Here is a 63,323-nt window from a genome sequence, read left to right on the forward strand (position 1 = left end):
AATATATTTAAAATCATAAGATTCTAAAATCTCAGTCATGTAACAATTTGAAAATATTTAAGATATCCCTGTCACTTTTCTCTCAATCTTTTGCAAGTTCAACATCTCCAGTTTCTCATGTGATATAACTTCTGGACCTTTCATTCTCCTAGTTGCCCTTCTGGAAGAAGGCTCCAATGTATCCATTTCGTCTGCAATCTGTGCATAGGACCTGGCCATTCCTCCGTGGCTGCCAGCGTGCCCGGTTTCTCTGGCTCTGCTACCACCCTCTCTTGCTTGAGCCCTTATCATGATCCTTTAGGATTCTTTGGACTTGAGTCAGTTCCCTTTTATCTTATTCTATCCAACCTTGCCTCTTAAAAGAGAGCTCTATAGTCAATAAATAAATGTCTTAATTTAATGTTTGCTTGTAACAAGAAGGACCATGGCTTTCTGGTGCTAGTCTAAATTAGCTCATGTACCAACATTTGAATGGTCATTCTCACAGGCACTTGAGAGACAGTGGTTTGCAACTTTCAAAGATCATAGATTTTTTTTTGAGAATCAAATGAAGTTTATGGATCCTCAACCAGAAAAAAAAAGTGCACATATATCTAAAATTTTGTGTGTTATTTCAGGGCATTCTGATCACCCTGAAATGGTCCACTAACACTTATGATGTGTGGCAAATTAGTTTTACACCCACAAGTTTGTTGGTGAAAGAAGCTTTTGCAAAAGGCAATCCAATGTCTTTGTCTAGATCCCCTTATAATTCATGGAGGCCTAGAGATGACTCCCTGAACCTGGATTGAGCAAATACCCAGTGAGGATCAGGGCAGGAGAGTATTCAGGCCAAAAAGCAGAGAAGTTCTCAGGTTAAACAAAGAACAGCTTTCAGTGGCCTCTTTTCCCAACAAGAGCTCTGCTTCTTAGAGCTTTTCTCCATAAAATGAATAGGGTTCTATTCATTAGACATCGGGACCCTTAGATTAAAGCCATCTGCTTGCCTAAGGCTTCTTTGGATTGCATGATACTGCTGGACAGAGGCTAACACTACTGCCTCCCCAGCCCCATGCTATCCCCAAACACTACACAGCTGTGCAAACACTCTGGTCTGACCAGCATGTCTGTTTTATTGGCACTCGTCCAGGCCATCCTGGGTGAGGCTGAGGCACATGGACTTCGGCCACTGTCCCTCTCTGAGAAGGAAAGGTTTCATGTCTTAAAATAATATCACTCCTCTGGTCACAGTGAGCAGATATGCGGGAGGTGTAAACAAAGAGACATACCACTGAGTAAGAAGAATTCCTTTGCGGCGGGGGGGAGCAACAACAACAAAAAATCCAGAATATTCAGGCATCTTCCCCTCAGGGATTCACAGAAAAGGAATCACTTTCCAAGTGGAAGAAACAGGGTTTGCTCTCTGTATTCCATGGGAACCTCGAAAACAGTCTATGAGATTGAGCGACTCAACAGCTTTTCCCTCCCCTGTTAAAACCCAGCATAGGACGCTATGGAGAGAGGATGATTTGAGTGTGGACTTCCACAGGAAACATGAAGAATGTTCTTATGAAGAAATAGGTGACATTCTATCCCAAATAGCAGTTCATGTATTTAGTTAAAGAGCACAGCCAAATCCAATTCTTGGCAAAAGTGTGCAGTAGAATCAACTACATTTTTTTTTTTTTTTCCAGCTTGGAAAGGATCCTACACTTAGGTCACTTCCATAGCTTCTGTAGAATAGACTCTTTGAAAAACTCAAGTTTACTTAGAAAGGAAATTTTATAGCTCTATTGACAAACCCAGGGCCACTTCTACAAAGAGACGGTAACCACAAAATAAACAAAATACAAATAATATAATAAATGTAGTTGGATACTATTGTCTTCTTTGTATTTGCTACATAAACAAGGGCTAGAAAGGTTTCATCACTAAGCTAAGGCATGCTGTTAGGTAACCAGAATGAGTGAGTGACCCATGATATTAATGCTATGCAAGGACAGGGCCATCTTCCACCCCACATCATCTTGCCATGGATCCCACTCTCTGAGCAATGCAACAGTGATTGTGCAACTTTCTCTTTCACCCTCTGAATTTATCTACTTTGTTTCACACGACTATGCTTAATTTTTGCTAAATCATTCACCAATTAAATGCAATCAACCATGTGGAAGGTATTGTGTTGGGTGATATTTGGCAGGGGTGGGTGTGAAGTTCCCCACCCCTACTACTAAGACTCGTAGTTACTTTTAAGTATTTATATGGCCGATAATCCAATGTGCATACATCAAAGGAGAAGTGCCTGCTCCAGTTTTATATTTATTATTAGGTTCAAGCTTATTTAGGTAGTTCAAGTTAAATACAAAGGAAAGACATCATATCAGCATATTGATTGAACTTTTTCACAGTTAAAATGAGGTAATCTGGCTTTACAATATTTTAGTTTGAATTAAGCAGTTATAATTCAGTTTACAAGACAGGAGAAGGAGATATTTAAACAATTATTTCTTAGGGAAGAAAAGCCATGTGAAATGTGTATGAATAAGATAATTATGCCACAAAATACATTTCCTAGTATCAAGCAGCATATATGTAAAATTTTAATTCTAACCTTAAAATTGGTATAATTTACAATTATTATTTTGCATAATTTAGCTAATGGCATGCACTGTAATATAAAACAAGCACAGAGGACAAAATATAATATCTAATAAAACATTTTCAGATTCATGTATTATCTGAATTGACCAAACTTATTTTCAATTTGACAATATCTGTACAGTAGTCCAACCTTATCTGAGGTTTTGCTTTCCATGGTTTTAGTTACTCATGATCAGCAGCAGTCCAAATAAATTAAATGTAAAATCCCAGATATAAACACTTCCTAAGTCTTAAATTGCACAGTTCTAAGTAGCGTGATGAAAACTCAGGCCAACCTGCTCCATCCTGCCCAGGATATGATTCATCCCTTTGTCCAGTGTCTCCATACTGTCCACGCTACCACCTATCAGCCCCTTAGTAGCCTAAGTTATCAGATTGACTGTCGCAGTATTTGTGTTCAAGTAACCCTTATTTTACTTAATAATGGCCCCCAAAGTGTAAGAGTAGACATGCTGGCAATTCTGATACGCCAAAGAGAAGCTATAAAATGCTTCCTTTAAGTCAAAATGTATGTATGTGTAGGAAAAAACTCAGCATATATAGTTCATTACTATCTATGGTTTCAGGTATCCACTGGGGATCTTAGAACATATCCTCTGTGGGTAAGGGGGGAGGGGCTACTGTATTTTTAAAATGCTGATCAGTTAGGTTAAGTATTACAGTAGGCATATATACTATATATATGCATACACAATACAATAATGCACACACAATCTATATAATAATGAATTGGTGTAAAAATTAGTAAGTATAATAGCAGCAAGGTACCACTGCCTCTAGACAATCTACTAAGATTTATCATATTGGTATTAGAGGTTTATGACTAAAGTGTCATTAGTGTTATAAACTAAACCAATGTAAAACTGCAAATGTTCAAAGCTACCAAAGGCCTATTTGACTTTTCAAAGTACTGTGCTTCTCGTTGGGCTCATAGCTTGGGGGCTAGCCCCTGATATCTGAATGAAGTACTGGCCCCAAGTTCTGGGGTCCAATCAGGGACAGTTCTAGTAATCAGTTGGGAGCAGGGAGGGGAGCTGGATAATGCATCTGAGAAGAAGAAGGAGCTAAAACCACTGTGATAAGAGTGAGTTTGGACGTCACTGAGTGTATGTGCCTTTTACTGTAAGTTTTGCCAGCATCCTGTGATTCACAGTAATCAGCGGATGACAGAGGATGGCCAGGAAACAAGAGGAGAAAGTGGTATTCTTTGAAGGAGATAGAAAATGGCTCTAGACCATTGATGGAGCTGTCTTAATAGACCATGGGATTGAATTCCCAATAAAAAGAAAAGCATTTCATCCAAATGATGTGGCTTAAAATGAATTTGAAAAACTCTAAGAATAAGTTTTGTTGGAGAAAAGGCTGGACACTCACTATATCCACTGCAGGACAGAAAGGGTTATCTCAGAGTGCTTCCAGTGTCTAAGAATGTGCTAGTTCAACACCATGGCATCGTGTGCTGCGTTCTCTGGGTTAGGGCCAAGCCAGTGACAGAATGACCTTAGCATCATTATTTCTAGCAAGAAATTGGGGGATCTTGGGGCAGTAAAGAGCTTTTTAGTATCGATTGGAATTAAGGGTAAAGTTTCCAGTTAAATCACTTATCACCCAACCAATTCACTCCTGTGTGTCCCAAGACAAGGTGTGTGAGTGACAAAGCCATGGAGGCAGACAGCAGGAAAGAGTCTGAGGCAGAGGGCCAAGACGTACTGGAAAGTCAGTGGAATTTGGAGGGACAGCCATGTTCTAAGCCATACAAACCAAACTTCTTTCTTGTCACTGTGGAGTTTGTGTTACTATTTCTATTAATCTCCTCCTGGCATGCCGTGACTACTTGGTGTGCACTGGGGAAAGCCCAACCCTCAGGTGTTCACATTCACATCCGCCCAGCTCATCTCACTGCTCACAACCTTACAGGCACTGCTGTCAGACAATTTCCATCTAACAGTGGCGCCTTTGAGGAATGAACCCCAGTAGCATTTCTCCATATATGCACACAAAGAATCACAACTGTACACCTGCTCAATATATAGCATTTAACCCCATCATTAGACCTGATGTTTTGGGGAGTTGCTTGACCAAGATTTGCAAAAACAGCACTAAAGTAAGCAGATGGCATTGTTATTCCAGAGGAAAGAACAGGGCAGATTTAGCACAGGATCACTTCCTTGCTCAGGCTGTGGAGGGGGCCGCATGCCTGTGCCCCATTCATTAGCCCGTTCTGTTTCCCAGAACCTAACAGTGAACATCTGCCGTCAGCCAATGAAGAACGCGACAAAACTTCAACTGTGACATAAACGAACTCTATCAGATGGTCTGGATTTGTGCAGCCCTTTTGCTTCCCAGGAAAACAGGTGGCTTCATTGCAGTCTTCATCCCTTCTTCTCCACCTTTAGCTTGGTATTAAGCCTTCGAGTTGGGTTGCCACAATGTCTCGATGGGGAGCACTCTCTTATGTTAAGATTCAGAAAAACAGAAATAGGAAATGCTGTTTCACCACAAAACTGCATTTAACTCTGGAGTGTTCCACCATGTGGTCTTCTTGAACAGAAACACAAACTGTGAAGATGAGGAGATGAAAAAAAAACTAGGATTCTGAAGATCGATCATTACTGGGACCTTGTGCTTTTCTTTTGAGTTTATAGAAAATTCTGCTTCAAACTGTAACTTGTTGATTCTCAAGAATACAGGGGTCTGGGCTCAGCACTAAGGAAAGTAACTAAATTTAATTATTAGAGAGTCTGATAAAGCAGGTAGATAATATTTTTTGGCATGACCCTTTACAATCTGCCATTAATTTACAATTTTAATTCTCTACCATTTATCATTTTACCCGCTCTATCTTGACTTCTCTCTACAAACCTGAGAATATTTTCTGTACCCATGAAACCACCGTGGCACCTCTAATAGGCTCCAAGTTCAAGCCTCTGAACTCTATTCTAACCTAACTGAAACCTGTAACGGTCCCCTTGGCCACGTGGCAAATGGTCCAGGAAGCTCATAAAAAATTCAGTCTACCTTTCAGGATAACCATGGCCCTGTATCCTAACACCCTCTTTTGGATCAATCAAGTAGTTTTTTTAGCTGACCTTGAAGTTAATTCTGGGTACTAGTAAATAAGATAAACTTATCTGATCAGAAAGGTCTCCAGAGCTTAAGAGAATAAGTGATATGGTCGGGTCACCATTTTTATTGGTGGCAGTTTTCTGTCTGTCCATCACGGGAATCTCCTGCTTGGCCTTCTGTCAAGGAGCAGAATGCACACATCCCTTCTTGGGGCAGATATCATGCTAATTCAAGGGTGCTTATCAAGGGTGAACTGTAAATAATCCTCCTCCTATCTCCCAGAACTCCTGCACAGGATTGCAAAATGCAAGTCAGGCTGCTACCCACAGCAGCATGAAGGAGCGAGCCCCCACACTCGCCATGCATAGCGGGACTCCGTGCACACGCCCTTGGTACCGCTGGCTGTGCTCTTTGTCATGCTCGATGGCTTTTCTCTTAGCATGCAAACACTGTGGTGCAGTTAAACGGTACAGCCCAAGTGCAACTACATATTTTAAAACTAAAGGAAAAAAATCAAGTAAACATTTCACTGAACAGTCAGCAGCCCTTGGGTGTCACTGGTGTCCTGTGTGGACACCTGTCACACACCTGGCCTCATAGCACCAAGCACCTGGACAAAGCTGAGGCTCAAATAAAACAGAGAAGAATAATTCTCCTCTTGCCTCCTTATCTCTTTGCCAAGTAACAAAGGGTTGAAGAGGGAAACTGATCTAGTCCCTAGCAATTGATCATGAATTAAAAACAAGACGCAAATGAAACAATAACAACAAATAAAACCCTGAGGGTGGGCCAGGGATTTCAGAGCTCATCACTGGAGTTTAATATCAGAACTGAAGGGAAATTGAGAAAGTGAGGGCACCCACTTCCTTACTCCTTTCCATAGGAGGCCCTAAAGAATTTGACAATAAAATCTCAGAAACCTCCTTGGAGAGGAGCTCAAATGTAAGGAAAGTTAATGCCCAGAGGCATTTGTGTTATGACCTCCTCGAGCTGTGGAAGCTAAAGGTCAGGGCTTAAATTCCTTTACAGGGAGTAAAGGTTGGAAGACCAAGAATTGGGGGTGTGCATGTGCTTTTAGTAGCAACTCTAGGATACCCCCCACTGCAGGCAGCATGCAAATCCAGCCATGAGCATCGAAAAGTAGGAATGGGAAACTACTGGGAGGTGGGCCAAGGATCTGTACACATGCACACAGCCACCCAGGATTGCATGCTTATCTTTTCTCCTGTAGAACCCGGAAGCTAACAATTCCTCAGAGATTCTCCGCCAGTTCTTAGGAGCATCGACGTACACACATTCCCATGCTCAGTTTTCTTCCTAGCTGCTTTCTTTTCAACCCTCTTCTGGAAGGTCTTCATCAAGAACTGAGAGTTCTTCACTACCCTTTTCATCATCTGCCCCAGTGCGTGGCTTGGGAGTGGCTTCTCAGATCTGGACCACACCCAAACATGAGCCCCGCCTGCCTTCATGTACTGAGGAGCCAGGACATGGACAGCAGAGTCGCAGGCCACTCACAGTCCTGAGATGCGTGGTCCTGCTAAGGAGGAAGACCATGGCAGCATTGGGCCAGGGTGAGAAAGTTCAGGAAGCTCCTTGGTGAGTGCTCATGAGGTAAGAAGCACTGAAGATACTTAATCTACAAATAAATAAGTAAATAAATAAATACAATAAAACACAAGAGGGCTTTTCGTGGATAAGCACCTCTCATCAATTTAAAAAAAAAAAAATCCCCTTGTGAGTTTCAAAGCCCTCATGCAGTGGTGATTACTAGGCTCAGAACAAGGAAGACACGAACTGGAAACGTTCCAACACTGGGTATTTCTCACTCGACGACACCCAAGTCATCCTAAATGTCTCCCGAGGTAGTCTTGTTTTCAAGGAGTTACGGAATGGCTCCAAACCCACTGGCGTGTCCTCCTTAAATCCATTGCACTTTCCATGCATCCTTGTGTTTGCCAGCACGGTGCCACAGAGAAGCTACCTTCCATTAGCGTTGTGTCCCATGGCATAGACCTGAGTCCAAGGCAGAAAACAAAGAAATGCAATTCCAAGATCTGGCTTGAAGATCCTACTCCAAAGAGGATTTTGACCAAATGATGCAGGTGCTTACCTGGCAGCCATTTTGGAAAAAGCTACAGAATTAAATTTAAAAAAATCTGGCGTGCAACAAACATGCATGTCTGTCTATTGTTGGGCCCCACAATGAAAAGATCTCTGGTCTTTGTACTTTTCACTTTTAAGAAGAGGCCAAAAGAAAGAGAAGGAATCAATGCTTTCAAACTGGGAAACACATTTCTAACACCAAGGGCAGTCTGCACTGTTTATCTGAAGAATAAAGTTGACCGATTATCAAGTATAAGCTATGCAAGAACAGCTTGCAGCTGAAATACTTTGGTGATAAATGTCTTACTCTCTCAGGGATGAAGTGGTGACATTCAACATGTCTAGAGAGAACTGGTGCTTGGCCCTTTCTCCCCTCAAAGCCCAAGCTTAATATTAAGCCACCGCACAGGGCAGTGTACACCTACCTGCAATGACTCATTCTTTTGACCAGGAATGTTTTTTCTGGTTCAGTTTTCTCACTAACTCAAACACCACATCCTGGAAGACAATAGGGAACTAGGCCTAGTAGGAGGACACACAATACCCTAATGTATCTTGGAGACTCCATTTCCATATTCCATTCAACCTCATAAACCATTGAGGAGATCTTAGCCTCGATCTTATAAAACATGCTTTTTTCCCTTGGACTTAAGTTTTTCAAAAGTCTCATGGGGAAAAATGCAATGAAAAGATCTTGGATTTCATCCGAATGGCCCTGTGAGGAGGGGAAAAAGAAAAAACACCCTCCTTCTCCTTCTATTCACTTCACCAACACTGCCCAGGAGCCATCCTAACAGAAAACCCTTCAGAACTCCAGCCTGGATCAAAAGATTCAATATTAAAATAAATAAAAATTGAATCAGCATTTGGCCAAAGCTCTATCCTCCTGTAGGAGGTCATTCAATTCAATGACTGTTGTGGCAAAGTCCACCAGGTCCACGAAGTCAGACGTGATGATGTTGACACCCATGGTTCCAGGCTTCTTAGTTTTTACCCAGTCCAGGATGACAGGAAGGTTCCTACACAGAGGAGAGTGTTTCGGGGAGAGGAGAGAGAGTAGTTTAGAAGGACTCCTCCAAAAATAGAAATAAAACTTTTCCCCTAATGTAACAAGAGTATGCCAATAAAAGCTTGAACACCCAGAATTTGTCCATTTAAGCTTCATATCTCTTTCAGGGACAAAGTGATGTCTACTCCATTAGAGAACTGTACTTTCAGGGTTTCTGTGCTAGAAGGGGATATTAACCCTAAAAAGATCCATGTGAAAAGGACCTTAAAAAACTATTTTTTTATCATAAAACTTTTTATTATAAATCACTGAAAGAAATTTACAATAAGTATATCCAACATCTAGGTTTTACTAGAATATTTTACTATACTTGCTTATCACATATCTACCCATTAATCTGTCACTTATCTTTCCATCAATCTATCTTATATTTTTGACAAATTCCAACTGCTAACAGCTATACCCATCCCCCAAACACCTCAGTTTGCATATCATTAACTAGGGTTCCATATTTGTGTATAAGTTTTCTTTTGACATAAAATGTATATCCAGCAAAAAGTGCACAAGTCTTAAGTGTATACCAGTTGAGTTTTGACAAATGTATATACAGAACCTATACCCATATCAAGGTAACTTTAGAGCCTTATCAGCACCCCAGGAAGTTCCTGCATGTACTTTTCCCTTCAATCCCTGCTCCCCAGTCTTCCTAGAGGCAACAATTACATTAATATTTTTTCTACCACAGATTAATTTGACTGTTCTAGAATTTCTTAAAAGGCATGCAACATGTATTCTTGTGTATGAGGCTCTTTCATTCAACAAATGGTTTTGAAATTCATCCATGATGAGGAATGTATAAGTTTTTAAAACTTAACTGCATAGTATACCATTGTATGATTATATTGTAATTTTTGTATCCTTTTTTCCTATCAGCAGATAAACAGGCTGTTTCTAGTTTTTGGATTTTATGAATAAAATTTTATCTATGGGCATTCTTATACAAGTCTTTTAGTGGACATTTATTTTCACATCTCTTGGGTAAATAACAAAGAGTGAAACTGCTCTATTATATAGTAGATTTACATTTAGGTTTATAAGACACTTCTATTATAGATCTGTTCCCAAAGAGGTGGTTCCATTGTACATTCCATCAACAAAGTATGAGAGTCTGTTGCTTCTCATTCTCTCCAAAATTTGATGCTATCACTCTTTTTAACTTTTTTCCAGTTAGTAGGTGTGTAAATAAGTAGTTTATTGTCTTCATAGGGTTTTAATTGGCATTTTTCTACTAATCATTACTGATGTTGAGCTGCTTGTCATGTACTTATTGGCCATTTGTGTATCCTTTGTCCAATTTTTTTTTTACTCTTTCTCTTTTCTTTGGTTATTAAGTTGTAAGTTATTTATATATTCTGGATATAAGTCTTTTGTCAGATATATTTTTTTGATATTATCCCTACCTGAACTTGCCTATTGATTATTTTACTGGAATATTTTAGTGAGCTGAATTCTTTAATGTGGATGAAGTCTAACATCAACTTTTTTAATGGTTTCTGTGACCAATCTAAGAAACTTTTGCCTATTCCCAAGTCACAAAGGTATTTTCGTTTTCTCCTAAAAACTTATGGTTTTAGCCTTTATGTTTACATCTCTGAGATCTGTCTCAGGTTAATTTTCATATATGGTATGAATAGGGGTCAAAGTTTGCCTTTTCCAGTCATTCCAGCTATATGTGTGCCTTCTTAATAGACAATTGCTTACTCAGTGTTTCACAAAAAAAACATTGTCAGACTCATTTTATAATTTGAGGGCTTTCTATGCAATAGAATATTTTGCCAAAGAAGCACATAATCTAGTGACATAAACAATGATGACAATTTATTTTTTTAATATATTTTATTGATTTTATAATAGAGAGGAAGAGAGAGAGAGAGAGATAGAAACATCGATGAGAGAGAAACATCGATCAGCCCCCTCCTGCATACCCCCCACTGGGGATGTGCCCGCAACCAAGGTACACGCCCTTGACTGGAATTGAACCTGGGAACCTTCAGTCCACAGGCTGATGCTCTATCCACTGAGCCAAACCGGTTTCGGCAATGATGAGAATTTAATGTGATATTTTCTATAGTAGTAGTAAGTGTAAAATACCATGGGGGATAGAGAGGAGGGAGCTATGAAGTGTCACTATAGTTTTGCATCCTGGTAAAAATAGCTCGCTGCATACTCCATATGTTGAAAATGGTTTAAGGAAGGCACATACTAAGGCTTATACACTGAGTGGCCAAATTATTATGATCTCTGAACGCATAAAAATCTAGCCACTTAGTGTATATCCTATATAATAAAAGGCTAATATGCAAATTGTCCCCTGGACCAGGAATTCGACCAGCATGCAGGCTAGCCAATCGCCCATGTCCCCTCCCCCTGGCCAGGCTGGCCAGACCCCACCCATGCACAAATTTATGCACTAGGCCTCTAAAATATATATTATACACACACACACACACACACACACACACACACACATGTATATATATATAATATAATTATATACAATATATGATATATATGTTATATAGTAACATATACTATATTATATATCATATATTATTCTATATAATCCTATATTAGTATATATTATATATACATGTTACATATAGTATATGTTACTATATAACATATATTATATATCATATATAATAATATATAATTATATAATATATAATTCTGATGCATTCAAAGATCATAATAATCTGGCCACTCGGTGTATTTTGGTTAAGGAACAAGAGACTATTAGGAAGAATTTGCTCTAGACCAAAATTGAAAATAAGTGAAGTTTATTGTCTTAATAGGCCCCTTTCTCTTCTGTAGGGACAGAAGTTGTCATTTCCTGTCCTTTGTTCCCTCAAAGCTGCCCTCCCTTCTTTAGGTACACACCATGACTTCTCAATCTTCTCCTAGGAGACCCTATCAAGGCTGTGGCAGCATTTTGTCCCTCTTCTCTTTATTTCCCGCTCGTCATGACAACTAGAAACAGTCCATGTTTCTTCCTTCACTCAGTGGATGCTATAGTTGTCCATGGACAAAAACACATCTCATAAACTGATTTATATTTTTATATCATCACTGATTATGATTTAATAGACCACCATAATAGACCACCATTATGTTTAATAGACAACATAATAATATATGATATATAATACAGTATATGTTACTATATAACATATATATTATATATCATATATTATGGAAGTACCGGGTACTTTTTATCTGGGACTCCTGACAACATAATAACCTCAATTTGACATTAACTTATTCAATTTTCCTTTGCCTCAGTTTCTCTCCCTATTCTTCATATCATTTTGAGAATTAAATGCATGTAAAGTGGTTAGAAATATGTTGGGGACTGCAGGAAACTGAATATTGTCACTAGTAGTTAAATGTGAAAAGGGAATCTGGAAGGCTGGCCAACCTTAATCGCTCTGAATGGTCGGCGCTATTAACTCATTGTTTGGTTAAGACTTCGGTAGTTTAAGCAACCTCCACCTGTGAATCATATGTAAATTCTTGCTGACTGTCTATTATTGGAATTTCCTGCCAAAAGGATATGGGTGTTTCCCATAGCCTCAATAAAAAGGGATAGCAAAGGCCAGAGCAGTGGTAGTTCTCCCCCTAGAGGCGGACTCCCGCCTGGCCCTCCATTTTTTTCAAATTAACTCTTTTCCAGTCTCATTTCATTTGTGTGTGGCCTTCTCCAGAACACGGAACCCTGAAGAGGAACCCTGAACCATGCAGGACGTGATAAGGGATCCCACAGGGGACGTAGTTAAGCACTAAATAAGTGTTTGATAAAATAGAAGGTTGTAGTGTGTGAAGCAGAAGCATCTGGGTGGTGGGGTAAGAAACGTTCCTAATGTGATTGCTACATCCTGTCACCTACGTGACAAGATGTTGTGGCCTGAGATTGAAGGGCCCCAAATCCAGTCTGCTCTCAGAGACAAAGACCTGGAACACACAACGGTTCATGTGAGGGCCACAAAAGTACTGACCCGTTCAAGACTTTTTAAGTTAGTCTATGTTTAAGTATGAAATGCAGGCGCCATCTTCTGGTTATCGTGGGGAAATGAGAGTTAAAGGCTTGGTGGCAACTCCAGCTGACTCTAGCCAGAGCCAAACCTCAGGGGATCCCTGGAGCCTGGGCAGGGGAATGGGAGAAAGGAATGCACCTGCAGTCTCAGGTGATAGAGAACTCTGTGTCAGCTTCGGGTTGCAGGTGTCAACCAAGGCCAGGGTCAAATAACCAGGGTTATGTACAACAAGAAGGAATTGTAGAATCCACTGGGAGAAAAAGCCACTTTATTTCTTAACTCCTGACATTTACCAAGATGAGAGATCAGTGGAGAAGGCTGAGTCAGGTACTGTTGACTATGGGCACCAAAGGGAGGTTAGAAACTTCCTTTTGACTTTGAGGCCCACTGCACTGTGTTTCTGGGTCTCCTTAGACAGGGAGGCATCTGCCTGCCAATAGGATGACGCCCCTATTTTGTGCTAGGCACTCTAGTAGGCATTTCCATATTAAGACTCTACAATATTATAAGGTATTATTAACCCCATTTAACTGGTGAGGAAACCTCAGCAAACCTGTCAAAACCCTCTTTGTTGTTAAGGGTCTACATTAGTTTGCTAGGGCTGCCATAAGAAAATGACTCAGACTGGGTGGCATTAAACAACAGAAATTCATGTTCTCATAGTCTGGGGGCTGGAAGTCCAAGGTCAAAGTGTTGGCAGGTTTGGTTTCTTCTGAGGCCTCTCTCCCTGGCTTGCAGATGGCTCCCTTCTCCCTGTGTCCTCACATGGCCTTTTCCCTCCTGCCCACATCCCTGATGTTTCTCTGTGTGTCCAAATTTCCCCTTCTTATAAAAGCAGCAGTCAGACTGAATTAGATCCCTCTCTAACTGACCTAATTTTAACTTAATCACCTCTTTAAAGGCCCGTCTCCAAATATAGTCACATCATAGCTATTGGGGCTTCAGCACTGATTTTTCAGGGAACATGATTCAGGGCATCATGTCAGGCTTGAACCTGAGGCCTCTGCTTTCAGCCCTTGTTCCTGTCCACAGTCCCATGGCTGTTCTGTCCTCAGGCATAGGCAAGATTTCCTTTCAGTTCATTTAGGTGGAAGTGTAAGGTGTCTAATAATCTAGGGAAAACTATCATAGAAATTCAGTTGAAATTCTATTCTTAGCTTCCTTTTAGAGTAATGAACCAAGGAAATGGGATCTTAGGACTGAAATTCACTTAACAATTCGGGGTGGGGGTGGGGGTGGGCAGTTAATTCTCTGCTGAGACTACCTCCTCTACATTTGTAAGACAATATGCCTCGTCATCTTCCTCTTGGCTAAGCTGATGGCCTGTGCCCAGGACCAGTCTGACATACTCCTGTGTGCCTTAGTTAGGACTGACTTTCCAGTGTCGCACTCAGGGGCAGGCTCTGGGCCAACTGCTTCTTTCCTAGGCTTGTCCCACAGCCCAGAGGAAATGCCAGCCACGGGTCGTGAAAGTGTTAGGGGACAAACGCGTGACCACAGCTGAACTTCTTCCTTCAGATGATGTGGGGCCTGGGAATGCAGGGTGTATCCCTGCAATATTCTTGTGACCAGATGGAGTGGAGATGCCCACGCATGTTTCTGCCTTGGAGACATCTGCTCGCCACCAGCAGGCAAGGGCTCTGGCATGCTAGGGTGCCTCGGCTTTGGGCACAGGCCGCCATCGTTAGCACTAAGTCACAGAGCCGTGTGCTTCATTTGCAGCCAGATTATAATCCTAGGAATTTATGAGTATGAAAGCATTGTGACTCTGTGGGTTGGTAGTTGTAACCAGTAAGATCTGACCAGATTTGGGTGCTAGTTAACACAATCACAGGCCAGGGGAGCAGAAAAGAACAACGGGACTCTGAAACATCTACATCAAGTCAGTGCTGAACACTGAAAAGGGCTACAGTCCAACAATACAAAGTCCCCAGTTGAGATGTGTTATTGCCTCTTACCAGTTACATAGGTCCTGGCCACGGAACCTTACTGAGCCCCATCTGAAATGGGGATGATCTTGTGCCCGACATTGTGCCCTCCTAGAGGCTGGTTGGATTTAATAATGAAACGAAGTCATCTGCAAGAGGGTATTGTATATTCAGACCACAGTATACAGATGTAACTTGTCCTTATTTTTAAATATGCCCTCTCCTCATTAATAGTGATATTCATGTTGTTTGATAGAAATTTGTATGTTTATTTGTTCTGATGGACTGTAAGTTCCACAAGGGCAGAGACTGCATTATTCATCTGGTATCTGTGGACCTAGCTACTCCTAGGTTCTCCGTCATTGTTAAACAAACAAACAAATAAATAAATAAGTAAGTAATGTTTGTCTACAAATTTACCAAAGGCATGGTGAAAATGGTATGAATACGTGAAAATTAATTATAGAAAAAGAAAGTTCATAGTTCTGGATCTTTCAGAGATATTCGCTGGTTTATAAAATGCTTTTCCAAATTCAGCTTAAGTAATTCAGTCCAGACTCAGTAGAGCCCCACAAAAAGAGGTTTCTGGTATTGACATGGCCATGTCACCAGGAGCTGCCACTGAGAAAGAGAAGTCCAGGTGTTCCTCGCTATCCACACTCGTGTCAGGTGAACTGCTGCCTGAAGGCATGCTACCCAGACTCAGAGCCAAATAGACAAATAGGAACATTCACTGTCTGAATTCTGATGCTCACCACCTGGAACTCAAGAACCAAAGTGATTTTTGCAAATATCCCTTGTAACCCAAGCAAGTTAGCTCCCTCAACTTGGATTGAAAAGGATAGCCTATATCCAAATATATTTATAACAGTCCCTTCATACATACACATATACATGTACATAGACATACACACATTCTATATAATAAAAGGCTAATATGCAAATTGTCCCCTTGACCAGGAGTTCAACCAGGACTTCAACCAGGGGGCAGAACTGGCCCCTCATTCCAGCCAGCCCCACCCCTGATCACCCTCCATTACCCCAATCAGGGGCAGGGCCAGCCAGCCAACCTTCCCCCCACCCCTCACAGCCCCCCATCCAGCCCCCTCCCCGCTGGTCTTTTATTGATTTCAGGGAGGAAGAGAAGAGGGAGAGACAGAAACATCAATGATGAGAAAGAATCATTGTTCAGCTTCTTCCTGCTTGCCCCCACTGGGAATTGTGTCTGTAACCCAGGGATGTGCCCTGATGAGGAATTGAACCATGACCTCCTGGTTGATAGGTGGATGCTCAACCACTGAACCACACCAGACAGACAGCATCTTTTTTCTTGACAATACTTACCATTTATTGGTGTCCAGCATAAAGAACATAATCTAATACAAAATTTCTGGAGATTCTCTTGCCTAATTGCAGTCAGGATTGAGTCTGCTCTATGGAAGTATTTAAAGCTATAGCATGGTGGGTGGCAGCATAAGCTGCTTTTTAGGACTCACTGTCACTGTGGAAGGGGAAGGACATCCCAAATCTTTGAAGGGTTATCTTTGGATCCCTAGCACCTAGCACAGAAGTCACATTTAATGCTTCATAAGCAAGTACTTAGGACAGCTAAGAGGACAGGGGCAAGCACAAGACACACCCCGAGCCAGAAGTGAACAGGCTGGTGTTGGCTTCAAAGGCTACACTTTAGCATCAAAATTTAGAGCGTATTTATGGTGAAATATGTACATTTTAATAAAGTATTTAGAGATCCTTTGGACTTAGTTAATGCAAGCTACCTCGAATGAACAGTTTTTTAAAATAATATATTTTCTCTTGCAGTATTTTAAATCTTCAAACTATATGGTTTTACTGCTATTTATTCAGAAGAGAATAAAAATACATTTAAAAAATAACTTTACTCTGGGGATGGAAGCAAATTCTTTTTTTTAAAATTTGTTTATTTTATTTATTTTTCTCTCTCATTTTTTTATTAAGGTATTATATGTGTACATACCTTACCAATCCCCCGCCCCCTCCACTCCCATACATGCCCGCCTTCCCCAGAGTTTTGCATCCATTGGTTATGCTTATATGCATGGAAGCAAATTCTTACCTGTGAACCAGTGTGTTCTTGAGGCCACCGACCAGGCCCCGGGCGATGGTCTTTGCTCTGGGGGTGAGAATCGCCTGAGAGACGTGGAAGGCGCCACGTGGGGCACGCTCACTCAGAGTGGTCTCCAAGAAGAGGATCAGCTTGCGCACACTGGTGGTATTTGCCCAGGGCGCCGGGATCTTCTTTCCAGGCCACAAGAAGGGGTATTGCTTGTAGAAGGGGCAGTGATAGAAAATTAGAACCTGAGATGTCCAAAACAGAAAAAGCAAAGCAAGCCATGAACAAACTGAATATCAACTCCTTGGCTTAACTCGAATTGCTAGGAGGAAAGGCAAACAAATATAAACACATGGAAATTCAAGGTTTATATAATATATATATATATATATATATATATATATATATATAAGCAAGGATTTAAGTATTTGCATAAGTCTCAGTTAAAGATTCATAACTTTATTTTTGTCAGCATTTTGAAAGTATGGTAAAACCCTGAACCCCTTCTCAGGCTATGATTTAAATAAACTCATAAAATAGGCAGGATTACAAAAGAAATCAATAAGATGGAAATAAAGCTATGAATATATTAGTTGAATTTGTAATAAACTGAAGTATGAGTTTCATAATAAATACATTAAAAATTATTTTATGGTAAGTATAAGGTCCATAATTTTGAATTAATGATGAGTATAATGATATTTGAAGATATTTGTAATAACTGATGTGTGATATGGTGATATGTGTGATTTCTATAGGAAGAAAGTCATAGTTACAGGGCCAATACTTCTGAGGGTGACTGCATCCCTAATCTATGGGCATACGCTTTTCAGTTAAATTCACAGACTTCTTATATTCCTCAGACCCAGGTGGAGAACCCCTGAAACTACAAGTTACGACTCAGAAGCTCATGAAATGGGCACAGAGCTTTTGGAGTTGAAATCAACACAATGAACTTGTGTGCTGACTTTCAACGGTGCGCGCTGATTCTGAATGAAATAACCCTTCCCAGGGGGAGCAGGAGGTACTCAAGGCAGGGAAGGAGTCTTCAGGGAGGCCTGGGTCTCCAGTGGGACCTCTCAGGATGGTGGTGATTTTGAAACAATTAGCAAGCCACATCGACAGCATTAATTAGTTTCTGAGACGCAGCTGAGGGACAGGGAGTTGCTATTTTGGTTGTCCCAATTCAGAGCTCTGCTGCTTAGGTTTCTAGAAGTAACATATTTTCCACCTGGAGGGAAGACAGCGTGCTGTTTATACTCCTTGGACTGCAATCCTCCAGTCGCTGGCCGGAGAGCATAATCCTCTAGGCACCCACACAGGACTCTGAATGTGTATTTTGTTTCCTGTGAGCCTTTATCTCTCACCCATGGTGCCTGGCTAACTGCTCCTGGGGGCTTCCAGTAGGAGTGCCAGGTCCAGAGCACTGAACGGACTGATGGTTGTTCTTGTTTGTAATGGTTTATGAGTAATGTCTGACTGACTGCTAATGCTGTCTGTGGTAAACAGGAGTGCTAATAAGGTTAATCACAGGCTCACTGTAAGCAGATTGTCTGGGAGATCGGGGAGGATTTCCTGCTGGCGGGGTCATTAGCTGGTTTGGAAGGCTGGGGTCTCCAGTGTCCCTGAGGGAGAAAAGCTGGCCCCTGGGATGGGCTTCGGGAGAGGCAGGCTGTGTAACCCTTGGACAGGGCCCTTCCGATCACTGACCAGGCTGCCTGCCCCTGGAAGAAATGCCAGGGAGTGAGAGGACAGTGCTGCTCTTTTCCTAACCTTGGAAAAGATGCAAAAAGTACAAATTACACGAAAGAGATTTTATGCCTTTCTTCAAGAATCTTCTTGAGTGATTTGATCCTAAAGGTTCAAGGAGAATTTCTTTCTTTTAATTTTAATTTCTTTATTGATTAAGGCATTACATAAGTGTTCTTAGCTCCCCATTAACCTCCCAACCCCCTTCTCCCACTCATGCTCTCACCCCCCTGTTGTCTGTGTCCATTGGTTAGGCCTATATGCATGCCGACAAGTCCTTTGATCTCTCCATCTTACCCCCACCCTCCCCTATCTTTCCTCTGAGGTTTAATGGTCTGATTGATGTTTCTCTGTCTATGGATCTGTTTTTGTTCATCAGTTTATATTGTTCATCATAATCCATAAATGAGTGGATCATGTGATATTTATCTTTCTCCAACTGGCTTATTTCACTTAGTATAATGCTCTCCAGTTCCTATTTACAGTAGGAGGAGGGACTAGCAAATCAACTTTTATTCTACAGATTTTCAGGGGCAGTAACTCTTGTCTAGGGCCTGTGTTTGCATCAGCCTCCCCACCTCACTCTGATGTATTTTTCTCTGAGATACTCTCTCCATCCAGCTCAGCAATTATATTCAGCTTTTCTCTTGAGATTCAGATTTAAAAATCCCATTTTCTTTGAGAATTATTCCTTCATTGACCTCCTCTTATTCTGATTGGTCCTTTCTGAGGCTCCTGGGATATGGATTTATACTATGTACTATTTTTTAATTGGTTGATTACAAAAAACCCCATTCTTCACATAGTACATTTGAAGCCATTTTATCTTGTAATTGTATATCGGTTATTTTGTATTTTGCTAGTGTTATGTATTCTTACTTTCTCAGTAAAATTCTAAATACTGCCAATCTGTAGATTAAATTTTCTAATTCATTATACCCTGAAAACCCATAGCCACTCATGTACAAATATATATCTGTGAGTGGTGATGTAACTGCTTTTGAGTAAATGAAATGTGACTGAATGGTGATACACTTCATGCTATTAAATTGTAGTAATGAAATACTGAGGGGCTTACATGCAAGGCAGCTCATTACATAATGAATATTTAAAGTTTAACCACCAGTAGGGTACTGCCCAGCAGGGAGGGATGGCTGATGGCTCTGCTTTTAAGGAGAGACCTGTCAGGGAAAACTTTGGAAAGGAAGGAGGACAGGGATAGCCTAGAATTCAAATTGACGACACTTTCCCTTTTCCTGAGATGTCACCCCAGGGTCTTTATGATTTTAGGGATATCTGTAGTGGAGGATACAGATTAGCCCATACTTAACAGCTCAGATAGATCATCGCTGTGTTGCTAGACAGTCACTGTCCGCCCCATTCATTACTTCTGAAGGCACCTGTTATTCCCACAGATTCTATAACAATTTAGTGTGTGTGGTGTGGCAACCCATCCAGAACACTATCTGTATTCACAATTTTAAAGCTATATTTATAACATGGTTCTTCCCACTCTCTGGCATTATATGGAATGTATTTATTATGCTTACTATCGATGCACTGTCTCCCTCCACCTGAATGAAAGTTCCATTAAGGGACAAAGATCTTTGTTTCATTTACTAATGTATCCCAAGTGCTTAGAATGGTGCTCACTTAGCATATACATGGCGCTCAAAAAGTGTTTGCAAGTGAATAATCTTTAATTGACTTTTAATTAGAAGCTCTTCTATAAGTTAAAAAATATCTGCCTCTTTAAGATATTTTGGTTAATGTATCTCTGAGCAAGTGAGCAATTATGAATCAAAAGTACTTTTTCCTTTTCTTTTTTCTTTTTAAAGAGAGTCTAAATTGGAAGCTGACCATTCCTGGAGCTCTTTTTCCCATGATCTACTATTTTTGGGGATAAGAGCAGAATATATCTGAGGCCCACATTCCTTTTCATGGGTATATCCCTCCTGGGTCTAGGTTTGGGGACTCTCCTCAGCATAAGTAACCTGGGGATTAGTCTCCAAGCCTGGATTCCTCTGATGGGCTCTTCCTTCCTTAGTTCTTTCCCACTGTGACCTAAATTCTGCGAAGATGGCCTTTTAAAATATTAACACACCCGAAATGATCACTTTGCATGCCTTTGTCAGCTGATGCTTTCACTTATCAATCAGTACTTGGCAGGGATGATCTGACATTGGGTTGAAGGCAGGATGGAATGGACTGCCCCTGAAGGGAAGCAGGGGGGTTAAAAGTGGGCTTTATGGGAGAAAGTAAAATGGTATGACCAACTGGTCCATTTCACAACTTTGCTTGGGCTGGTTATGGACAGGCCATTCAAAGTCAATTTAGATGCCACCAAGAGGTTGCCAAAAAGTTTTAAATATTTGGCAGGTGTTCATCCAGGTTAAGGGCATCCAGAGAAACCCTTGAAGCTGTCCTAGAGCCCAGAAGCTTGTGTGAATATCTTTAATATTCCAAACCATCTATGCATTCTAACTAAGACCCTGCAATGAGCCATTTTATAGCTGGCGATACAGAAGAGGCACAAACAGCCTTGTTCTCTCATCTCAGTTCTCCTACCTGGAACCTCTTCTCCCACAGGATCTGCAGGGTCAGACTCTCCACATTGCAGGCCAAGCACAGCTTGCTTCCAAAGACTTCCTGTATCCGGTGAACCAGATGTTTGTGATGGGCCTCATCCATGGCATAGAAGTGGTTGAAATCCAGGAAGACAATCTCTCGGGGGTGCTGTGTAAGAAACGAGTCAATCTCCATCAGCCCATCCCAGACCTTGATACCAAAAAGTCCGTGGATGAAGTAGATCTCCTGGTCGGTATCCCCTGGCTTGGAGGACACACGCAGGTCAAAGTAGCGGATCCCAGCTTCGAGCTGCTCTCGGAAGGTCAGGTTCTGAGTCACAGACCATTTCTTCATTAGCTTCTTCACCAAGGATATCCTGGCAAGGCGCATGATAGCTGGGGTTTGGTCAGGCCCCACTGGGGATTTCTCGTCGACCCAGTAGCTGAATGAATCATGGGAGCCTAGGCACACAAAGGAATAAAGGTGAGGAAAACAGTTGAGACTGGACCTGGCAAAAAATATGCCAATTGGTAGAAAAACAAACAAAAATTAGGAGACAAATGCACAGCAAAAAATTGTAAACAAATATCTGCAAAAAATGTTCGTGCTTGCTAGGAATGAAATAAGCACAAATGAAAGTCATGTTGCTTTAGCAGCTTATTAAGCCTTAGGTAAAACTATAATCCTCATATATTGCTAGTGTAAGATAAATTAATAAACAACCTTTTGGAAAGCTATTTAGAAATATGCTTGGAAAGAGGAGCTTGAAAATAATCATAGTATTTGATCTAGTAATTTCATTTCAGGGGAACTACTTTGAGGAAATAAACTAATTTTGGAAAAAAACAAATGTGTGCTGGAGAATGTTCATAACAGAGACAAACTGGAGGTGGCTTGAGTGTCCCTCATAGAGGAGTGCTTAATGGTGGCATACCGACTTTATTCACGCAGCCGTTGAAACAGTGCGTGTGAAAACTCCATGTCCATTTCAGTAATGCTGGGCTAGGCTCTAAATTCTAGGAAAGGCAGAATTATTTTTTTTAATTCTGACTATTTTTTTTAATATATTTTATTGATTTTGTACAGAGAGGAAGGGAGAGAGATAGAGAGTTAGAAACATCGATGAGAGAGTCATCCATCAGCTGCCTCTTGCACATCCCCTACTGGGGATATGCCCGCAACCAAGGTACATGCCCTTGACCGGAATCGAACCCGGGTCCCTTCAGTCCCCAAGCCGACGCTCTATCCATTGAGCCAAACCGGTCCCGGCTAATTCTGACTATTTTTTTTATGCTTTTGTAAATACTATTTTGTAAATACTGTAAAATGAGTCTATAGGAGACATCTTATCGAGGCTGCAGTGGTAGCAGCTGCTCTTCAAGTTCACTATGCCACTCAAGGACAACAACACGAAGAAAGATATTGAAAAGTTATCAAAGAAGGACAAAGACCCAGTGAACAAATCTGGGGGCAAGAACAAAAGAAGACGTGGTCGAAAGGCAAAGTTCGGGACAAGCTCAATAACCTAGTCTTGTTTGACCAAGCAACCGATGACAAACTCTGTAAGGAAGTTCCAACTATAAGCTTATAACCAGCTGCTGTCTCTGAGAGACTGCTTATCTGTGGTGCCTTGGCCAGGGCAGCCCTCCAGGAGCTCCATAGTAAAGGACTTATAAACTAAGTCCTTTGCAAAGCACAGAACTCAAGTAATTTACACCAGAAACGACAAGGGTGCGTATGTCCTAGATGTTGGTGAAGATGCATGAACAACAGGTTCTACTAGCTATACATTTTGAGGAATAAAACTTTATTAAATCAAAAAGAACATACGAATGATTTCTTGACAGATGAGATAAACATTCTGCAAAGTTCAACATGGGTTAGTTATATGGCTTCATTTCAACTCATCTATTGATGAGCTGGATCTGCTACTAAATGATCAGAGGCATGTTCCCATTCTCTGCCTGGGATGATCTTTTTGTTATAAAGTATAAATGATCATGATAGACACATTTCTAACTTTAGTGAGGAAATATTTCTAAGGTGAAAATTATCTTTAACAAATTAAAATGCTTACTTCACACTTACGTTATTGGTTTTACTAAACTTCAAAGTATGCATTTCATATATAATATGTAGAACTTGCCCTGACCACTTTTGCTCAGTGGTTAGAGTGCCAGCCTGTGGACCGAAGGGTAGTAGGTTCATTTCCTGGTCCCAGAGGCACATATGGGAGGCAACCAATTGATGTGTCTCTCTTACATAGATGTTGCTCTCTTTTTCTCTTTCCTCCTTCTCTTCCCCCCCCCTGCCCCCCCCCCCAAAAAAAAATATAGAGAGAGAGAGAACTTTACAAAACTTTACTGTTTTCTGCTTTATTATTGCCATTTTCTTAAAAATAAATCATTTTGGGATGGCTTTATCTTCTATTATTTTATCTTCTCAGAAATAAAGTGAAAAAGGAAAAAGAAAGGTGGTAAGCAATGCTTTATTTTTATGTAGTCTCTGGAACATGGAGAATACCCAGTAACTATTAAGAAAAAATATATTTACCAATCATTAGGCAAAACCAATTTTGCAAGCAACAAAATTACTAGCATATTTCAGGTAAAAAAAATGCTGTTACTACTAGAAATGTGGAGCAAGCCCCCCCCCCGGATTTCCCATATTGGTCATTTCTGTTAATGACACTCGCTGGATACCTGCCTAATGCTCTGCTTCCTTTGACTGTTCTTTGGCTATATAAAAACAGGAAATCTTTATACCTCCTCATTGAGAGATTTATTATGAATACATTACATATGCTTAGTGAACAGCCCACTTTCTCTTCTCTTTAAAATCATCTTAGCAGGCCAACTGTTCAGGACTGTGTGCAATGTAGTGCGAGGGAGGGTAACAGGGAACAGCCATTATCCAAGTGAGGGAGGAGAGACAGATCCCCCCTGGAATTGCCTTGTTGCTGCTGAGCCCAGTTTTGTTTCCAGAGGGAGATGTGCTAACAACCTCCAACACTGTTCTCCTAAGCTGAGGATTATGCAGCAATGTGACAGCGATGTGGCCTCGGGGACCACTTCTGTATACACAGGGATACACACGGTGCCCAGACTGTCCCACAGAGGACCGGGCGGGGGGCTGCATATGTACTGGGAACACAGAGTCTCTCTTTATGTCTCTGCTCCTTTTCCCATTTCCTCTCTTCCTTTCTGTCATCCTGTGTCCAGAGCCACCCGCTCCCTCCCCTTGACAGGAAAGGACAGGACAATGGAGCAGATTGTTTGCTGCATGTTTTATGGTAGTTGTCCGTCCCAGGCCCACAGCCGACAAAACCAGCCATCAACTTTAACTAATGCCAACGCTTTTGCCTCTCTACTTATTTTCCCCCACAGGTAGATTTTTGCCTCACATAGAGTGAGTGAAATAAATTGGTACTTAACTCTATTCAACTATTTCTTTTTTTGAAAAACAGGATAAAAATGTCTTCCCCCCTCCTGTACATGGAATATTTACAAGGTACGCAATCTGCAGATCGACTTGATGAAAAAGCTAAGAACCATATGATTTCACTCATATGTAGGATATAAAACTGAAACTGTGAACACAAACAGCAGTGTGGTAGTTGCCAGAGGAAATGGGGTGGGGAGTGAAGGAGGTTCTAACATATGGTAATGATAAAAGATCTGACTTTGGGTGGTGGGCACACAGTGCAATATACAGATCTTGTAACATACAAATCCATATCTGAAACATATCTATATATATAAAAGCCAAGCTACCAGAACAACGGAAACAACAAGAGCGACTGGTCGCTTTGACATGCACTGCAGGGGCCAACTGGCCAGATTGGGGCCCCGATTGCCCCCCCAACTCCTCTCGGTCCCTCCGCTAGCTGGCCTGGCCCCCAATTGGCCCCCTCACCCTGATTGCAGGTGGGGACGATGGTCAATGGCCTGCAGCCCTTCCCCCCTACCAGCCCAGCCTGATAGAATTTGTGCACAGGGCCTCTAGTATGATCATATAACCAATGTCACCCCAATAAATTTAACAAAAAGAGAATGTCTATAGCAAGGGTTCCTTTTCTGTCTATAATCTGTGGATTCAATTCATGCATTCCCCCGAAGAGGAAAAGAAAAAAGCCCGCTCCACAGGTCTTCCTTTATTCTCTAAGAGATGGCTGCCTAGGTTGTTAGAGGGGCAGCTTCATGATTTCTCATTTGTTTTCTGAAAAGGTTAGAAAACAGCTAAGGACCTCTTTCTGCTGTGATTTCTGCCACAGGGATGCCTATCCATCTTCACTCCTCCCTCTCTATGGCTCCTTTATCTCTGTCTGTAGTAGATTTATGTGGTGCCCTTCATCTTAAGAACAGAACAAAGCACTTTCCCATACATGGCTTACTCCTTCAGGAGTGTCTTCTCTTCCTCACTGTCAGATTCTTGAAGGCCAATCCTGCTGCTTGGTCTCCTATGATCCCGTCCTCCCATACCGTGTTTCCCCGAAAATAAGACATCCTTCGAAAATAAGACCTACTTACAGGTTTCCTTCTGAGTGAAATATAAGGGATCCCCCGAAAATAAGGCCACCCCTAGGCTCTGTCTCAGAATGCTATTGCTAAACATGAGAGATTTGGTCCACTGATTCTGAAAGAAATGGAGTCACAAGAAATTCACCAGGAAATTCAGGAATTGGATTTTTATGATGATGTTCCAGAAGATGATGACATGATTGTCATTGAATAAATGAGTAAATTCTTGATACTGTAGGATTCACAGTTTGTCTGGTTTGTGTTGACAACTACCGTACTGTATACAGGTAATAAATTTCCTTTATTTTCATTTAACAATAAATATGTACCGTATTCTTCTTCATGGAAAAATAAGACATCCCCTGAAAATAAGACCTAGCGCATCTTTGGGAGCAAAAATTAATATAAGACACTGTCTTATTTTTGGGGAAACAGGGTAGAAGGATAGGCCACCTCTTATCCTTCTATTGCTACCTTTGATCTTTATAACCTTCAAATCAACAACTCCAAATAAGCTTTATTCTTGCTGGCTTCTCTGAGAGTTTGCTAAGTCAGCTTTTTTTTCTGCAAGATTCTGTTCCCTTGTCTTCCATGATGCATAATTTAAGGCATTCCCATCCTCCTGTCATTACTCTCTTTCTGTCTCCTTTGCTGCTTCCTTATCTTCCTTCTTGTCTCCAAAATTAAATGCATTCCAAGGATCCCTGTTATCTGCCTTTCCCCACCTTTTCATTCACTCCCCAAGTTTACACAGTTCCGTTGTACAGATGACACCAAAAGCCTCATCTCTAGCCTCGTTTCCTCTAAGTTCCACATTTGCTTCCAATTTCCTGCTATGGTCTTCCACCTGATGGCCTCCTCACACAATAAATTACACATTTTGAAAGCCCTGCCACTCAGGCTGTCCCTCCCCTCACTGTCAAGTGCCTCACCTGAATTTCTGCTAATACTTAACTGAGTCACTCAGATTGAAATGTTGGATTCAATTTAAATTCTTCCTTCTCTCTCATCCTGTGCATCCAATCAGTTACCAAAACTTTGCATTGTACTCTTACAAAATACATCAAACCTGTCTCTTCCTTTAAACTTCAATTGCCACCCTCTTGTTCACACATTCATTACCAGGACATAATCAGGACCGAAAGAACCCTGATTTTATCTTTTCACTCCAGCCTCAATTCATTCATATCCAAAAGTTACATCATCTCAAGATACTTCTGATTATGTCATTTTCATCCTCTCCCTCCCAAACTAGTTTAGGTCTCTTCGATGTGGTTCCAGTGCATTGTTTCAGACTCCTTTCTCTCAAGGCCCATTCACGGAGACAGGCATATGCTGGTGTGCAATATACAGTATACTGATAGGCAGGCTACTTCTTGGACTCTGTCCCCTTTTCTTTCACTGACTTCCATAAATATTCTCCTATCCCAACTCTGTCCACATCTCTCCCGAGGATTTATAATCCGTATCAAGACAGTTGCTTACTGCGCCTGTTTTCTCATATGTAAAATGAGCTCAATAGTGCCTACTCAAAAATTGTGAGAATTAGAATGTATGCAAAGTGCTTGGGACAATACTGACACACAGTAAGCACTGAACTATTGCTACTGTTATTTTTGGTCATCTGTTAGTTAGAAACTAGAGGGAGGATGGATGATTGACTGAAATCCTTATCTTAAATACTTAGGGTCTGAAGGATTTTCTCTCTTGAAGTACTGGTTGATAAGACATGGGAATGACCACTTAGCCTCTACTGTGTTGACTGTAGCTGCCATTCACTCTTCATCATCATAGCCTGACCTTTATCATCACCCACTTCTAAAACCTGAACATTCAATTTTCTACTTTCTGATCACAACTTACTTTTCTTCTGCCTCATTATGACTTGATGCCTATTTTCCCCTGATCTGAGAGCCCAGGTTGTTGTCATTTGTCACTTGTACCTACAGAATTGCCAATATTAAAACTGTTAGGATCACTGTCGAGGTCTGTTGTCTGTCTATACATTCAGGCATGCACACAGCCCCCAAATGTACATGGGAATATTAACATGATACTTTCAACAGACTTTTTAACTAAAAGCAAATGTTTTCTCTTCTCCATTATTTCTCATTTGTAGAGTAGACTCAATAGGCACATACCTTGGTTGCAGGCTCCCAGCCCTGGTCAGAGGCAACCAATTTATGTGTCTTTCTCACTGTTTCTCTCTCTCTCCCTCTCTTCCTTCCACTCTCTCTAAAAACCAATGGAAAAATATGCTTGGGTGAGGATTAAAAATAGACAAGAAATAAATAAAACAAAAATAATTCAAACCACATGTCCTGAAATAATGGATTATATTACCATACAATAGTATGTCAGATTATGTGGTGATCATACTTATAGCTTTGGAGGGAAGAATGAAACAAGAGTTAAGTGAAGAATAAATATGAGAAAGTCAGAGAAACTTCATCACACCTCTGGGTGGCATCAGGAAGGCTGGGATGATGACTCTGGGTCAAAGAACCCCTGATCCCACATATTTAAGAAGATCTCTCTTTCACCTCCCTTAGGTACTACTCTGTTTTGGGGGAGCCCTTCTAACTCTGAAGCTCATTAGCCCCCTGGAAGTCCATTCACTTACGTCCACCACCAACCCTGTGTTTATTCAACCATTTGAAGGCTCAGTGCCTCTAGGTTGTGTATTCTCAATGAGGTGACAAAAATTGGTTCTTAGGGGATGAAAAAAATCTTATTCTTTTTATGTATAAAATGCACACACATAGACATATATAGATATATATACACACACAGGATGGGACAAAAGTAAGTTTATAGTTGTTCCTATGGAAAATAATACAATAATTAATAAGTAATACAAGAATAAACTGAGTTTCCCTTACAACTGTAAACCTACTTTTGTTCCACCCCCATAGTAAATTGGCTAAAAAATATTCCCTAATGAGGTGATAAAGAACTCCCGGTGGCAGAGCGCGACATGGTGGCGGCGGGCAGGGGGAGTGCAGGCAGCCATGACAGCCTCTGTAAAGAAACAGGAAAAAATACTGAGAATATTACTCTATACTGAGTTCCCTGGTAGCCAAATGGATGTCTGATTTGTCAACTCAGATAAGCACCTGGAACAGTTCCTGGCCAACAGAATGAGCTCAAGCATATTGTTATTAATATGATTTCATATTGTTATTAATATGATTTCATTATTAAAAATGTACCATCTACTTGGATGCTACTATCTGAGAAACAAATAATTATGGTTTTTTAATAATGTTGTGAAACCTCAAATATTTATATTCAGGTATAAGCTGTAGCAGTTAATAGGAAAAAATGAAGTCTGCAATTTAAGTGAGTTATTTTAGATTATCACCAGAATTAATATCAAAAGGAGAAAATTCAGAACATAGTATTATACAACTTGTATAAATTATCATTAAAAGCAAAATTATAAATTACTTCTAGTCTGCACCTATGTCAATAATTTAGGAGTAAATAAATATAGTAATTATATGATTTGAAAGGTTAGGAAAGAAAGTTCCAAGAATGTCCTTACGTTTTTATTTTTTAAATCAAAGAATTAGACATCTTCATGTGACTTATAAGAAAATCAAATGCACAAAAATAAATCCAATCTACTGCTAAAAGCATGTTGCATATTTTTGGAAATTGAAAAGCTATTATCCATTATTTAAAATAGAAAAAAAACCCATAGTAATGCCTTCCCAACCCATAAAAAAGCTATTAGTTTTCATAAATATCACTAAAGCACTCAAATCCACTAAGAAACTTTCCAAAATATAAAGTATTTTAAACTCCAAAACCCAGACTGACTCAACAATATGTTTGGACATTTCTTATGTATTTTCCCTACATGTTAAAAATATTAATGCATAGTTCTTAGGGATATAAACATGGCCAGATTTGTGTTAGTTTACCTTTCTCAATTTGTGGAGGCAGGCAAAGACAGATCTCAGGGTGCTTTGGTATTTGTGATTACCTGCCCGTGAACCTGGTGCTTGTGAAAGCCAGCCTCAGTGTGCAGTTTAGTCCTTCCTGCACACACCCATGCCCAGCAGAGCCAGCCACAAACTGTAGCTCACTTTGTAACTCCAAAGAGGTTCCCTAGGGCTAGGAACAGGCAGCATCCGATATTGGCTTGCATCAGAGTACCTCTCAAGGGGACCCAGAACCAACATATTTAGTGGCCAGCTTCAGACAACATCAGAGCAAGATCTAGATAGTTTCACAAGCAACATATCCAAAGGGAGATCTTGGAAAGCATGAGAAACCACTGAGGCAAACTCAGCTTTGTGTGGTCAGTACCTGCATAGCAACTTGTACACTGTGGTCAGTGTTGATGCTCATAGGCAGCCAGCCTGAGAGTTGACCCCACACACGAATGGGCCAATAGCAATAAAGACTCAATTACAACAGGAAGGCCCACATAACACACACAGGGTATATTCCTGGAGCACCCAGATGAGGTGTTCAAAGAGACAACATCACTGGGTCCACACGGGACACCTACCACATAAAGCCACTGTACTAAGACTGGTCTACTAGTCACAGTAGACCTACCTAATACATAAACACAACACAAAGAGGCAGCCAAAATAAAGAGACAAAGAAATATGCCCTAAATAATGAACAACAACAACAACAAAAACAAACAGGAGAAATCTTTAGAAAAAAAGCTAAATGAAATGCAATTAGCCAGATATAGAGTTTAAAAATGGTTATAATCATGCTCAAGAAACTTAGTGAGAACTTCAACAAAGACATAACAAGCACAAAAAAGAACAAAGAAATGTAAAAAGAACCAGTCAGATATGAAGACTACAATATCTGAAATGAAAAATACACTAGAAAGAATAAACAGTAGTTTGAAGCAGGATCAAATCAGCCATTTGAAGGCAAGATAACAAAAGATACATAATCAGAATAGTAAAAAAAAAAAAAAAAGATTTAAAAAAATTACAAGAGTTTAAGGGACCTTTGGGACAACATGAAACATAACTACATCTGCAACATAGAGGTACCAGAAAGAGAAGAGAGAAAGCAGAGGATCAAAAACCTATTTGAAGAAATAATGACTAAAAACTTCCTTAATCTGTTCAAAGCAAAAGGTACACAAATTCAGGAAACACAGAGTCCCAAATAGGATGAACCCACCCTGGCCAGTTTTGCTCAGTGGTTAGAGTGTTGGCTCACAGACTAAAAGGTTGTGGGTTAGATTCCAAGGTGCATGCGGGAGGCAACCAGTTGATATGTCTTTCTTATATTGATGTTTCTCTCTACCTCCTCCCCTTTTTCCTTCCTTCCGCTCTCTCTAAAGATTAATGGAAAAAATATCCTTGAGTGAGAATTAAAAACAAACAAACAAAAAGAATATGAACCCAAAGAGGCCCATACCAGGACACATGATAACTAAAACGACAAAGGTTAAGGACAAAAAGAGAATCTTAAAATCAGCAAGAGAAAGACAGTTAGTTACTTAAAAGAAAGCTCCCAAGGACTGTCAGCAGATTTCTCAACTGAAACATTTCAAGCCAGAAAGGATTAGCATGAAATAGACAAAGTGATGAAAACCAAGTACCTACAACCAAGATTAATCTACCCAGCAAGACTATCATTTAAAAAGCTTCCCAGATAAAAAAGAGCTAAGTAGTTCATTACCATACAATCACTATTACAAGAAATATTAAAGAGCCTTCTTAAAAAAGAAGAAAACTTAAGGAACACAATTATAAAGAATAAAATGTCAATAAATACATACCCATCAATAATCACTTTAAAAGGAAATCACTTAAATGCTCCAGTCAAAAGATATAGGGGTAGCAGAATGGGTAAGAAGACAAAACCCACATATATGCTGCTTACACCTCAGATGGAAAGATACACATAGACAAAAAGTAAAGGGATGGAAAATGATATTTCATTCAAATAAAAATGAATAAAAAGCTGGGGTAGCAATACTTATATCTCACAAAAGAGACTTAAAACAATTATAATAATGAGACAAAGGATACTATATAATGCAAAAGAGCATATAACCTTTATAAACATTTATTCACCCAAGATAGAAGCACCTAAATATATAAAGCAAAATTTGGTAAACACAAAGGGAGAGATCAACAGTAATATAGTTATTGTAGGGGATTTTAGCACCCCATTGATATCAATGGATAGGCCTTCCAGGCAGAAAAGTCTACAAGATAACAACTGTTTTAAATGATACACTAAATCAGATGTATTTAATTAATATCTTAAAAGCATTTCACTGAAAAGCAACAGAATATACATTCTTTTCAAATGTACATGGAACATTTTATAGGATAGTCCACATGTTAGAACACAAAACAAGTCTCAGTAAATTTTCTTAAGATGTTTTTGATTTTTAGAGAAAGAGGAAGAGAGAGGGAAACATCGATGAACCATTACCTAGAGAGATAGAAATATCTGATGAGAATCATCATCTATCAGCTGCCTCTTCATGTCCTCTACTGAGGATTGAGCCCACAACCTGGGCATATGCCCTGACCAGGAATCAAACTGGTGATCTCTTGGTTCCTATGCTGATGCTCAACCATTGAGCCATTTCAGCCAGGCAAGTCTCAGTAAATTTAAAAGGATTGGAATCATATCAAGTACCTTCTCCAACCACAATGGTATGAACTAGAAATCAATTACAAGAAAAAACAAAACTAAACTAAAAAATGCACAAGGGTAAATAACATACTACTAAACAATGAATGGGTTAACAAAAAGATCAAGAAAGAAATAAAAAGATACCATGAGACAAATGAAAATGAGAACACCACAACCCCAAATCTATGGGACACAGCAAATGCAGCCCTAAGAGGAAAATTCATAGCACTACAGGCCTACCTCAATCAATAAGAAAAATATCAAATAAACAATCTAACTTTATACTTAAAGTACCTAGTAAAAGAACAGCTATCACTGCCCAAAATGAGTAGAAGGAAGAAAATTCCACATTTTCCCATGTATAAGATGCTATTTTTTTTTTTCTAAAATTGTTAGACTGAAAATTGTTAAACTAAATGGGCAGTAGGTTATCCCTTGAGGGGTCCCAGATTGGAGAGGGTGCAGGCTGGGCTGAGGGACAACCTCTCCCCTTCCCCTGTGCAGGAATTTTGTGCATCAGGACTTTAGTATATTATAAAACCTATATGCTAAAAAATAGGACAATCTGAAAAAATAGATAATATTTTAAAAACATACATTCTTCTTTTTACTAATTTACTGATTTGAGAGATAGATAGATATATAGATAGATAATAGATGATAGATAGATAGAGACATCTATTGTTGTTCCACTTGTTTTATGCATTCATTGGTTATTTCCTGTATGTGCCCTGACCAGGGATCAAACTCACAACCTTGGTATACTGGGACAATGCTCTAACCAACTGAACTGCCTGACCAGGGTCACTAACTTCTTTTCTAAACCAAGAAAAAACAGAAAATCTGAACATACTGATTAGAATGAATGAAACTGAAGCAATAATAATAAATAAATAAAAACTTCCAACAAATGAAAGTTCTGGTCTAGATAGCTTCACAGGTGAGTTTTAATAAACATTGAAAGAACTAGCAACACCTATCTTCTTCATACTATTCCAAAAATTTCAAGATGAGGGAAAACTACAAAGCTCATTTTATGAGGCTAGCATTATCCAAATTCCAAAACTAGATAAGAAAGGGAAAGGAAGAAAATTTTAAGCCAATATACCTGTTGAACACAGATGCTAAAATCTTCAACAAAATATTAGGAAACCAGATCCAGTAATGCATTGAAAACATTATGCACCATGATCAAATGGGCTTTTTTCTAACAATGTAAGGTTAATGTATTTGCAAATTAATAATCATGATACACCACATAAAAAATGAAGAAAAATCATATGATCAAATCAATAGATGCCGAAAAAGCATTTAATAAAATCCAGCACCCATTTATGATAAAAACTCTCAAGGGACAAAAAAAAAAAAAAAAAAAAAAAAGTGAAAGTCATGAACAAGACAGGGATGTTCATTTTCACCATTTTATTTAACATAGTACTGGAAATCTTACCCATTGCAATTAGACAAAAGAAAGAAATAAAAGGCATAAAAAAAAAACCTCACCTTGAAATAAACTCAATCAAGTATGTAAAAGGTCTGTACTCAGAAAAGTACAAGAAACTAAAGAAAGAAATTGAAGAAGATATAAGTAAGTGGAAGCATATACCATGTTCATGGATAGGATGAATTAACATCAATAAAATGTCCATACTATCCAAAGCAATCTGCAGATTCAATGCAATTCCTATCTAGATATCAATAGTGTATTTCAGAAAACTAGCATAAATATTCAAAAAAATTTATAAGGAACCACAAAATACCCTGAAATAGGCACACGAATCTTGAAAAAGGATGACAAAATTGGAGAAATCATGCTACCTGATATCAAAGTATACTACAAGGCCATAGTAATCAAAACATCATGGCCCTGGCATAAAAGTAGACATATAGATCAATGGAAAAGAATAGAAAGCCCAGAAATAAACCTACATCCTTTTGCTCAATTAATATTTGACAAAGGAGGCAAAAACATACAATGGGATAAAAATTCAATAAATGGTGTTGGGAAAATTGGACAGATACTTGCAAAAAATGAAATTAGACCACCTTCTACACTATACACAATAATAAACTCAGAGTGGATTAAAGACTTAAATATAAGACTAGAAGAAAACATAAAAAGTACAATATGGGAGGGCTGGTTGAAAAAGGTAAAAGGATTAAGGACAAAATAAAAACCCCTAATAGACACAGACAGCAGTATGGTGATTACCAGAGGGAAGGAGGGTTGGGGGGAAGGTAGAGGAGGGTAACCCGAGAGGATAAATGGTGAGGGAAGGAGACTTGATTTGGGGTGGTGAACACATACCACAATATTCATATAATGTATTATAGAATTGTACACCTGAAACTTATATAAATGTATTAACCAATGTCACCCTAATAAATTCAATACACATCTAAAAAACAATCTCTGGATACTTTTCCAAGGTTTTTGGGACACCATGACTTTCTTTTAGAAATGACCAAAAACATATGTCTAAACATGTTAGAGGGTTTCTCAACAAGATCACATTTCTGGAAGAAGAGCCATTTAGGTAGGAGATGCTTATTTACTCAGCACCAGTGTCCACTCTCAGACTCAGACAGTGATGAGGAATATCCAGGGACACCTCCCTGGCCCTTCAGAGAGCCATGGGCTTCAGATCCCCTGCTTATCAGCTCTCACTTCCTACGGAGGCCATCACCAGCTCATCTTCCTCCCTGGCTCATGCCAACCAGCTCCGGCAGGACTGTGGCTCCCAGGGACAGCCATGCTGAGAGGCCCACCAGCAGAGCAGCAGCTGAGGGACCAATTTAAAAGGGATGTTGGGCTAAACTGCACATTTGGTGTCAACTGATGTCAGCTTTCACCAGTGTCTCCTTAAAAAATAGGCAAGATGGGGGTGGGGGGTGGGGGGAAGCTCCCTTTAGAGCACACAATAAACTCTTTATATTGAATATAAACACATGGTAAGGAAAAAAAATTATTTTTAGTCCACATCATCCTCTAAGTGGAGTGGATCCTGATAACTGTGATATCTTTTGTTTACTAAGCACAAACTGAAATATTCATTTTTGGCATTAATGGCTTTTCAACATACTTGAAGCAGTATTAAGCACTGGGTGGGGCTGTGCAATTTTGAACAGAGAATCTTGGAAAAACCCAAAGCACTCTGCCGAGGAAAGGGCAAGAGATGGGGAACTGGAAGGGTAAAGAAAGGGAATCACAGGGCCTGCAGGGCTGAGAGAGATCTGGGAGAGGAGACAAACCAAGGTGGGGAATTTTCAAAGAGGTGGCCCAATTTCACTTCTGTAATTCTCTCTAAATCATGCACAACTATTTTTAAAGTGACAGTTTGAAGTGATGCCATAATATTAACTTGTCCAAGGCCAACAGGTGTCTAGTTCCAACCTGTTTTCAGGCTCCACCACACCAGGGGCCTCCTCCGCTGGACTCCCCACCTGCTTGTCTCTCCTCACCCAGTGACCGGACCAGAGTCAGAGGCCGGGGCAGACCTAGCTGAGAATGGGGTGTGGTGGCACCACATAAAGGAGAAGGTGGAAAAGTACAAGAGAAGGCTTCTCTCTGAATGGAGGTAGACTTTAAAAAGATCTCTTTAAGTAAAACCTTTTTCTTTTAACTCCACCACAGTGCTAGTAATACATTGAGTGGCCAGATTATTATGATCTCTGAATGCATAATAATCTGGTTACTCAGTATAAATATATTAGAGGCCTGGTGCATGAATTCGTGCATGGGTGGGGTCAGGCCAGCCTGGCCAAGGGGAGGGGATATGGGAGGTTGTATGGCCTGCCTGCTGGTCGAACTCCTAGTCAAGGGGACAATTTGCATATTAGCCTTTTATTATATAGGATATACACTGAGTGGTCAGATTATTATGCATTCAGGGATCATGATAATCCAGACACTCAGTGTATAAGCACCAGCCAATAAGCAAGATATATAGATTTTATTAGCGTTATTCTAAGGAGAAAAAAAGAATATAGAGGGACAAAAGCATAAAGCAGAAAATGAGACAAACACCAAGAATAGAGCGTTTCTACACATAGAGGTAACTACAGTAGCCAGAAAATGTCTGGTTCAGTTAAGCCGCACAAATAGGAGACTTCTGAGTATAGGCAGGGAATGGAATATCTTTTCATTAGTTGACTAGAGACTTATGGCCACAAAGAGTCCAGTTCAAGCCTCACATGAATGGACAGGCTTGCCATGGTGCCGGATGCAGCCTTCGACTCTACACCTGGTCCATCACTGTGGCCCACGCTGCGGGCTGTGGCCCTTCTGGTGTGGCCCCACTGTGCTCAGAAGCTCCAGCTCTGTTCCTCTGCCACACTGGATGAGGCTGACAATGAACTTTCCATAAATAACAAACGCCTGGGCTGCATGTGCTGCGTGTGCCGAATGTAAAGGTAACACAAGGATTCCCAGAAAGGGTGAGCGACCCCAGGAGCGAGGCTTGCAAACGCAAGGGCTTTTTCTCTGCTCTTGCAATTCCATGATCTACACAAACCTCCCAGTGATGGTGGTATCTGGTATCCAGAATATGTGCTTAGACAACAGAAGCCAGCCCAGTCTTCCATTTCCCTTTCCCTGGTTGCACACACACAAAAAGAAAAAGGCATAGGTAATGTGCTCCCCGCTCCCCAGCTGCGTATTATTGGGCTATTTCCCTCAGCTCTCCAATAAGCTGGTGGGAGATGCAGACAGAATTGCCAGACTCCACACTTCCACTGACATTTAAAGGTCAAGCCTCCTTGTATTGTACATAATGATATTGCCCTCCCCACACGTCTGAAAAGGCTGCTGTGAGGATGACTGCAGGGAGGAGAGGACCTTTGAAAGTTCACTGGGGCAAACGGCCTTGATGTACTGCAATTCTGCTGAACACTTAATTTGAGAGAGCGCATTTCATAAAATAATTAAAGAGTTAAAGAAAGTTAAAGTCAAAGAATGAATTCATCCAGCTATTGTTTTCCACCTGTTCCCTGTTCCTTACTGACTTTAAAATGGGGACCCTCTCAATAAGTAATGACTATTGAAGAGATGGAGGAATAGCACAGACAGGATCAAGTTTTCAAACATTCTCTTCCTTAGCAGAAGCTTTTTTCTTGGCTGCTGCCCCTCAGTGCCAGAGACCAGGTGTCACCTGTGAAAGAGACATGGGGAGGGGGTGGAGGGATGCCATGGGCCCTAGTTCCATTTCAACTTCCCCACCTGAAGGAAGAATCACATAATCAGTACATAGTTGTTTTAAAATGTTCTCATTTCCCTCTGTCCCCAGAGCTCATGGGAACCTCCTCAGCCAAGACCTAACAGCGTCCCACAGGTAGGCTGCTTAGCTCCCACCTCTGTGCCCTGGCTCTTTCATCATGAACCTGCTGTGAGCCCTGGCGGGGAGCTTCCTGTCAGAAAATAACTAGGAGCTGTGTCTGTGAAGATACTGCTTGGGCATATGTCTGAGGTTTTGCTGCCTATGGATTCCTCTAAGATTTTTACGGTTTCCCGTCTTATGTTTAAGTCCTTTATCCATTTTGAGTTTATTTTTGTTTATGGTGTAAGTTGGTGGTCTAGTTTCAATATTTGCATGTATCTGTCCAATTTCCCCAAAACCATTAATGAAAGAGACTGTCTTGATTCCATTGTATGTTCTTGCCTCCTTTGTCAAATATTAATTGAGCGTAGTGGTTTGGGTCAATTTCTGGGTTCTCTATTCTGTTCCATTGGTCTATACTATGTCTGTTCTTGTGCCAGGACCAGGCAGTTTTGAGAACTGTGGCTTTGTAATACAGCTTGATAACTGGTATTGAGATCCCTCCTACATGGTTCTTCCTTCTCAAGACTGCTGCAGCAACATAAACTCATGAACAAAAACATATCTAGAAGCATTATTCATACTGTCAAACCTCAGAAGGAAGGCAGAAGGTTAGGCTTGTATGCATGCATATGAGCCTAACCAATGGACACAGACACTAGGGAGGTGAGGGCATGAGAGGGCAATGGGGTGCAATGGGGAGTTAAGGATACATATATAATACTTTAATCAATAAAGAGAGAGAGCAAAAGAAAATAACTAGTAACAACTTCAATTTACTGACTGTTTATTACACATCAAATGCCAGGCTCGGTTACAGGTTCTCACTTGATGCCTGCCCACATCACTGCAAGACAGTGATTACCTGCATTTTACAGATGAGGAAGCTGAGGTTGAGACTGGTCTCACAACTACTTCAGGGATACGATGATTGCAAGTGGCCACCTCGTATAGAAACCGAGGTCTGTCTGACCCAAATCCACACAAACCTACTCTAGGAATATTACTGCTTCTCTATCCCTACTGAAAAACAAACAATAATAATAATAATAATAATAATAATAATTTTGCAAGTAATAAATGCTCTGTGCATTTATTTCTGATAACATGGCAATCACAGTGTTTGCTTTTAGCATTGAATGCCTAAAAACACCCAATGCAGGAAAATTAATGAAGAGATTAAAGTGATTTAAAATTTTGTAAAGCCACGAAAAAGTCCCCTGTAGGAACACACGAGGGCACTCTAACCTTCTCTCAATTGAGGAAATTCCTGTTGCCTTTCTGCAGCTCAGAGCCTTGGTTCTGCCCCGATTACTTGCCTGCGCTTATAAATTCATACGGGAGCTCAGTTTCTCCACTTGCATTTGAAGGTGAGTGAAATACGCCTCAGGAGCTTGTCTATCTTAATAATAGATGGTTCCAACCTATTAACAGCCAGTTAAAGGAGCTTATGACCCTATTTTAAAATGGGTTATGAACCACTACAAAGAAAAAAGATGGTTTCTTCATACTTACTATACTTAAGCAAAAAACACACTTATAGATTTAACTCATCCTATTTGCAAACAGCAAATCATTTCCCAGCCTGAGGCTGGTGCTTATTTATTTTGGGCTCATCTGAGAATTTTGTCAAATTGCTGTAGATGCTTTTCCCTCATGCAGACTCAGGCTCTCACTTTCCCAACGATGAGCTATCAGTTAGCTAGCATTGGGCGTGCATGTGGATTGAATGCATGGGCCGGTAGTTCACTGGTTGTTTAGTGTCTCTGTGGCAGCTTCCTTCACTCCAAAGGTTAGTGTTTCAGTGCTTTGTGGGGTGATTTTATGATATTGGTTGTAGGGCCCTTTGAGAAAACCAGCTTCATAGTCACCTGGCTTGGTTGAAATTCTTCACAGGGAAGGGTTATTTTAAGACTCACATTTGACAAACTGCAGGATGGCAGGGATCCGGGGGCGTTCCTTGACTACATCCCCTCAAGGGCAAGGAGGGTTTTTCCTCTTTCCTGAAAATGAAGAACCAAGCCAGGTGCTCCAACGGAGAAAAGGGATAAAGGGGGGAAATAATCCAACAGCTGGGAGTCTAGGTTATGGTAAATGATGGGTTTAAAGGTAATTTGTACATTACACTCAGCAGGGAAAGTGAATGAAAACACCCTGCCTGGAAGGCAAGTGCTCTGACAAGACTGCACACCTGCTACCCAAAAGCCTCTGCGGCCCTTTCCCTACAGTGGCAAAAGGTTTTTTCTCTATTGAAGCCTTGCTGCGTGATTGTTACAGAGACCACTTAAACCACTGGGCTGCTTTTATTCTGAAAAAAAAAAAAAAAAAAAAGCCTCCTAAATATCTGGTCTGGAAAAACGAAAGGTGGCTTGTTCAGCCAGAACAGGTTAGCAGCCAGTCCCTCAAAAACAGCCTTCCTTAATAGTGTCCCTGCCTCAGAGTCCAGGCATTGGATGAAAAGAAAACTAACTCTTTATTACAACCAACAAAAGGAATTAAAGTGACATACCAACACTGGGTCCATCTTCAGCCCTATAACTATTATTTTTTTTTAATTTAAATGTAATTAAGTAAATTTAACAAGACCTAGTTTTGACAATTCTAGACTTGTTACCAGGATTTTTGTTGCAATTTGCTTCACTTCCCTCTACCTCAATTTCTTCATCTGTAAAATGGAGATAATAATAGCCCTTGCACTACAGGGTTGTAAAGATTAACTGGATTTACATAAATCAAATACAGCAATATCAGGCACCTAGTATATTCTTCATAATTTTTTTAACCCTTACTTGAGGAATTTTTTTTTTTTCCTTAGAGAGAGAAAGGAAGGGAAAGGAGAGAGAGAAAGACAGAAACTTCGATGTGAGAGAGAAACATCAATTGGGTGCCTCCTGTTTGCGACCAGAACTTGGTTGGGTTTGTGCCCTGACTGGGAATTGAGCCCATGACCCTTCAGCGCATGGGATGACACTCCAACCAGTTGAGCAACACGAGCCAGGGCATCCTAGAAAGTGCTTTATTTATTTTTTAAAATATATTTTTATAAGAGGCCTGTTTCATGAAATTCATGCACTAGGGGAAGGGGGTCCCTCAGCCAGGCCTGAGCCCTCTCACAGTCCAGCAGCCCTTGGGGGATGTCCGACTGCTGCAGAGATGGAAGAGGCTCCCGCCACTTGTTGAGCTTGCCAGCTTGCCCAAGCCCAGCTTCTGGCTGAGTGGCACGCCCCCTGTGGGAGTGCACTGACCACCAGGGGGACAGCTCCTGCATTGAGCATCTGCCCCTGGTGGTCAGTGCATCACAGCAACCTGTCCTTCTGCTGTTTGGTCATTTGGCATATTAGCCTTTTATTACATAGGATTGATTTCAGAGAGGAAGGGAGCAGGAGAGATAGAAGCATCATTGATTGGCTACCTCCTGCATGCCCCCAACTGGGGTTGAGTCCACAACCCAGGCACATGCCCTGACCAGAATCCAACCTGGAACCCTTCAGTCCGCAGGATGACACTATCCACTGAGCCAAACCAGGTGCTTATAAAGCACAATAAGTGCTTTATAAGTGCTGTATAAGTAAGCTCTTCTCCTTTTGCCACTATTATTATTGCTATTGTTATTATGTTGTTATTATTAAAGCCTTTGGGTATATCTTGAAAGGACTGTGTTATAAACAATGCAGTTATAAGATTTTGTCTAACCTTGGAAACTATTACTTTCTCTCTGTGTGTCCTAGAAGTGTCAGGTCTTTGTACTTGAATTCTTTGTAGATATTTCAGGATTCCATGTCTCTTTTTTCCCATAAGATATTTATTCTGGACCAGTACACAGATACCAAGTATAGAGATGAGAAACACAGTGTGTATAGCAACAAGACAGATGAACTGACCCAATGTTGTACAATGTGTCCCATCTGGAGGTGTTCACAGAAGTTGGGCCTGAGCTGTTTTTTAGAAGATGAATTATAATTGGTCTAGTGGAGGTTGGGAAATTGAGGGGTAGGGGGCCAGGGATATGGTAGAGGAAAGAACATGAGAAGACTGGAATCATAAAAAGAGACAGTGTATTTCCTTTTAGAGTTTTTTTCTTTTTCTTTTTTTCTTCCCCCTGAATTGACACTAGCTCCCTATAGGCTACTAGACAAAGCACGAAGTATTCAGCATCTCATTGAAAACTTCTCTCAATCTGGCTGAAGTCTTTTTAGGGGCAAAAATAGAATACTGGGGACTAGCTATGGTTATGGGAAATACTAATCATGCTCTGTTAAACCATGATTGTCTTGTGTTGGTTAAAGAAAGGGCATTCCAACCTGGCTGGGAGTTGTATGTCCTTGGGACCTGAGAGTCAACCTTGGAATGTGGTCCCGTCTTATTCAAGAAATGCCTATTATCATGCAAAGAATAACAACCTTGTTGCCCAAACAATGGAGTCCCACCCCAACCCTCATTGCCTACTCCCCTGTAATCCCTACTTCCCCATGTAATTTTTATCCTACTTTATATAAGCAGCTGGTTTATGGGGGTCTGCGGAGCATTATTTTTGTGGATGACCTGCTGCTCTCCTATCATGCCGGCAGCATTGGAATAAACGCTCATATATGATTCAACCCTGTCTCTGTGGAATTGGCTCAAGTAGTGACAGGCAGCATGGACCCATTGGATGTCCAGTCTCAAAATTATAAATGACATCTTGTTAATTGTTTAAACATTTCTTATGATACCTAGTATGATGCTAGGTACATTTTAGGCAATCATAAAGAATGGTTAATAATAATAATAGCTGCATATCCAAAATTTATGCTTGTTTTGTGCTAGGCAATTTATTTGCTGAGATGGACTTTCTATAGTCAATGAAGGGACCAAATTTTATAAATAACTAGAGGCCCAGAGCATGAAATTCATGCACAGGGGTTGTGTGTCCCTCTCCAATCTGGGACCCCTCAAGGAATGTCTGACTGCCCATTTAGGCCCGATCCCTCTAACAATCCAGAACTGTTAGCTCCCAACTGCTCACCTGACTGCTCCTTCCTGATTGCCCCTAACTGCTTCTGCCTATCAGCCTGATTACCCCCTAACCACTCACTTGCCAGCCTGATAGATGTCTAACTGCTCCCCTGCCAGCCTATTTGCCCCTAACTGCTCTCCCCTGCAGGCCTGGGTCCCTCCAACTTTTCTTCCCTGCAGGCTCATTCACCTCAACTTCCCTCTTTTGCCAGCCTGGTCTCACCCCTAACTGCCTGTCCTCCCCTGCAGGCTTGATTGCCCCCAAATGCCTTCCCTTGCAGGCCTGATGCCTCTCAACTGCCCTCCCCTGCTGGTCATCTTGTGGTGGCTATCTTGTGTCCTCATGGGGCAGCCATCTTATGTGGTGGAGTGATGGTCAATTTGCATATTACTATTTTATTAGATAGGATAGAGGCCTGGTACATGGGTGGGGGCCAGCTGGTTTGCCCTGAAGGGTATCCTGGATCAGGGTGGGGGTTCCTTTGTGATGTGGAGCAGCCTAGGCAAGGGGCCTATGTTGGTTTTCAGGCCGGCCATGCCCCCCCCAGCAGCCCAAGCAGAGGCCCTGGGATCTGAGATTTATTTATCTTCTATAATTGAAACTTGGTAGCCTGGAGCAGAGGCCAGGGTGTGCAGGAAGCTTAGCTTCCTCCATTGCCAGGGAAACCCAAGCTTCCTGCTCACTCTGTGGCTGCAGCCATGTTGGTTGGGTTAATTTGCATACTTACTCTGATTGGCTGGTGGGCATGGCTTGTGGATGTAGTGGAATATAGTCAATTTGCATAATACTCTTTTATTAGATAGGATAAGCTGAGCACCCACTTGCTGACAGGGGCTCTTCATGTACTCTGTATACCAGAAAGAACCACAGGCTGAATTCCTGGCTTCAAGGTCTGTGCCCCACTTGTTAACTCTTTGAGTCAACCAGTACAGAGAAACCCTGGTTTCCTTTCTACCAACAAGCTGAGACCTGCCATGTCCAATCAGTTCTCTGGATACCTCATTTACAGAAAGTGGATCAATTGAGAACCTGAGTGGAAACTTTAGCTATAAAAGTTGGTTTCCCTTTTGTCTCAGTGGAACACAACTTAGGTTGCTACTTAAACTTGTCTCTCAGGCCAAAGCCCCTGATCCCTCCCTGGCTAGCCGCACCATGGCTCTAAGGGTGTCTGGGGAGTGAGCAGGATCCCTTTGGCAGGTGGGGTCCCTTGGGCTGGCCTGAGGCAATCGGACTGAAGCTAGCTCTCCAACATCCCCCAAGGAGTCCTGGAGTGTGAGAGGAATAGAGAGGAATCAGTCTCCCTCCTCTCTGGTTCTGGGATGTGTCACCCAAGAATTGCTGCTGCCAAGTGATGGCAGCTCAGCAGCTCCTGCATTTAGAGTCTTCCCCCTGGTGGCCAGTGCACATCATAACTACTGGCTGATCAGATGGTCAATCGATGGTCACTTAGCCTTTTATCTATATACTAGTGGCTTGGTACACAAATTCATGCACATTGAAAGGAAATTAATTAGAAGAAATATTTTAATATCACTATTTTCCCTTTCTCCATATTAGAAGTGTGAACCAAATTCATGATTGACATTGACAGGTGGAAACATGTGTGTGATTGGCACCAGCAAGAGCTTTATATGTATCGCGCGTATGCGAATCAACTTAGCCTTTTAATATATATAATGAATTTGCTTAATTACACTTACTTTCTGATTTAGCTAAATTTTTTCCAGCTCAGTGAAGCACCTTAACTTCTCTTTCAGGTAATTGTCAGCAACACAGCAGTAAATTAGTAAATATCAACAGGAAGCAGGTTATTATTGTAGATCATGCAGGGAAAACAAAGGATAAAATATTGAACTGCAGCAGTGTTTGACTATATTCTGTGCAGTGAGAAAACCTGAAGTCGTTTTCAAGGTCTACCATTTCTTAGTTCTTTTCGGTTGGGTCAAGCTTCTAAACTTTCTAAATCTCCATTTTCTGGCTAATGAAAATCAAAGTAGAATTCTACTGAGTCTCCGATCTACCTACTCTAGGACTTCTGTGATGATCAAATGAGATGATGCACGGGAAAGCACTTAACAGACATTTGGTTAAACTGTGAAATGTTTGCACCAGGCTATAAAGCAATTTGTATTCCTGGGCTAGTCACTAGGGAAAGAAAACCAGGTGTTGCTACATGATGTCATTACCTAGACAGTTGGATACTTAGCATATTAGCCATATATATATGGCTAAATGACTATCTGTCCATTTGACTGACTGGTCAGTACATTTGACGTGCACTAGCAATTTAAAAATAAACATTGACTCATGCATGCATGATACATATAAAGCTCTCGCTGGTGCCAATCACACACGTTTTGATTTTATAATACTATATTATATATACTATTTTGACAAGTAATTTTTTTTTGCAGTGATCTAATTACTGCATGAATCTTTCTTCTAATTAACTTCCTTTCAATGTGCACAAATATGTGCACTGGGCCACTAGTATATATAGATTTTTAAACAACTTTGTTATGTAGTGAAGAATTGAACCTTATCCACAGAGAGTTCTGGTCTTTGTCTTTGGCCCTGGGAGGGAGGTAATCTCTTAAGGACTGGAATATCCTGCCTAATAAGAGAATCTTTATAGGGGGGTTTGGGGCCACATCAAAAAAAGTCTAAGAATGTAATTTATGATGGTGGCTTTAAGTCCATGGGTACAGGCTTACCCTCTGGAGGGGCTGGAATCTGAGGTTGGCCACGTGGAGTCTCAATAAAGACTCTGGACACCAAGGCTTGGTAAGCAACCCTAAATAGCAGTATTTTGTGACTATTGCAACATCAATACCAGGAAAAGAGCTCTGTCCAGGAGTCCAGAGGAGAGGACAACTGGAAGTGCCAACATTTGGAACTTGGCTGGACTCTGCTCTACATATCTTTTCACTTGGCTAATTTTAATCTGTACCTTTCTCTGTAATCAAAGTACCAGTTTTCACCAAATTGGTGTGGCTCAATTTGTTGAGAGTTGTCCCATGCACCAAGAATTCACCAGTTCAATTCCTGGTCAGAGCACATGCCTGGGTTTGGGGCTTGATCTCCAGTGGGAGATGTGCAGGAGGTAGCTATCAATGTTTCTTTCTCTTTCTCTCCCCTGCTCTCTTCCTCTCTCTCTAAAAATCAATAAATAATTTTTTTTAAGTACCAGCTTTCAGTAAATTCTGCCAATCCTTCTAGCAGATTATCATACCTAACAGTGATCTTGAAGACCCTCACACTGGCAACTGATGTCAGACTAAGGTTTGTCTTCTGGACTGTGCTTCCTCTAACCTTACACTTGTGACAGAGATACTATAATTATATCCATTCTACAGATGAGAAACCTAAGGAACAGAAATGTTCAACTTTTATTCAAGGTGCATAATTAGTAACTAGGATTTGAACTTAGTTATGCTAAAACAAAACCACTTCTATAAACTTCTCTATACTACCTTTCATTTGAATAAAAATTAAAGATAGATATAAGATAAAAATATCAGGAACAGAGAGGAAAATGAGCACATGTTCTTAAATACTGAAAATGTTTAAGGGCAATTTTATAGAAAAACATCTTGTATTACAATCAGATATTTAATCTTTAAATTTAAAGAGATTAAATACCTGATGTAATGTATGAACACTGAAATAAATTTGATATGAGCAGATTATAATTTTGCATGTTACCATATTTCTGTAGCCTGAGCTAAGAATGTAGTCATTTACAATGTTGCTATGTCTGAGAAGTGGGCCTTATGGTTATTGGATATAGCAAAAGATTTGTTTACAGTCCTTGGGAACAATCTCATGGTCTCTTGCCTTTCCACTTTAATTACTGAGATGTGACCCTGTCATTCCCTGCGAGTTCACATGACTCCCCCAAGCAGATTTAACTGAGCTTTGACCTGTGCTTCCACAGCATTTTGTATAATATACACTTGAACTTGGGATGATGTGTGGTAATTACCTCCCTATCACTGGCATCTGACTGAGTTTTGAGGCTAGGATCATGTCTAATTCATACTCATATCTCTATCTTTAGTTTGTACGTTTCTGGCATATGGCAGGTACTGAATACATGTATATAGAATAAATGCAAGTATGATTACTTGAATGCACAGCCATTTATATAGAGTTGTCTAAGATTAGTTAGCCTAGGTGTCCTGATCTTTCCCCAAAATTCATTTTGGTTCATCCATCTCCTTAAACAGGCAGAATTTCACTGCACCAGTTCACCACCAGCATCTGTGCACCCCCAACTCCATTTATCTCCATTCGACCTTCTAGCTTGAGTTATCTGGGCCAATGAAGAAGTATGTGTCAAAAGACACAGAGGACAAAAATAAACTACGGTAGAAAGGACGGCTAAATGAGTGGCTATAATAAAATACAGCACTCAACCATTTAAAAGGAAAAGTCCCAGAGAGTAGATTTCTTGCAACTTACGCTGTTTAAATTACCTTCTAATAACATCTCCTGGGGGCCTCCCATCTCACACACCTGAATAGATAGGCCCTTGGGGAAATGCAGCATTTGTAGAAAACTTGACTCCATATTGACAAATGCAGACAGCCTGGCATCTTTAGGACATATAAAATATAGCTAAAAGGAGTCCAAGGTTCAAGTTCAGGGAACAATTTAGCAGTTTCCTAAATGAGGTAATATCTTTAAGCTTTGCCAACCCAAAGGGATAAACTTCACCTATCAGACTTGATTATTTTCCATGGGGCATGTGGGAGAGTGCTAATAACCACCAAATGGTCTACAAAATCTGAGAGGGCCATGTGGCCAATTTAATTTTTAATCAGGTGCCTACTGAATTCATAATTATTCGCAATGCAACAAAACAACCGTAATACTTGGAAGCAGAGGATGTAGATCGACTTATTTTTTATTTGCTGAAAGCCAAGAGGCACCCCGCTGTCTGAAGATAGATATCAGCTTGGAAATTCAGAGAGCTGGTCCTGGTCTAATCCCAAGTGGCTGGAGGAGGCAGAGGATTAGAATAAATCAGAGGTTTTCAGGGCACTTTCAGACCTGGAGCATTGGCAAATAAAGTATCTATAGGAAAACAAATACAAGTAGAGCTTCTTTGGTGAAAGGCCTTTTGGGACAGTCCCCACTCCTGACCTTGATGTGTCCTTATGGGCACTCCTTAAGACTCTATAGAGCACCTGGGGAATTTCATTGCCCTAGATCAGTGGTGGGCAAACTCATTAGTCAACAGAGCCAAATATCAACAGTACAACGACTGAAATTTCTTTTGAGACTCAATTTTTTTAAACTTAAACTATATAGGTAGTTTTGTTATTAACTTAATTAGGGTACTCCTAAGCTGGCCTTTGCTAAAAAGTCAAGGGGCCAAAGAGCCGCAGTTTGCCAACCACTGCCCTATATAGTCTCCAAATCTTACCCAACTTCCTATGATTTATGTGAGTCAAAGCGTTTTCAATTCCGTGTGTGGGAGGCATTTTTAAGCCCTCTACATATGAATGGGTATCTATTTTCCTTTGAAAAATATTCTCTTCTTCAAATGTCTGGGAGACCCCAACCATCACCCCCCAAATAAGGTACTGTATAGGTGGTTCATTAATAAGAAATTCTTCCTTTACTTTGCTAATTAGCACCCTGCTCTGTCCCTGAACAGATGGCATCATCTTTGGTAAAGTAATGCCACACAAAGGGCACTGGGTCATCCCCTGAGGAGCTTTCTCAGTTCTGAGACAATCTTATTTCCTTTAAGAACCTTTCAGTTTTTAATGTAAGAGAAAAGGTAATGTGAGGATTTAGGGGAAAACAAGAAAATGTTTAGGGTAGATAGGAGAAAAAGTTAAATTAAATCTTCTACTACAAAATTCTTCTGCTTTTATTCAGCCTCTTTGTGAAACCCTGGATGTCAGTTTATGAAATAAATGCTGCTTGATGAAGTGGTAAAGTAATTGAAAGTTTCTACTTCACATCTGGGTTGTGATGTAGAGCACACAGCTAACCTCACCTTACCCCAAGCTGCCAATATCTTGGGGAAACAGTTAAACAAGACATGACAGAATTCATGAAGAACCAGCTGACACTGCTACCACCCCGTCCCCCTTGCAGCCCCCCCTCTCCCCGTCTCAGGAGGGTAATTTATCTGGGACTAAAAGTTCAAGACAGATTTCCTGAAAGAAGTAAACTTTTAGTTAAAATCACCAAATTGAAATACTTTATATTGAATATAAGAGTAACTATGAATGAGGGTGTAGGGGTGGGTAAATGGTGAAATGTAAGATTGAGCTCTAAAATCATTTCCACTGGATGCTAACTATGTCCATCTCCCAATTCTGAAATGTCCCAAGGGTACTTCAAACTCTGAGTATATGCCCCGAACCAAGTCTATCTCCCTCCCTCTACTCCTATACCTGCTCCTTCTCCTCTATCCCTATTTCTGGGAATGCCATCACCCTCCTCCCAGTTACTCAAGACAGATTTGACCTCCAATTAATCACCAACTCCTATTGATACCTCTTCCTATATATCTCCTGTGTCTGTCCCTTTTCCTTCATGCACACTGTCACTCTCCTTCTCAGGTCAGTAACACCTAGCACTTGGATGACCTCATCAGCATTCTATTGAATAAATGGTTTCCCTCGATATAGCACTTCTAAATTCAGTACGTTTTGGGGACTGCAGCCCAAATGATCTTTCCAAAACACAAAACTGATCTTGCCATTCACCTGCTTAACACTCTTCCCAGGCCTATTAAGTTAGAGCTAAATCAGTTTAACATGGTGTCTTAGACTGTGTCCTGCCACTCTCTTCTTTGCAACCTATGGTAAGCTATAAAGAACCATTTCTGTTTCTTACATGGGCCATAGTCTCTCTTGAAAGTCTTCACCATGTTCCTCTTATCCTGAGGCTAATTCCTATGTATCCTTTACATTGTAGTTTATTCATCACTTCCCCCAGGAGGCCTCCCCAGGCTCCCATCCCATCTTATTAAGATGTCCCTGCTGACCAACCAGAGTGGCTCAATGGAGGTCATGGTTCGATTTCCAGTCAGGGCACATACCCAGTTTGTGGGGGGTGTTCAGGAGACAGCTGATCAATGATTCTCTCTCATCATTGATGTTTCTATCTCTCTCCCTTCTTCTCTAAAATATCTATACAGGCAGTTCTTGGGTTATGTTGGACTTGACATGTGTCGTTACGTGGTTACGTTGGCATCTCCAATTTATTTATATATAAAAAAAAGTTCCAGCTGAAACTAGTTTGGCTCTGTGGACTGAAAGGTCCCAGTTTTGATTCCGGTCAAGGACATGTACATTGGTTGCGGACACATCCCCAGTAGGGGGTGTGCAGGAGGCAGCTGGTTGATGTTTATCTATCATCGATGTTTCTAACTCTCTATCCCTCTCACTTCCTCTTTGTGAAAAATCAATAAAATATATTTTAAAAAATAAAAAATAAATTAAAAAGTTCAGTCATTTCAACGTATATACATATGTGCTTTATGTTGTTTATTATTTATTTACCATAAGTAAAGGTCAGGAATTGTTATCTTTCTTTTACATTTTTTTTTTTTTTTTTTTTTTTTTTTACTGTTTCACTTCATTACTGCTGTGTATGTGCTCCATGTGAGTGACATAGGTGCTTATGTAGGTGGGTTCCGACTTACGTTGAAAAAGCTGAGGAGTCATTTTGTTTTTCTTTACCCTTATGCAGTTATTTTAGGACTTTTAATCCATTCCTGAACAAGTTTTTCTAAGTTACTTTTTGCCTCAGGGTAACATTTAATGTTTAATTTTCGAATGACACACAAGGCTCATTAGCCTACTTTCCCAACCTCATCTCCATTCCTTCCTTCCTTCCTTCCTTCCTTCCTTCCTTCCTTCCTTCCTTCCTTCCTTTCTTTCTTTTTTAAAATATATTTTATTGATTTTTTTACAGAGAGGAAGTGAGAAGGATAGAGAGTTAGAAGCATCAATGAGAGAGAATCATCCATCAGCTGCCTCTTGCACACCCCCTACTGGGGATGTGCCTGCAACCAAGGTACATGCCCCTGACCTTTCAGTCCGCAGGCCGACGCTCTATCCATTGAGCCAAACCGGTTTCAGCTCCATTCCTTTCTTTAAATGAAATCTATGCTTGCTCCTTGGTACCTCTGCATTGTGACACTCATATTTCTTCCTATAATACCTGGATATTTTCTACTTGCTCTTTATGATTCAACCCAAGGGCCATCTCCTCTCAGAAGCCTAATCTACCAACCTTTCCTTCTCCTACCAGTAATGGAATTGGGTGCTGGTTTTCTGAGTGTCTGAGTGGTATGGTCCCCTCTGCACTCTTCCCCATAGTGTTTGAATGTTAGCTTTCTTCTATTGTGAAATCCTAACTTCCTGAGGAGCAGAGAAAAGACTTTTTTAATTTTTTTAAATATATTTTATTGAGTTTTTACAGAGAGGAAGGGAAAGGGATAGAGGGCTAGAAACGTCGATGAGAGAGAAACATTGACCAGTTGCCTCCTGCACACCCCCTACCGGGGATGTGCCCACAACCAAGATACATGCTTTTGACCGGAATCGAATCCGGGACCTTTCAGTTCGCAGACCGACGCTCTACCACTGAGCCAAACCGGTTTTGTCAAGAGAGAAGACTCTTATTCATCTGTATATTCAGCTCATCAGTACCTGGCAGAAAAGGGTACTCAACAAATATCCCTTGAACAAATGATTGTCCTTTAAATGAATACATTTACAAATATAAACAATGAGAACCAAAAGAAACATAAGGAATAAGCAAGCATCAATATTTTTTTTTAGCCAAGTTAACACAAGGTGCTCATACAATTTTTATGACCATCCATATGGGCACCTCCTGCCAGGATGATAACCTAAACTCAAACCCATGGAGGAGGGTGGGACACTGTCTTCACCTTTATCTGCTTTAAATTGTATTTTAAGAATACTGCTTTTAGCATATAAGCCTTCAAATCATACAGCATATAAGCTGTAATCATAAAATATTCATCTCAGTCGGACAGAGTCTAGAAAATTTTCAGTTCTACCATTACCACACACTGAGGCTGCTGGGCAAGACATTTGCATTACAAAGTACAAATGCTGCCTATAGAATATTATCTGAAAAGATATGACACCTTGCAGCCATTAGTTCTAGAATAATATGAAATTAAAAAAAAAAAAATAACCTTCCCTGGCTGGTGTGACTCAGTTGTTTGGGCGTTGTCCCATGCACCAAAAGGAAAGGTTGCTGGTTCAAGTTCCAGACAGGGCACATGCCTGGGTTGTGGGGTCAATTCCTGATAGGGGGCATGCAGGAGGCAGCTAATTCAGCTCTCACATAGATGTTTCTGTCTCCCTTTCCCTTCCTCTCTCTCTCAAAATCAATAAAAAAAATTTCTTTAAAAAGACAACCCTGTGATTCTCTTAGAAAATGTCAGCTTAGTAGACAATCTAAGACTGCCAATGCTTCGTAGATAACAGAACTAGACATCTTCATTAGAGCAATGCAGGCTTCTGTGGCCAAATCTATTTTATCTTGGAGCAACTAGAGATATACTAATGGAATCCTCCTGAGTACTGGTTGATCCTCGTGGGTGTTTAGTAATATAATCCAAATTCCTATGGACTTGAGAAAGTGAAAGGGATCCTGCTCAACCACGGGTGTAGATATACAATCAGATTTAGTCATAATTCTCTGCCTATATTGGATTCTTGACATGTGTTCAAATTCTTTTCACACAAACACACCCACCTATTACGATGTTTATAAATAATCCCTCCTCTGCAGCCTGGCTTGAAACTCTAATTAGGGTTAATTGGCATTTGTGCTTTTCCCAAAAGCAATTGCAGGAAACTAAAGCATTTATTTCACTAACATTTTCTCCAGTGTGCCTATTCTAAGAAGCTCTTAGAAGCTGAGGAGAGATGTGGAGCCAACTTGTCCCATGCAGTGGAGGTCAGGACGGATTATGTGCTAGAAACCAAAACCTCAAAAGCCTGTCTGAACCAGCGGCTTGCAGGTGAAAGCAGCAGGCTCCTAGGATCTGAAATGTGGGTGGGCGAGTTTTGCAGGATCTTTCTAAAAGCAAAACTAGAACAGGCATTAGAATTGGGGTTCTCTTGAAGGTGAGGCTAAGGTCATGGCTCAGTGTGTGTGCATGTGTGTGTGTGTTGAGTAGTATGTGTGTATTCGTGTATGGGGGTTGTAATCTATATGTTGGGAGAGATCTTAAAGCTACTCCAATGGCTGAGGAAGGAGGTATAAAATCTGTAGAGATGTGTTCAATCTAGCCGATGTGGCTCAGCAGTTGAGCGTTAACCCAAGAACCAAGAGGTCACTGGTTGGATTCCTAGTCAGGGCATATGCCCAGGTTGCAGACTCCATCCCAGTGGGGGGCGTGTAGAACGCAGTTGATCGATGATGTTTCTCATTAATGTTTCTATATCTCTATCCATCTCCCTTTCTTCCTCAAAATTAATCAAAACATAATACATAAAAACAAGATGTGTTCATAGGAAAGCATTTTGTAATGCCACTACTTTTGAGATGGGAACAAAATGACTGGGTTAGGAGGACAAATAATGAAGACAGGAGGAAAAGAGGTTGTACAGGGTTGGATTTTTCCAAAGGCTTTGGATGGCTGGAGGTGACAGAGTCTGACAGCTGAACTTGGACTGAGAGCATAGAGTAAGTAGTTAACGAAGATTTTCCTGGCCCTCTTGATCAGCTGCCCTCATATTGCATTTAAGACTCCCTTGATACTCACACCCTGGACAACCCTCCATGTATCCTTCCCTTAACTCTAAATCTCCTTGAGGGGATGATATTCAAGCTAGCCTGATCTGATCAGACAGAGGACACTGAGCCACATGCTTAATTGGAAGGTCAGATCCTTAACTGGATTGTAAATTACCTCTTTTTGTGTTGATCATTATAGGTGCAGGTTTTCAATAATTAATGCAAAAATGACCATTATTATATAGTGCTCATTTTGTGGCAGAATCTGTTCTAAATGTGCTATGTGAACTAATTCATTTAACTCTCACACTGACCGAATGACGTAGTGCCATTGTTATCTCTATTTTACAGAGGACACTGGGGCATAGAAAGGTTAAGTAACATGCCCAAGGTCAAAGTTGTAAAGAGCATAGTTGGTGTACAAATACAGAGACTGTATTAATACTTTTAACCACTGTATTAATACTTTTAACCACCCCAGGATTCTGCTTCTTAACAGACGTGTGATTCCTAACAAAATTCCTTGTGGTTTTTATGTGATTGGGGGTGCAGATGAGGAAATTTAGGGAAGTGATCAGCTTTCCTAGGAGGGAAATCTACTAATGGGAACAACAAAGTCATAGTGTCTTTCTATTTCTTACCATGACCACCTAGAAGGAAAAACAAAGAAAAAAAGAAAAACAACAACAAAAAAAGCCTGTTCCCACTAAAGAAACCATTTTGGTCCCATGATTGGTTTTTCTTGATTGGGTCAGCCTTGGTAGCTTCAGCTGGGTCCTTGACTTTCCACAGCCTCAATTCCAGGCGGGGGATGGGTTTGTTTTAGGGCCAATTCATGGCTTATGTTATCCTCAAAGGGAAGCTACCTAAGTGTCTTGTTCTATAATGTATTTTACACCCTTTCGAGTGCACAAGTCTCTTTTACTAGTAGATGCACCAGACCTAGTCCAACTTCCAGAAGGATTGAGTAATGGTTCCTTCATCCTACTCCCTGTTGTGATTTTTGTCACCATGGCACACATGTGGACAGTGAATGTGGGGCCATAGAAAAACAGCAGTGGCCAAAGGCAGCACTGCGGAGGAAAAGGATAGGATTTCAGAAGGGTATGCTCCTCAGCAAGATGAGAACCGAGAAGCATCTGGGAATTGGAGAGCAGTGAGGAGCACCTGAGCAAAGGTTGACACAGGTCAGTGGAAGGGAGGTGAAGACCGAGACAAGAAATGAGAGCAGTCTGAGACTGCAGCCAGAAAGGAAACGTGATGAGCTCACATTTGACAAGGGTGAAGGAAGGCAGAAAGCATGGGGGAGAGGGGATTGTTCCTAGGATAGAAGTTACTAGTACATCAGAGTTCCTGCTTCTGATTTCTCCATTTCACTCTGCCTCAGAAATCTCATTTCTAATGGGGCTCTGTGATAAGCCTTATCGTGAAATACAGGAATATTTTGCAAAATAACAATAAATTGATTGGAAAATGTTCCAATTGCTTCACATGGCTATTTACACAAATCAGTATATACAGTTTATATTTGATTACAATTGAAAATTATGGTGGCTACAAGCTTCTTTTCCAACACTTATTTTCTGGTCACCAATGGCTAAGATACTACCCTGTACTAAGATTTAGGATTATAAAGATAAATAAATCATATTCTCTGTGTGTAAATTGTTTCCAAATGATCTGGAAGACAGATACCTAAAAATAGCAATCAGTTGAGAAGTGCTCCGATAAAAATATTAACAAAGTGTTACTGAGGGGCAAGAGAGGAAGTCCTCCAGCCCTTTCTCAAATATACTTCCATCCTTTCACTTAATTAGGTTATTTCACCTGGAAAGCCCCCTTCCCAATCCTGACCCTCAAGCCACATTCCTCGAAATTTTGACCATTCTTCAAATCCCAGGTCAAATGCCATTTCCCCCCCCAACAAATTAGTTCCTAATCTTACACTTTGCGATTAATCTTTCCAGTCTGTGTACTTCTATAACTTTATTTATATTTCTGTTTAATCTAATTCGTTGTTGTTCTTTTAAAATTATATATGGTATCTGCCATTAGATTATAAGCTCTTTAGGCCTAATTCATTTTTGGGTCTCTCACAGACCTGAGCCTAGGCTTCTTTTGTGTGTGTGTGTGTGTGTGTGTGTGTGTGTGTGTGTGTGTGTGTGTCTTATAATATTAATTAATTTTAGAGAGGAAAGGAGAGAGACAGCTAGAAACATCAGTGATGAGAGAGAATCATTGACTGGCTGCCTCCTGCACACACCCCACTGGGGATGGAGGCTGATCAAGAATCGAACCCAGTTATGTTCCCTGAGCAGTAATAGAACCATCACCTCCTGGTTCACAGGTCAGCACTCAACCACTGAGCCACGCCGCTGGGCTCTGGAGGCTTCTTAAAATGTACTCAGAGCCTGTTCATTCAGAACAACTTATGGACAGTCCCTTTTAGGATGCCAAAGTGAGAGGACCCTTCTTCCTTCTGGCAATTGTGATTCTCTGTTTGCACATGCCAAAAATGCTTCTTTCAAAGAGACATAAAAGAAATGGTCTTTGACCTAAAATGACCCAATCATACTTCCCATCTTTTTCTACATGTGGACAAAAAACAAACAAACAAACAAAAAAAAAACAAACCACCAAACCTTCAAATTAATCAAAGACTATTCAATGTAAAAATGACTGTATTTTATCTAATCCAACATCTTAATTACAAAGGAGGAAACTCAGTCCCATCTGCTTAAGATGCCATTCTGTTTGATAGTACTTTGATATCCCACAGACAGAATCATCAATATCAAATTTTGGAAACCTTAAGTTCAAAGCTCTTTCTAATAGTTTACCTTTAATAAAAAGAAAGGGGAAAGCATGGCAAACAAACAAGCAAACAAAAACAACCAACACCAAAATATGAAAAGAAAAGGAATTCATTGAAAAGCTATATGAATTATAGAAATAAATTCCATAAAGAATATCATGCTTTCACTAACATCAGAAAAAAATATTTATAAAGCTGGAATTTAGAAATCTGACTATTGCAATTTCCAGATCCTTTATCCTTAGGGTCTCCAGTCACACTCTGCAGTTGGCAATGAAATTTGTTCTGAAGTTCTTCTCCAAGATATTTGAATATGTTTGCGTAATACCAGTCATGAACAGGTGCTCTTAACAGTTGTGGAAGTAAAATAATACATCAAGGCTTGTGGAGAGGTGCACACTCACACATGCTCGCTCCCATCACGACTCAGGCAAATACAACAGATGCAGTCAAATCTGACATAGTTTTCTTGGACCCAGGTCTGTTATTACTGCCAGACCACCTGCTCTTTCCCTGCCCATTCCCATGTCACTGATGCCCTAGCCCCATCCTCATAGATCTGACACTGTCTTACAGATGTCCTAGGTCAGCTCATGCAAGCACACACTCGTGTACGTGCACACACGTGCGCATGCACATAAAATAGGTCTGTGCACTAAGTTTGAAACTTACTGGGTTCCAATTCTAAAATCCTATCTACTATTACAATTGTAAATAAGGAAATGTATATGTATATACAGGGGTGGGCCAAAGTAGGTTTACAGTTGTAATATATATATATATAAATAGTACAATAAATAATAGTACAATAATAAACTCTGTGCTTCACACGCTCACAACTGTAAATTTTGTCCACCTCTGCATGACTCAGACATATAACATGTAAACACATATATGTATCAATTTATCTCTTCACTGTGATTCATAATGAGTTAGATAAAAACCACTTAGTTTTGGGGGTGGAGGGAGGTAGAAGAAGGCATAGGGGGTGATAAATGGTGATGGTGGAAGGAAACTTGGCTTGTGGATGTAAACACACAATACAGTATACAGATGATGTATTATAGAATTGTACAGCTGAAACCTACGTAACTTTATTAACCAATGTCACCCCAATAAATCTAAAAAACATGTAGAAAATAAAAAAAAATACACCTACTTAGTTTGAAAAATTCTTTCATTTGCTGCAGAGGATGGTCTGTGAAAACGGGTTTTCAATTAGAAACTGCCCCCCACCCCCCTATACACCGCTGCTCTGCACTTCCCAAGGTCCCCTTAAGGGCACAGGGACAGTGCATGGGTTTTGGAGCTAGCTACACAGAGGTTTAAGTATTAGTTCTGCTATTTACCATTTGAGAAAATTACTTAACCTCACTGAACAATCATTTTCTTATGTCCAAATGGGAATAATACCTATCTCAGAGGTGTAAGGATTTGAGCTAATGTGTGTGTGTGTGTGTGTGTGTGTGTGTGTGTGTTGCATGGTAGTGCTCAGGAAATAATAGCTACAATGATGGCGATGAAGAGGAGGAAGAGGAAGAGAGGAATAGGGAGGAAGATGGTAGGTAGTCTCCACTTCCTGAATGCCTTCTGTATTTCCTAGCAAGGCTTGGCAGAACTTAACTGCTAGCATATAGCCAGGGAATATCAAGCGTGAGGTAGGGGAAAGGGAACTACTGATGGGGCAGGAGTGTGAAAGGGGTGGCTCGCACTTACCATGGGGCTTTCCTGTCTTGAGCTTATATGTCCATACACACTTGTATACTTCCACTGCTAGGAAAAGGGCATTCATAGTAGTGAATTCAGCATCTTTTAAAAAGTCAAGGCCTTTTTGTTGTTGTTGTTTTTGTTTAAAAGGACCAGACTTTACTAAGCAGGGTGAATACATTCCTGTGTCCTACATCCTGGCTAATCATTGAATTTCCATCACCACAGCAGGTCCCGGCAGCTATCAATCCCTGGTAACTCTAGTTACTGTGAGATAATCTATGGCTTGCAGAACACATGCCCAGCTCCTTCCCAGAGACCCGGAGTTGGAGTGTACTGCCAAGCCACAGGCAGAGCGGCTGCTGTGGTCTCAATTGTCCCAAGTACAACAGGAAGGAGGAAGCCTCAACCTACTTTGGACATGCCCTGAGTGATAGAGCCACTTAGGGCCTGCTTCAGATGCCATTCTGTTTGTCTGTTTGCAAACACACACAACCTATCTGCAGCACCACTTGACAAAATAATCCTTCAGAATGCCTGCTGGCAAATGACTAATGTTAAAAGAGGCCTGTGTATCATTCCAGTGATGACTCCACAGGCATCAATTAAACAAGGAGAAGACCTGTTCTGAAGCACAACCATCTGGTGTTTCCCAAGAAGCAGCAGTCGAAGGCAGATGAAACACAAAAGTGATCATGACTCTAAAGACATTTAGCAGTCCTCTCCTTGCTCAAAAGCAGCAAGAGCCCACGAGGACAATGAACCTGGAAGACCTCCAATATTAGAGGTAATTAAGAAAAGGCTGCATCTGAGGCCAGCACTGCTCTTCCTCATGCATGGAAAGCAAAAATCTGGAGGTTGCATGAGGTCATCTTATAGCCACCCAAGAGGCAGACTGTTCCCAGGAGTTTGTCTGATAGTCTAGGGGTGAAGTCAATTGTTATGTCTCCAGGTGAGAGAAAGGATTGGCGGCAGTCCATCTTCTGCTTCTAGGAGTGCTTTCCAAGTACCAGCATCTAGGATTCTGTCCAGTACAGGAGGCCAACACCACTGTAGTCCAAAGGTCCTTCCCTAGAAACCCATGACTTTACTAGCCTTTGAGTAGCTGGAGGAGGGCCCATTTAACAAATCTAATGAGAGTGATGTCAAGTTATAAAACCCTCAGAAGAGAGACAGTAACTGGAGAAGAAATGCTTTCAAGACTTCAGTTCAAGATCAGTCAGGCAGACACCTGTATATATAGACAACGCTTCCACCACCACCGCCTCATCACACCTAATGACTGCCTGTGACAAGCACTTGCTTTCTCTATTTCTGGCTTTTCCAACAACAAAAATATGTGTCCTTATTCTCAGTCCTGGATCCGAACCTATTTTTTAATGATAATTTGTGCCCCATCCAGCCTCCCCTTAATATGCAAGGTCAGAGAAGTTAGAAAGGAAATACTTTTCAGTTTTAATTTTGATCTAGATCTAAAATTGTTAATGATTTTTTTTTATTCCTTACCCTTTTTCTGTGATTAGAGTAAATATGCACCCTTCACATATCCTGGCCCCAATATTCAGAAGGTAATAGTCTTAGGATAAAGGCTATCAACTAAAAACAAACAAACAAAAATACAAAAAGTCACAAGCAGCTTTAAAACCTCCACAAAACAAACAAATAAACTGACACACAAAAATAGGGCGCTTCCATTCCCTGAGTCCCTTTTCTGCAGACCATGCCAATGTACTTAAATCTCTTTCATAGCAGCTGCCTCAGTGTTAAGTTTTTGGCTTGGGAATAAAAAAGGAGGTTTAGTTAAGGTCACTGACAATTCTTTTCTCAGCACAATAGAAAAGCCACCCAGCCCATTCACAGCACTATCATGGCAGAAAGCACACACAGCGGGGACAAGTAGGAAACAGAAGAGTACCTGGGATTGCCAGATTGGACAGGGGGACGTTGTGGAGGTGAGGGGGCAGCGAGGCCATCCAGTCGGCATTGCAGACGTCCGATGATGATGTCTTGGTCCCGCTGGGGATGGGGGAACAGATGGTCCCCATCCTGAGTTTCCTCCCTAGCATCCCTCCCTGTCTTGTCAGTCAACAAACCACCCAGGCTCCGTCCAGTGACACTCACTCAGCGATCATCATTGCCCGGGCTCTCTAGACATCCCAGGACCACACTCTGGTCCTGCCAGTCCTGCCAAAAGGCCCTTAGGGCCGGGACGACGGGGGCAAAGAGGTGGTTTCCTGCCCCCTCCCTCCCGGCGCCCGCAGTTCCCACCCTCTCTGGCCCGGCGGCCGCTGTTCCACTCAATGTTCTCAGTCCCGGCGGCTCCGTTCAACTTCTCCCCCTTCCCCTCCGGAGCTGGGGGAAGGCAGGCCCCCGGGGAGGTAAATCTTCAGAAACTGGGGATGTAAATCTTCAGAACCTGGAGGTCTGAAGAGCAGCCACGCCCGGAGCCGCTCACAAGTCAGGTGCCACCTCCACGGCACAGAGCCCGGCCGGTGAGTCTGTCCACACGGGAGCGCCGGATCGCACCATCGCCGCCCTGGTGTAGGCGTCCAGGTATGTCCCCGGGCTGGCACCGGAGCGGGCCGGCCTCCCGCGCCCCCGCGTCTGGGCACACACGCCCCCTGCCCGGTGCTCCCCGAAGGAAGCCGCTCCGAAGAGTAACGCGGCGCCCGCACTCGCGGCGGCCCCGCCCCGCACTGCGGGGCAGACTCGCCGGGCCAGGCGGCCGCTGATTGGCCGCGGGCGGGGCACGCTCTGATTGGCCCGCGCTCTCCCTGGCAGCCCCCCTCCGAGCGACTCCCCCTCCCTCCGCCGCCGCCCAGCCCCTCCCTGCCTCACTCCCTCCTTCCTGGGCGCAGGCAGAGGAGCCTGCAGGGACTGCAAGCAGGGAAACTTGCAGGCGGGGGGGATCCATCTGACCTCAGACAGGGCTTTCATGAGGGTAAACTGTAGGATCGCTAAGGGTAGGAGGACGTTGCACACCGATAATCATGGGGACAGGTTGGAAAAAATGGGCAAATCAGGAAAACAAAACAAAACAAAACAAAACTCTGGGCCTTGAGGGTGGTGGGGTCCTGGAGGGCTTCAGGCCTGGCTGCTCCACAGAGACTCCATAGAGACTGAAGGCCCATATAGAGATCCTGGGGTCAGCTGGCCTGGAATCACCAAGTGGGCCCACCTCATCTCCAAGGTAACTCCAACTGCAGGCCCCTATCACCTTTCCATAGGAGAAACTGCATATGTTCCTTTGGACATCCTTATTAAAATTTCATTTTACAGGCTATTTTTAACACTCATGTGAGACTGCTTTTCAGCCTTTTGAGCTACATAATATTACTAACAGGTGTTGTTGTTGTGTTGTTGTTTTTTTCTTTTCTACAGAAGTATCCCTTAATAAAAAGTGTACACTATTCAACCCTGATTGATAGAGCCTTGGCCTGTGGACTGAAGGGTCCCAAGTTCGATCCCAGTCTAGAGCCTGTACCTTGGTTGCAGACACATCCCCAGTAGGGGGTGTGCAGGAGGCACCTGATCAATGTTTCTCTCTCATCCATGTTTCTAACTCTCTATCCCTCTCTCTTCCTCTCTGTAAAAAATTAAAAGAATATATATAAAAAGTGTACACTATTCATAATGTATCTTCTGATGCTTAAATGGCACTTCTACAGAGCACTCTCTTTTTCAAGTATATAACAGAATATTTGGGGATATGTCACCCAGTTGCCTGAGTCTACCAATTTTTTCCCTCATGGAAAATTACTCTGAAGGAATATCCCAAGGTTTACCCTTGAAACTTTCTGGGCTTCCCTTGAACTTAACACAAAACTTCACGGAAACTGTCCAAGGCAAACAAAATGTGTTCTTTAAGCTCTACTGTGAAATGTTCATTTCAATGCTCTCCCCTCTCTTACTTCTCAGCTTTTGATGGAAGGAGTGAGCATATTACAAAAAGCATTAAGCTCTAGACTTACAAACATCACTGCGTGCGAACTTGAAAATGAGGAGTAAAACCACTTCAGAATGAGATGTTCTGTACTCTGGCAGCTATTTCAATCAAAATGAGTTTATTTGCCCAAGAAAACGGCTCAAAAGAAGATAACACTTTCTTCCTATATCCTTGTGTCAGTCCCAGAAGAAATCTTACAAATGGAAACAGACTTTAGTACAGTACATGGCATATGGCAGGTGCTCCACAAATATTTGTTAGAAGGAGGGAGATGCTTGGAAAACATGCTCTGCCAGCTTCTAGGTAGTACCTTAGGTCAGTGCTTTTCACATCTTCAGTGCAAATCAATTCTGATTGAGTTGGTTTGAGATGGGCCTGAGATTCTGCATTCTAGCAAGCTTCTGGCCTTGTTAGAGCTGCTGCTGCTGGCTCAGACCACACTGAGTAGAAAGGCCTTTGAAAACAGGCTCATGTTTGGTAGGATGGACTTTGCATTGCTTTTTTTTCTCTATTACCCAAGGTTTTATAATATTTTATATTACTTTTATAATTTAAAAATGTTGCATTAAAAATTCTAGCTAAGAATCTCTAAGTAGTAGATATTCATTTTTCTGTCATATGATGTGGTAGAAACTAAATTATCAGTGGGCTTTTTATACCATGCCACAGAAATTTAGGGAATAAATAATTATAAAATAAAATTCAGTATTTGGAATTTAAATAGTTAATATTTTCTTACATACTGAATTATGAATTTATCAAAGGGAGAGGAGACTAAATTAATAGGAGGATTGACATTTTAAGGCAAGTCAATTTTAAGCAATAATTACAAACAGAGTGCTTATTACTTTAAAATCATCCTGATAGGTGCTAGAAATAGAAGAAAGGTTAAATAAAAGTTGATATATGTGAACCTTAGATAATATATAATCCAGAAAAGAGAGTCAAATTTGTGAATTACAAGTTGTAATGGGAAGATAAATAAAGGAATAATAGAGTACATGTGGAGGATAATGAAGAGACATACATTTTGATGGGGAAAGGGTCAAGAATATTTTATTAGAGAAGGTGGCATTCAAGCCAGGTCTGGAAAACTCTCTGCAAATGGAAGTGAGTGCAGGTTGCTGGAGATGGAAAGAGATATGGAGCTGAGATAACATAAGCAAAGCTATGACAGTTAGTGGAAGATGTGAAAAACAGCATGTGAAATAGTGGGAAGTATAACTCATTTACTCTCATTGAACCCTCAAAAGAGCCCAGTGACTTAGGTACTATTCCCACCCCCATTTTACAAATGACACTGAAGCTTATAGCTAGTGAGTGAAAGAGCTGTGACTACAAATCTCTGGATCACTGTGCCTGTGGCATCCCATTACCA

At 41.0% G+C, this 63,323-nt stretch overlaps 1 protein-coding gene across 1 annotated transcript; it reads right to left on the minus strand.

Moving 5' to 3' along the window:
- Positions 1–2,278: 2,278 nt before the first annotated feature.
- PLCXD2 (phosphatidylinositol specific phospholipase C X domain containing 2) lies at positions 2,279–60,656 on the minus strand. Its single transcript, XM_036448416.2, has 4 exons — positions 59,915–60,656; positions 21,250–21,710; positions 16,936–17,177; positions 2,279–8,828 (listed from the first exon to the last, which is right to left on the minus strand). The coding sequence occupies exons 1-4, from the start codon at positions 60,063–60,065 to the stop codon at positions 8,669–8,671; spliced, it is 1,014 nt and encodes a 337-aa protein (XP_036304309.1). The 5' UTR covers positions 60,066–60,656; the 3' UTR covers positions 2,279–8,668.
- Positions 60,657–63,323: the final 2,667 nt, after the last annotated feature.

Source organism: Pipistrellus kuhlii, unplaced genomic scaffold (genome assembly GCF_014108245.1).
Source record: "Pipistrellus kuhlii isolate mPipKuh1 unplaced genomic scaffold, mPipKuh1.p scaffold_m20_p_2, whole genome shotgun sequence".
NCBI classification, from domain to species: Eukaryota; Metazoa; Chordata; class Mammalia; order Chiroptera; family Vespertilionidae; genus Pipistrellus; species Pipistrellus kuhlii.

Coding starts and splice junctions, on each gene's coding strand:
- PLCXD2 (XM_036448416.2), bottom strand. CDS start 60,065: ATGCTAGGGAGGAAACTCAGGATGGGGACCATCTGTTCCCCCATCCCC. Junction 17,178..21,249: donor TGTGGGAGAAGAGGTTCCAG/GTAGGAGAACTG, acceptor TGGACATCTCAG/GTTCTAATTTTCTATCACTG. Junction 8,829..16,935: donor AAGAACACACTGGTTCACAG/GTAAGAATTTGC, acceptor TCCTCTGTGTAG/GAACCTTCCTGTCATCCTGG.